This window comes from Brugia malayi (genome assembly GCF_000002995.4).
Source record: "Brugia malayi strain FR3 genome assembly, contig: Bm_v4_Chr2_contig_001, whole genome shotgun sequence".
Taxonomy (NCBI): Eukaryota; Metazoa; Nematoda; class Chromadorea; order Rhabditida; family Onchocercidae; genus Brugia; species Brugia malayi.
The window spans coordinates 13179521-13251609 of record NW_025062476.1 but is presented as its reverse complement, the minus strand read 5'-3'; the positions used below and the strand labels follow the sequence as shown (position 1 = coordinate 13251609).

The window sequence follows — 72089 nt, the reverse complement described above, 5'->3', positions numbered from 1 at the left end:
TTGCAAAAGATGATAAGGAACGAGATATAGGAACTACTTTAATAATAGCAGGCGAAGTAGGGGAACAAGAGCAATGTCAAGAAGATGATGACGAGGATGAAAAAGGGGACGAAGAACATCAGAAACGTCAACCATTGCAGCAAGTAGAAACAGATGATAATATTTTGCCGCTTTCGATACAGTAAGTTAATGCTTTTTTAATTTTTAATGGCAGAAATTGGAAATGAGCGCTTTTTTTTTCGCTCTCAAATTGACAATGAATTGACTTGCAAGAAAAATATTTTTTTAAAAAAAAAAAAAAAAAAACTAACTTTGAAGAATTGTTTTACTCAAATAACTAAAGTATGATACTTACAAATTAATCATTTTTTAACAATCGTGTTCCTTTTTAAGGGGTCATTCTGTTGTTGAAATAGTGCATGAAGAAGAAGCCGAAAAAGATGAGAAATTTACTGAAGTAGAAGAAAGTCCTGAAGCTATGCTAACAAGAAAAAAACAAGAGTATACTGCTAAACAAAAGGAAATGTTAAAAGATGAAGTTAGTTGCAAAAATACTAATTATACTGGAAAATAAAGTTACTAAAATTCATATTGTTTTTCTTTTTTTTCAAAACAATGAGATAAAACAAAATTTAATTGATGGAGAGGGGGAGAGGAAAGAAGGAGAAGAAAGAGAAAAAGGCTTGGCTAAAATAGAAAGTTCTGGGTATAATTTTTCCAAGAAAATTTTCAGAATGTTGTTAATCTGAATGAACGTGTGTATGGCCATGATTATTTGTGTCTGATACGGGATATAGTCAAAGATGTCCTCCTGGATTCCGTATTGCCTGTAAAAGTATCAGACTTGAAAGAACTTGGTATTGACATCGCTTCAGCTCCTGCTAATGGCACCGTTGGTGATCGTCAAGTTAGCATTGTTTTATTTATTCATAATTATTATCGTTTAACTCAAAGATTGTTAACCTACATTGAATATACTTAAATTTTGAAACCAATATACCATAATCCTGACAAGAGCGATGCATAGACAATATGTTGTATTGATTAAACGGGCATTGTAAATATTAGTTATCGTTTAAAAAAGTGTTTATTAATTCATTGTTTTTATTTTCTGTCCATCTAAATTTACTTGTTTAGCGTCGTTTTGATAGTGCAGCTGGTGCAGGTGCTCGATTTATTCCCGGTTGGGTGGATAAAAGCCAATCAAAACCAAAAGCGGTTTGTTTTTTGATAGTTTTTTTTTTTTCTTTCTTTAATCGAATATTATAGGGTAAAAAAAAAATGCTAAAGCAATATTAGTACACTTTTTTGTTGTGAATGTCTTTTTGGAAAAAAAAAAAAAGAAACATTTTTTTTTCACACTAGCACAAAGACGAAAAATGGAAATTTGAAAGTTTCCGAAGACGGGAACTGGTAAAATTTGCAACAATTTCCTTTTTCCTATAAAAATACATTACAATTTTAGATCTTAAATTAATTTATTAATTCCAGTATCATGGAAGACTTAGCGATCGGACTCATTCAAATCAACGTGAGCGTGATCGCAAAAGGGTTCGTAATTAATTTTGTTTTCTAATTTTTTATTGATCACTCATAACTTTAAAACGTTGAGCTTCAGCACTGATACACTAATTTTATGCTAAATTTAGCCAGCGGTAAGTCGACCATCAATTGATCGACCTAATCGTGAACCGGTGAAATTGCATAAAGCTGAAAATGCATGGAAACCCGAAAGAAATATTGATGCTAATCAGGTAAAATAGACGTGATTCCCTTGTTAGAAAATTTTTGAAGGAAACAAATATTTCAATAAAATGATATTGGTTATCGTTTATTAAAGAAAATTAAAGTTGTGCATAGTTTTTTATGAAGCTTATGGCAAATTTAGTGTTTAAACAAGATATTTCATTTGATTATAAGCTGTTATGTTACTGTTGCAGAAATTGTATAAGAGTGTGCGCAGTTTGTTGAATAAATTGACGCCATCAACATTCGATGAACTGTCACGAGATTTCTTGCGTTTTGAAGTTTACAAAAACAAAGAACAAATGGGTGAAGTGATCAACATTATTTTTGATAAGGCTGTTGAAGAACCAAATTTCTGTGCTCTCTATAGGTAAGTACTATGATTGTTCATTTGAAATATAGTACAATTTCTTTGGAATATTGGTAAAACAAAACGGTGTATAAAGCAGAATGTGTTAAATGTTCGGTGAGTTTAATTGGAATAATTACTGCTACATTTTTATGAATAATTCCTCTTTTATCAACTGTATTCTTTCACATTGTTTAGAAAATATAAGAGCAGAGTTAGAATTGATGATAGATTGATAAGTTGAAGTGGAAAAACTATGTTCATTTTTGATGTGTGATTTTTGGAATTCACTATAAATGGCACGAAAAGTTCATTCATTTTTGGAAAGTTCATTGGAAAATTAGTAGAAAAATTGAATGTATTTAAGTGACCTTTGCAAAATGCAAGTGGTGAAAGAATCAAAAGAATCAAAAGATAAATCAAAATTTCGAAGTGCATTATTGACTCGGTGTCAGAATACTTTCGAAGAGAAGAGAATGTCTGAAATCAACAATAAGAAAATTGAAATGGAGAAAGAAACTGATGTAAGTATCTTGTATGAAATCTGCAATTGTTTATAAATTTTAATTTCATGACAAGGAGAAGAAAAATTTTTAACGAAAGGAAATTCACAAAATTACTGTCTATACTGTATTTAAGTAGAGGAAAATAAATATTAATCAAATTTTGAAGGTAGTGTTAATATATTAATAGTTTTTGTCGTTTGCAAAATGCAAAACGAACATGTTTTTATATGATTAACTCTCAAATTTCTTAGCTAATGTTAAGGTTTGTTTCAAAGTTTTTTAAACTTGCTTTCAATAACAAACTGAGTACTGATTGCAATTGAATAAAATTCTTTTAAATTTAGGGTTATGTGGTAAGAAAAATAATCTATATTCTTGTTTAGAATTGTTTCACTTCTTGCAGGAGAAAAAGAAGCGCGAATTAAAAATAGAATTGATGGAAATGGAAGCACGAGAACGGCGGCGAATGTTAGGCAATATAGGATTTATTGGACAACTATTTAGGCATGAATTAATAGTACCACGGATTTTGAATTGGTGTATAGTGCATTTGCTCAAAAATCACAGTGAATCACCGGTTAGCCCTTAAAAATATTTCCAAAATTTGATTTCAATTAGGATGAACATAACTAACTACTTTCTGCACTTTTAATATCATATTTACTGCTTGATTGTCAATCTTTTTATACATCCGAAATTGCTCCTAATGGAATTTGAAGAAATATTGATTCTACTTACAGGATGGTGATGAAGAAAGTATAGAATGTGCCGTCAAAATGCTTGAATCGGTAGGCAAATTGGCTGATCGTCAATGTCAACAACAAGCAAGTTATCAGTCGGGATTATCGGATCCACATGCGCAGGATCACCCTCAAGAAGCGCAAAAACACGAAGAATTCAATACGAATCTTTATTTCGAACATCTTAACGAAGTTTCAACAAAAGTGTCAAATCGCGTTCGATTTTTGATTCTGAATCTTATCGAACTAAGAGATGTTCGTTTCTAAGTTTTTCTTTTTTTTTTTTTTCTTTTTTTTTCTCGCACAGAGATAGAGTGAAAATTAATTTGAACTATCTATTAAGTTCTATATTGGTGGTGCTCATTTTGTTAATGATATTTGCTAATTTAGTAAATGGTCCAGTTTTAACTTCTCATCTTATTTTCACTCATATTTTCTAAATGTAGTTTACCTTTTTTGAATATTTCGGACATACTTATTGAAATCACTACGTTGGTTGTTTTCGACATACATATTCAGCAGTTGTGGATAATTAGCTTCATTAATTTGAATCTTTTTTTTTTAAAAAAGAAAATGCTTTTTATTCCTACTTTCAGAATAAATGGGTTCCACGAACATCTGAAAGTGGACCAAAAACTCTAGAGGAAGTACATGATGAAGCTCGAAGGGAAGAAATGGCAAATAGGTTGCAGCGTGAGCAAGTATGTTCTTGAAAGTTTGCTGAGTAAAATATTTCTCATATTTCATCTCTAAAAATATACATGCTGTGTATTATTTGTAGTTTTTCGAAAATTTTGTTTACAGTATGCTAATAAAAAACGATATGAGGGTCGTACCTCGTTGGATAAGCGAAACCAAAGACCAGTATTAATTGGAAGGCAGTCACAGGATGGTCGTCAATACGGATCGAGAGTTGGTGAACCAAGTCGTGATCAGAAAGCACGAGCTGCTGGAGCTGCTAATCTTGTTGCTAATACTGCTAGCAGGAAAAATCAAACTTTAAATAGTGTATGTTGCTAAGTTATTAATCATCTCATTTTATTTCACTTTTGCAATTTTATTTTATAAATTCAGCAACTAATCAAAACGCTCTCTGTAAATTAGGACTGTTTAATACTTATATTAAGTGAATTATGCAATGGATTGATTATTATATATATATATTAAGAAAACTGTTATATGTTTAAAATATTGCTTTCACATTAACATTATCTACAGTGATTTGATAGTTTTTTTTGGTGGAAATTATCGATGTCCATGTAGATGCAAGTATTACAGGTCGATCAACCACAGTCACTTGGTGCACGCCGACCTCCATTTGCAGGTGGTGCAATTGGTGGTGGGCAGCAAATGGATAGGAGTATATTGTCGCGTGGTACGCTTGGTCGTGGAGCGGGACGTGGCTCGTTAGCTTCTCGTGATAACTCTCAACCATCAAGTCGAGAACCATCAGAATCTAGGAAATCTAGAGATGAAGAACGCAGTGCAGTAAGTAGTATCAACATTTTATGATCAGAAAATAAAACCTTTAATCATTTTTAACTGATAATATAATCAATCTATTTGTTTTGCTACTAGTAAAAATGAAAGTGCAATTGCAATTTAGGCTATCGCAGCAGCAAGCGCTGTAACACACAGTGCAAGCTCTAACGCATTAAGGCGTGGATATGCGGGTATAGCAGCCGGTGGTTCATCACCACCATCATCAATTGTGGATGATGAAATCAAAGACGGTAGTCAAGGTGGCAGAGTAAGTGAAGTGGATGAGAAAGAAATATTTGGATCATTGTATCGAGAATTACATGAATATTTCTCCGATGCTTCAAATATTGAATTGGTGATATTTTTGCGTTTCATTTTTCTCTAATGTACTAATAATGAGAGAAGTAATGCATGATTTATACTACAATATAATGATGTTGATAATTTCGTCAGGAAATTTTAGTCTAAATCATCACATGAAATTTTGGTTGATTAGAGATTTTTCCTTAAGCATAGTCAGTAGCAACAGTAGTAGTAGCAGTAGTTCTTGAAATTATGACATCTGACGAGATATTTTCATTGAATTCAATGTTGTGGTATATATTAATTTGGCATCATCATGTTTAACTTACAGCTATTCCAATCAATTATGGAAATAATGATCGATGAGAGGACAATGAACATGGACCTGCGTCGAGTTCGACAAGCATTTCGACTGCTGATGAAGATAGGTGTTGAAAAAACTAATGGTGATATTCGGAATCCACGTAGGCGATATGTTGGTCAAGTGATATGCAGGTGTTTACAACGATCTGATATCAAAGGACATGCTCTTCGAGGGTTCGCTTATCATTGTTCATAGCTTTATATTTGCATATTTCTTTTATAAGCGATATTTGATGTCAAAAAAAAAGAAAAAATGACACTGAACTGAAATGGTAAGTGATGAAGTATAAATATATCATGATTAGTGGCCATTAGAATTATATGCTTTAATGATTTTTTTTTTTTTTTTTTTTTTTTTAGACTTTAATATGAACAAATTCCTTGAATGAAATTAATTAAGGCTTTATTTTCTCTTTTTTTTTTAGGTAAGAATTTTTTAACTGTTTTTAAGTTAACAGTTTTATTGTAGAAGCCTGTGTAATTGTAATCATATATTTTCAGGGTAGCAGATTATTGCACACAAGTGGTGGAAATGGAACTGTGGGAAGATAACATGAGGATATGGGAATGTGTAGCAGAGGTGATAAGTTGGTCAATAATGTGTGAGGTGCAGCATTTCGAAGGTCCTCGACCATCGCTGGGAGATTTCAAGGAATCATTTAAGAATGCTGATGCTGATTCAAGGAAGCCATACGCCCTTCTTGTCAGTGTGCTCAAACGACTCGTATGTTATAATTCTTATTTTGAACTAGCTGTTTTTTTTTTTGATTTGATTTTAAATGAAATCTATTATTTTTACATCATATTACTTATAAAAAAAAAAAGGAGAAAATGACTGTTTCATTTTAATTGAAATTATGTTTTGATGAAAAATAGATCTAACAAAGTTATTTTTCAAATGTAGGTAGAAATAGAGCATGATCGTGATGGACAAGTGTCGTCAACAGGAATGGCATTTGATGAAATTAAGGATTTACATTCAGATTCGTTGGTGGATGAGCTCAAATCATGTCAGTTATCATTTGGCAAAAATCTCTATCAATTATTGCTCAACTAGTTGTCATTATTTCTTTAAACAAGTCAATCTTATCTTCCAATTATTCTGTCTTTTTTCTTTTTTTTTTTTTCTGCAATTTACTCTCCCATAGTTTTACGCCTTAATTTTATGGCTAGAGAAATTCTTGGTTCGTTTTTTTTTTTTTTTTTTTGGAAGGAAAAGATTAGTAATCCAGATAAAATCGGTCTCTATCATGGCATATAACCTAATGAGAGACTTGTTTAGATTACCAGTAATTCATTACATAACAATATAATTCTTCATTTCCTCTTTTGTTTCATTCTATATCAAATTTAACAACTCAAAATTGAAATTCTCAAATGTGGTGCACCAGCAAGTGCTTTTTTCCTCCATATTTGCGCAACGATGAATTTACGTCTATTCTTTGTGTTCTTGTATTTTATGTCATTTTTCAATGTTTTGCTTCTTTCTTTGTCTTATTTATTATTGTTCGATTTAAGCTAGTGCGATATGTGACCTTCAATATCTGTACATTTTATTTCATTTATGGAAGAAATTTTGCTTTTTTTCAATTTCTGCCTGGATAGATTCATTTTTTATCATTTCTCTCATCCTAAGGAGGTCTAAAAAAGGACATGTCGCATGTCAGCGTTTGCTGCTTGCAAAATTAATTGTGTCTATTATATGCTGCTATAATAGTATTAATTAATCGGTTTCGCAATGAGGTATAAAGAAGATTATTTGCTGGTATTTTATTTTAAATACTCTTAAATTGTGAGCGATTCAGTTGAGCAAAAATTATTGGGATTGTTATTATGTAAAACAAAATTTAATGGGTTACTTATCTATTTCATATTAATAGTTTATGGAATTCTTTCAAAGATGCAAATGAATTTTCTCTTCTGTCGAAATTAGCTTTGAAAAAAATACGATGTTGTACGAGACTGGTGTTTCTTGTTATGTGATATAAGACGCTATGGATTGTTCTCTTTTTATTTTTTTTTCCTCCTCTTTTTTTTTTCATCTTTCATTTTTCATTTTTTTTTTTTTTTTTTTTGGCTCACTTTTTATCCAATATCAAAAAATTTGCTCCTCAATCGGTGAAAATTGTCGATTGATTTTCAATGTGAAATTTATCAATCGAAAGTATTCTTTGAGAAATAATGCGAAGCTTTCGTTTGAATCTTTGAACATTTTCAAGAAATTTATTCAAATGCATCCAACACATATGCTGTTTCTTTCTTCCCTTTTTTTTTTCTCTTTCTCTCTCTACTTTGTCTTTTTGCCAATGCATGATTGATTGATTGATTGATTGGTTGATTGATTGAAGATTACATAATTGATGAATACACTGCAAGCTGGCAGCATAAGATGTTTTTTTTTTTTTTTATGATTCTGCGAAGGAAAAATCACAATAAAATGATAGTGATTCTTCAGTGCATTAACAAAATTAATTAATTGTAAATTTTTCTTTTTTTTTTTTGATAATTATATCTTATTGTATGGCCAATAATATTTGGTCTAATAAGAGAATACCATTCATTCGTTACAATAATAATTTATTTTTATCGATTTTATTCAATTTGATGCAATTAGTACATATGCTATTATTTACAAGTACCTACTGGTTTCTATCAAAGTGATGTAACTCCAAAAATTAACTGCATCATAAATTGACAAAATTCACACATATCATTATGAGGATGGTTTTGCTTTTTTTTTCTCTTTTTCTTCATTCATCATTGGTCATTCTAAAAGTAATGTTGTGTGACAGATAAAATTAATTATTGGTAGAAATCTGGTATATGGAGATAACATACATTATACATATAACAGTAAAATTTTATAATTATCAAACGAATATTTTTACGCAATAATTTCAAAATGTTTTAAATAACGATACAAAATTACAATATTTGTTAATTATACTCTTAGATGGCATAATTTTTTGTAAATTAAAATAAGATCACTGATAAAATAACACACATTTATAATCATCAAAAATTTTATCTGAAGTAGAGTAATATTTAATAAGTTGAAATCATTTAATAAAAAAAAGTAAAACTCATCTATTAGGGAAATATTGATATCTGATAGTAGTGTACGACGATAACAGCAGAAGAAGAATTTTTCGATTGCAAGTCAAACAAATTTATCAACTGACCTAAGCAATTTTAGACATTCATTTATATTATTCAGTTATATTCCGGTTTTACCGGATTTAATGTACATTAATGATTTAATATACATAAATCATTTGTATATGGTAAGTTTAATAATTGGTAAAAAAAAAAATAAAAAAGTTTAATAATTGATATATTGTTTTGAAATGATTTCCATCATGATCACTTCCCAATAATTTATAACCATTTTTCATGAAAATAGAAAATATAACCATTTCCTGAAAAAAAATAGAAAATCACAACTATTATCAATTATCATTTGATAAAATAAGCATTTCGCTAACAATTCTTAACATTTAATGAATTCTAAAAATTCTCTGTCTTTTCCGGAAATGCTAAATTAAGCTCAATGTAATCATGGAAAGTTAAATTTAGTATCAAACAGAATTATTAAATTAAATTCTAATATAGGCATGAAAATAGCCTAGATTTAGCTTAAAACTTTGAAATCTTAAACATCGATTTTAGAAAATAGCTTAAATTATTGATTAAATTCTAACAATGTCCAAATTACTATCACAATCTTCAAATCCTAAACTTGAATTTTAAATGCTTACTTAATCAAAATAATGAGCATTTCATTAATGGAATTAATAATTCACATTTAATCTTAATAAAATAGAATTTTGCAGATATTCTTTTAGGTTATTAAAATAACAAATTGTCACACTATTATTAACTTTTTAGGGAAAAAGAAAAATTCAACAAATGTATCCTGCAAATTGCCATATGAACTGTTTAAAATTAGGAGTGATAAGATAAGTAATAAATAAACATCATAGTTTACATTTACTTTTCCGGAATAATTTTTATCATATAATGATAAAAAGATTTTTTCCTTGGGTTAAAATTATGATAATATGCCGCTCATTTTTTGATAATAACCAAATACGATCAATTTATCTCTTAAATCATATTTTCTTCGAGCCTTTTAAATTAAGTTTCAATTAAGGTATTTGAGGTGATTTTTTCCGGAATCAAAATGATTTGAAATGATTTTTTTTTTTCTAAAGTTAAAATGATCTAAGATGATTTGCTCTTTGGAGTCAAAATGATCTGACAGTTTTTTTTTTTTTTTTTCTTCGAAATTAAAATGTATTTATTCAAGTACTTAAATTATTTTAATATATATTATCATATAAAATACACATCAAATATGGTCGCAACAAAGATATCATTAAAAAATTGGAAATAATAAGTATTAAATTATTCCATTAAATTTGATTATTTATTAAAATTTTATATGTACTGCTATTATTTCAAATGTTGCAAAATTATTTGCTAATAAATTGTTATATTAGTAAATAGTTTATGCTTACTAATTTATTTAAATGTTTTTGAAATGATTTTTTCCAGAATCACAATGAGAGGGAAGGCAGGATAAGAGAGAGGGCAGGGTAAGAGGAAGGGAGAGAAGCGGGGTAAAGTGTTTTGATAATTAGTTCTTATTTATTGTTCCAGTATTAAAATATCATTATTATCATTTCATTATTAAAATATCATTATCATCACCTCAATAATTCATCGTATCATTATTATCACCTCATCATATCCTTATCATCATCTCAGTAATAAAATATCATTATCATCACCTCAATAATTCATCGTATCATTATTATCATCTCAGTAATTCATCATTATCACCTCAGTTATCATCATTATTATCAATAACGCATTGTATGCATTAATTTTTTCCTTTTACTTCAATTATTATCAGATCATAAATAATCAAATCAAGAATCAGAGAATTTCTCTCAGTTAATTAAGGAACAGAGAGATCTAATAATGGGATAATCTCTCTCTCTCTGAATTAATCAACCAATCAATCACAAATACCAAAGAATTCCTAACAATTAGTGAAGAATTGAAAAATTCCTCAAATGATGATAATGTGATAAGTTTCATTCTATTTAGTTATTTCAAATTAAAAAAAAAAAAATAATTTTCACTGCCATTCTTTTTTTCAACTAAACATTTATCATATTTATTATTTATTATATTTTAAATAAAACCAACAATTGGAAATATTTATAATTAATGAAAATGTAATAAGCAATTTCAGGTAGAACAAAAAAAAAAAAAAAAAAAAAGAAAAAACGGATTTATTTACTTAAAATGGTCGCTGTTTTTGTATGAAATTTCGTTGCATTTCATATGTCTTATCAATAGTTAAATCATGATTTAATAATTCCTTCTTTACGAATCCGGTTTCACCTCTAATCGGACTCAGTAATGTATTGCAACCACGATAACCAACCTATAATTCAAAATTTAAATTTAAAAAAAATGAAAAAGAAATATTTTATAAAATTGGTCAAATTATTTTATCATTTTCAATATGCTTTTTTTTTTTTCATAAATTGATAAATAAATTAATGCAATAATTCTTACCAAACAATAATCAAATATTTTAACATTTACTAAATTATTTATTTTACATTAAAAAATTGTTAATAATTTTTAAAAATTATTAAAGTTAACATTTTCAATTAACCTTTTCATCAGAATCTGAGAAAATACTAAAGATGAATGTGCCTTCATATGAAATTTGTCCATTAATATCTTGCAAAAATGTTGACCGGCAATGTAAACCGGTTCTACGGTTGCATGCACCTACCGGTATCGGTATAAAACATGATATCATACCGTAATTTGCACCAGCAACACTCAAATATGTATCAATTAATTCCGTAAGTGGTGGACCTAAATAAAAATTATACGAAAAAAAAAATAAAAAATACTTTTTCAATATTTCAATTTTAATTATATAAAAATAAAAAATATTCTATTAGAAAAAAAAAGAGGAAAAAAAGAAAACGAAGAATTAAATTATATAAAAAATAAAAATGTAAAATGTTGTAATTAAAATACAAATTTTAAGCATTACTTAGAATTTCTATTTTTACAATTCTAAGTAAAAAAAGCGCAAAAAGAAGAAAAAAAATGAAAGAAAAAATGATATATTATTATATTATCATTATTCTTTCTCTTAGTATTATATGAAAAAATAAAAAATAAAAAAAATGGAAATCTATTTACATTTAATTATTAAAACTTTTTAAGAATTTATTTATTAAAATTATTCAAATTTATTATTATATTATTTCAATATTAAACTTTATTTAACATTTTCGGAAAAAAGAAAAAAAACAAAACAAAACAAAAATAATTTTATTCGAGAAAATGAGCAACCGAGAATTTCACGTGTATCAACGCAATCACCGCCAAGAATTGCTTTACGCGCTAATGGTGAACCCACTCCGTATGCAATCACGTCAACACGTGTACCAGTATACTGACGAACAGCAATTATCATACTTCTTTAAAAAAAAAAGGCGAAATAAAAAAAAAAAAATTTTTTTTCAATAATTAAAATTTAAATATATTTTAAAAGTAATAAATAGCTTTGAAATAATTAATAATTTCTGTATAAAATTTGGATAAACAATAAATAAACAAATTGTAGCAATGAAAAATACATTTATAAAAAAGTAATAAATGCTAATACCTTTTAAATAATTAACAATTGCTGTATAAAATTTAAATAAACAATAAATAAATTGTAATAATGAAAAATACATTGTTAAAATAAGATAAATAATAAATGCTAATAACATTTTAGTAATTAACAATTATTACACAAAATTTGAAATAAACAATGAATGAATTAATTATCGCAATGAATTGCAATCAAATTATTATTACCTTTTTTTTTTTTTTTTTTTATCTCTTTTCTATTTTTAATTAATTATTTTTTAATGAAAAATTTCTTTTTAAACAAAAAACATTTACTAACTAATTTTTATTCTTATAAATATAAGAAAGAAAAAGAAGAAACAATTTTCATACCTAATTTGTTTAACATATGAACATTTTAAATCAATTAATGCATTAGTTGTTAAACCACCGTCACCCCATGTTGTACCATAAATTTCAGATCGATTATAACCTTTGGAAAGTAAATGATTTACCATTCGCTGTAAAAAATATCTTTTTTCACTTTTTTGCTTTTTTAAATCTTTTCATTTTCTCTTTCAAAATATTTTTAAAAATGAGAAATTTTAAATTAATTTCTTTTTTTTTTTTCTGTCTGAGTTAACCAATATTTATCTGATTTAAATAATCATTATTATTATTATTATTGACTACAAAAAATTTCATTACATTGAATTTTGCATATAAATTGAAAGAAAGAAAAAGCAAAAGAGAGGGAAACGAAGAGCAAGAGAGAGAGAGAGAGAGTAAGTAAGTAAATGAAAAATTTCTGATTAATTTGAAATTAAATAATTTTTGTTAAGTTTTATCATCTTATAGCTAAAAAAAAAAAAGAAAAAGAAAGAGGAAAAGTGGAAAAATTCATTCCTTAATACACATCATTTTATTACTTTTAAATTTTACTTACTTATAAAATTAAAACAAACGTCAAGAGAGAGAGAGAGAGAGAGAGAAAGTATTACCTATAATCATATTATTTCATTATTCTTAACTTTTACTTACTTATAAAATTAAAACAAAAAAAAAAAAAAAAACATGAAGAGAGAAGGAGAGAGAGAGAGAGCAAAGAAAGAGAAAATGAAAGTATTGCGTATAATCTGGTAATAATACGCATCATTTCATTATTCCTAAATTTTACTTACTTATAAAAAAGAAACATGGAGAGAAAGAAAGTATTACTTATAATCGCATCATTCCATTACTCTTAAATTTTACTTATAAAATTAAAGAACTATGAAGAGAGAGAGAGAAAGGGGAAGTTTACCTAAATCTGGTATTACCTATCACCATATCATTCCATTACTCTTGAATTTTACTTACTTATAAAATTAAAGAAGTATGAAGAGAGAGAGGAAGTATGAAGAGAGAGAGAGAGAGAAAAAAAATAGAAAGCATTACCTGTAATCGAGTAATTTTCTCACCACTATCATGAATTAATATAACAGCTTGATTATTAAATTCGTCTTCACCACTTTGTTTACCACCAAAACTTGCATTGGTACCCAAATCAGTGCGTTCCAATGCTTGCACAATAGCAATACCATAATTTGTATGTATAAATGAACGAAAATGTGTCGTAAAATCAGCTTGTATGTGACGAAAAATCACCAATAAATATAACAGCAACATTATTCTCTTTAATTTTTACCAGAAAAAAAAAAAAAGATGAATAATAAATTTAAAAAATTTAGTTAATTGAAAAAAGAAGTTAAATTAAAACAAACTTGTAATTTAATCAAATATTTAATTGAATACAAAGTTTAATAAGTGAAAGTTTATTTAATTTTTAAATCAAACACTGTAATTTCTAAGAAAATTTTTTGATTTAATTATATAAAATTAAAAAAAAATGAATTTTTTTTTTTAAATTATAAATTTAATAAATGTTTAAAAATGCAAAAGAAATTTATCATCTCAGAACAAATCATTTAATTCTTTTTTTTTTTTTTTTAAATAATTTAATACAATAATTAATTAAGCAAAATAAAAAAAAAGTTTAGAAATAGTAAGAAGAAAATTTTTTTAAGCAAACAGTAAGAAAAAATTTGTAATTTAACAAAAGAATTTAAAAATAAAATTTGAAAGATTTATAATTCAATAAATAAATTTAATACTAAAATTTGAAATTTAGTAATAATTAAGCAAAAAAAAATTTAATAATAACAAAAAAAAAAAAAGCAAAATGAGAGAAAATTTTTTTCTTTTTTTACAATTTTCTTTTCCTAATTTTGAAGTTTAATTTTTTTTTTATCTGTGCGTTTAAAAATTTTCAAAAAAAAAAAAGAAATGTTATTATCAAATAATGAAAAGATAAAATGAAATGAATGAAACGTAAATGATGAAAGATTGAATTGAATTGAAAAAGGTTTGAAATGAATGTTAGAAATTTTGGAAGAGAAAAAGTGTGAATGAAAAGATTTGAAAATTAATTGTTAAATAATGAGGACAATTTCTATCTATTATCATGATTACAGGTGTGATTGATTGTTGATTATTACATTCTAACTAATCTCATTCCTTCATTCATTCATTCACCAAAAATCAATTCAGAACATATCGATTTAATTTAATTTAATTTTATTTTATTTAATTTCATGTTTTCTTTATTAAATAGTATTGGAAATAAATTAATGCATGCAAAAATAAACAATTGAAATAATATTTAAAATTCGAAATAATCAAAACAAAATTGAAATAAAGTAATCAAAACATATCGATTTAATTTAATTTATGTTCTATTTGTTAAATAATATCGGAAATAAATTAATCTGCGCAAAATAAGCAATTGAAATAATATTTAAAATATTCTTTCCTTTTTTTTAACAAACATTTTTTTTTATCTAAATTTTTTACTAAATTTTTTAAGTTGGAAAAAAATTTTTTTGGCATTGTTTTTTTTAAATTTTATCTTTTTTTTGTAATGCAAAAAAAAAAAAAAAAACATTACTGAATAATTTGAATTTTATAATTCTATTACTGATTGAATGTTAGATGGAATTAATTATTGCTAATTATTAATGCTAATTATTAATGTTAATATTTTTATTATTAGCGTATTCATTTGTGATTTTTGAAATAAAATGTAATTATTTAGCAAAATTATATGAAATAAATTTTATTAAATAAGCTTATTTAGTCTTAGAATTTTACTTTTAGCATATATTTTAAAAAATTTTTTGACAATTTTAGAATTTAGCTTAATTTTTTAGAAGAATCAAAATGGAAAAGGAAAGGCAATTTCAGAAATAGTAAAAATATTTGTCACATATTTTGTCACATGTAACATTTTCTTGACCTTATTTGAAATTTATCCACCTTTTTTTTTTCATCAATCTTAAATTTTATCTAAGATTTTAAAAGCTATTTTAGATTTAAAAAAAAAAAAAATCTAATTCCATATATTATTGATATCTATCAGTGTCATTAATATCATTCATTAATTTAGCTTTAAAATATTAATTAATTTAACATTTTTCTTTTTAGAATTATCACTTTTGCATTCGTATATTTAAATAACACTTTTTTCGTCTTAAATATTTTATTTATAAAAGAAGTTTTGAAAATTCGGTCAAAAAATTTTGTTTGAAAAATTTTTTCAAAGCATTATTTTTAATTGTTCACTTTTCATTAAGAAAAAGTTAGGCAAAAATATTTTCATGAAAATTTTCTTTTGAAAGATTTTTTTTTGACAGTATTTTTTTGTTGCGTTAATCATTGCAAACGAAATTATGTATCTTAGTATTAAATTTTTAAGTTTAACTGGCATTAAATTTTTGAGTTTAGTTAGTATTAAATTTAAAATCCCTTTCTAACAGTACAACGGAAGCAAATTTGCATATACATATCAGTGCTATAATTTAAATATCATTTAAAATAGCTATCAAATATACTAATTTGCATTTGTTTATCATTTATTTATCATTGAAATTTGCATAAACAGCACGGAATTTAAATGTATTTTGTTGAAATTTTAATTAACATTAAAAAATAATATAAAATACAAAATAATTTGTATTTAAAATCATTCGTTCTCTCTTATTTTTCTCATTAATCAAACGAATTACACGTTGGAAAACACGTAAAAAAATTCGAATTACAAGCATAATGCATTAGAATTACTCTAATATATTGTTAGTCAATAAATTCAAACATCTAAAAAATTAGAAAATTAAACAAAGAATCGAATAATACAATATAATAATGTCTTGATAGGATAATCACTAATTAATAACTTATTAATTAATCAATAATCTTGATAGGATAATCATTAATTAATAACTTATTAATTAATCAATAAAAATAATATTCTCTATTATAATTTATAAATAGTGTTAATTGATAAACAATTATATTTATTATAATAAATGTTAAAAAATGAAAATGAAAAAAAAAAAAGAAAAGCAAAATTCCAAATTAAGAAAGAATGCAAATTAAAAAAACCAATTTTATTTAATCAAATTCTTTTCGCTATTTGTTGTAAACTTATTAAAATAATTTCAAAAATCATTTTTACATAAGCAAATAGATTAATAAAATACATATTTTTGTCTTTCGTTTAAATCAAATATTTAATTTCTGATATTCATAATAAATGCGAATATTTATGCAAATCGAAACTTCAAGTCTACCAATTTTCAATCAATCAATTAATCAGTGGGTGAAACAAATGATCAATCAACCAATCAATCAGGAAATCAATTGATCAATCAATCAGTAGGCGAATCAATTGATCAATCAATCAGTCAGTAAATCAGTTGATCAATCAATGAACTGCGCATTTACATAAAAAGTATATGTCATTAAATAGAATTAGCAACATTTTAAATCAATTCAATTCTCGAACATCTTCAAATATTCATCCCGAGGAAGAAATTCGTTAATCTTTTCGAATCTAAATCAAGAAAATTTAATAATAATACTTAATAATAATAACAATAGTAATAATGATGATAATAACATTAGTAGTAAATAATAATAAATAATAACAATCATAGTAGAAGTAATAATAATACTAATTAATAATAAATAATAATAATAACAACAATAATAACAATCAGTAGTGATAGCAAATAATAATAATAATGATAATGATAAATAATAAATAACAATAATATTAAAAAGAATATCAATTATATATTTATTAAGCAATTTGAACAAAAAAAAAAAATCTCTTAAGCAGTAATTACATTTTTTTTTTTTTTTGAATACCAAATTACAACAAGTAAATTAACAAATTATGCATTACATCAATGAATGAAATAAAATTTAAATAATTTAAATTCAACAAAAAAAGAAAGAAAGAAAAGAAAAACCTTTTAATTATTGATAATTGCATGACGTAATGATGCTGGAATACATAAACCACGAAAATGACCTTCAAGTATTGGTATACAACGTTCATTCCATAAACATTCATTCTATAAAAATTATTAATTCATTTTATAAACATTTCTCATACATTGAATTAATTTCATATTTAAGCAATATTTTAATTTAATTTAAAAAATTTTAAAATTTTAACTAATGTTTCGATTCTTTTTTTTTTTCGAGTTGAAATTTTAACCTTAATAGAATCTGGATTACATGCATTCAATATTAATTTTTCATTTTCCAATTTTGTCATCATATTTTCGTTTTGGTGTTTTTCATGTTGTTGTAATATTGATGATTGAATGTCATTAGGATTAGAGAATTGCATATGATCTAAATTTATTATATTAGATATAATTTTGCATTAAATTTAAATGATAAATTAATATTAAAAAAGAATTGATAATTAAAATTTTATTATAAACATAGATCAGTTTAGGAAAATAATGTTTTTTCTTTTTTTTCCGCAGAAAAATTTGATTATTTATGAAGAAAAAAAAAAGAAATTGAAAAAGAAAAAATAAAATTTAAAAATAATACTTTCAATTCCAGTTCTAATTTCAAATGTATCAATAATATTGCTATCATGAAAAGTGCTGTTAATTTGTGGTAAAATACGAATAAAATAGCGTGAATTTGGCTTCAATTGTTCAAGCACAATAGAATTCTGTAAGTTCAATAGAAATTTTTCAAAATTATCATTATTATATAATATCTTTCTTAATTATCATTATTCTAGAATCTCTTTCAAAATTATCATTATTATATAATATCTTTCTTAATTATCATTATTATATAATCTCTTTCAAAATTATCATTATTATATAATATCTTTCTTAATTATCATTATTCTAGAATCTCTTTCAAAATTATCATTATTATATAATATCTTTCTTAATTATCATTATTCTAGAATCTCTTTCAAAATTATCATTATTATATAATATCTCTCTTAATTATCATTATTCTGGAATCTCTTTCTTAATTATCATTATTCTGGAATCTCTTTCTTAATTATCATTATTATATAATCTCTTTCTACAATTATCACATATCTAATCTACCACTAATCATCTAAAAAATCATCTTTCTTTCTTTTTGTAAAAGTATTACTTCCTGTGAATATAATAAAATAATTTTTTGATTAGAAAAAAAACAATTTGAACTGATTTTAATTTAAAAAAAAAAAAAAAAAAATAATTTGAATTAATAATTTGTTATACCTGTCGTGGATCAGCTAAGATAATACGTTTCCATTGATTTATTGGTAAATCATTACTTTCTGCATACATAATTGAAGAACCTAAATGAAAATATAAATTTAATCTAAAATTAAAATTTCATTTGAAATGTTAAAAAAAAAAAAAAAAAAAAACCATCAGCCAATAATTTATTTATTAATTAGTATATTGGCTTAAAAAATGAACAAGAGAAAAGAAATGAAATAATACACAAGAAAATAGTTAATAATATAAATCATAAATTTTATGATTTTTTTTCTTTGTATTTTTAACATTTCAAAATAATATTCAAATATTACTTCTAATTTTACTTTTTTTTTTCTCAATTTCTAATATATATAATAGTTATATATGATTTTGTTAACTTTATTTACTTATCCTTTATTATATTATAGTTATATATGATTTTGTTAACTTTTATTTACTTATCCTTTATTATATAATAGTTATATATGATTTTGTTAACTTTTATTTACTTATCCTTATTATATAATAGTTATATATGATTTTGTTAACTTTTATTTACTTATCCTTATTATATTATAGTTATATATGATTTTGTTAACTTTTATTTACTTATCCTTTATTATATAATAGTTATATATGATTTTGTTAACTTTTATTTACTTATCCTTTATTATATAATAGTTATATATGATTTGTTAACTTTTATTTACTTATCCTTTATTATATTATAGTTATATATGATTTTGTTAACTTTTATTTACTTATCCTTTATTATATAATAGTTATATATGATTTTGTTAACTTTTATTTACTTATCCTTTATTATATAATAGTTATATATGATTTTGTTAACTTTTATTTACTTATCCTTTATTATATAATAGTTATATATGATTTTGTTAACTTTTATTTACTTATCCTTTATTATATTATAGTTATATATGATTTTGTTAACTTTTATTTACTTATCCTTTATTATATAATAGTTATATATGATTTTGTTAACTTTTATTTACTTATCCTTTATTATATAATAGTTATATATGATTTTGTTAACTTTTATTTACTTATCCTTTATTATATAATAGTTATATATGATTTTGTTAACTTTTATTTACTTATCCTTTATTATATAATAGTTATATATGATTTTGTTAACTTTTATTTACTTATCCTTTATTATATAATAGTTATATATGATTTTGTTAACTTTTATTTACTTATCCTTTATTATATAATAGTTATATATGATTTTGTTAACTTTTATTTACTTATCCTTTATTATATAATAGTTATATATGATTTTGTTAACTTTTATTTACTTATCCTTTATTATATAATAGTTATATATGATTTTGTTAACTTTTATTTACTTATCCTTTATTACTTAATAATTGGAGCAAGATGACAAAAATAAAAAATAAAATAAATAAATAAAAAAAAATTAACCTGTCACATAAGGTAAAATAAAACTAGGATATGTCCATGCAATTTGAACTCGTCCAGGTGATAACAAACGATATGATAATGCATTTCCTTGTCGATGTTCACGAAATTCAGTACGCTCTATAAAAAATGATAAATTAAAGAAAATAATTTAAAAATAAAAACTATTTTCCTACTTTTATTTCACATTTACAATGACATTTATTACTTTAATAAAATTAAAAGTAATTAAAAAAAAAAAAACATAAAAAATTTTATAAAAATCATAAGTACAACAGAAAAAATGGCAAGTATGAAATGTTTTGTAGAAAGTAATTTATATGATTAATAATTTAATTTTTATTAATTCTTCATTTTCCCTATCAAAATTTTCAAATTTAAAATTTTCATCCTTTAAAAAAAAAAAAAATCTTCTGAATTATCGCATAAATTTGTTCAATTTTATACTTAAAATTGTCTTTCAGTATGTGCAAGAAGAAATGACATTTTATTTTGAATTATATTTTATAATTAATTCTAATTTCAAAATTTACCCATTGTTTTAAAACGATAAATACTTGATGCTCGTATTATTTCACCATCCTTCTTACGAACATTTATTCGCACATAATATGCGTGACCAGGTTGTAAATCACGTAACGTAAGTGAATTAGCACCACTTGCAACGATATCATTTGATTGCTGTTGAGATGTTGCACTTACCGGATAGTATAACCATTCAGCATCCGGAAGATCCGGATTATCGGACAGATAAACATCATAACCATCAATAACATTTGCAGGCAAAAAACTGAAACAGAAGAAAGAAAGAAAGAAAAAAAAAAACATAAAAAATTTTAAAAGAAATTTTTTTGAAAAAGAAATATTTAAAAAGAAAAACAAAAAAGCACGGATTTACAAAAATTTAGAAAATGTTATTAACTTCATATATAAAATGAATTAAATTTGTTAAAGTATTAATTAGTAAAAAGTATTAATGTTAAAGTATTAATTAGTACTAATTTTTGAACTTACATTACAAAGAAATCTAGCATTAGTTTAAAAAAAGAAAAAAAAAAACTTTAACACTAATTTTAATTTATAATTTAATTTATAAAAAATTTTTAAACATTAATTTCTAATTTAGTTATACTATAAATAAATCGTAAAATAAACAATGATAAAATTATTCTTTTCTTACATATGAAAAATTAAATTTAATCTCTTATCTATGAAAAAATAAAAATTTATCAAAACAAACTAAACTGCTTACTTTTCTAATGTCCATTGTAATCGTACACCATCAATTTCATGCGTATAAATTACATCAACTTTTTTAATTGGATTTCTTACAACTGTAATATGCATTTAAAAAAAAAAAAAAATTCGTTAAACAAAAAAAAAAGAATTGAATTATTCATTAATTGATAAGAAATTAATCATTCTTCTTTTCTTATTCTCTACAATTTAACAAAAATAAATAAACAAATAAAGTAAGGAAATTTGCAAAAAGAAAAAAAAAACTTTTTTTTTAAAAATTATTTATCATATACAAAAGAGAAAAAAAAAAAAAAACATAATTAAATAAAGATAAATTACCAATTGGTGTTCGAAATCTAAACTGTCCACTTTCAGTTGTTAGATTATTAACAAGATGTGTTTGAATTTTTAACAAATATTCCGTATCACTATAATTATAATTATTAGAAAGTCTTTTCTCTTTTTTTTTTTATTAATAAAACGAATGAAAGAGAAATTATGAGGTAAATATTTTCTCTTAGTAAAAAGTAAAAGTATAAAAAATCAAAATAAAAGTAAAAAGTAAAAATATTTTTGAAATATTTTATATTATTTCATATTTCAAAAATATTTAAAGCAAATTACATTAACAAAATTACATTCTTTAGTAATATATTATATCTAATATACATATAAAACATGAGAAATTATTATTTTATTCATTTTTTTTTTTTTTTTTGGCATTTAATTTTATTTTCAATTAGTTTTATTTTCAATTTCAATAATTTAATCCACAAATTCTGCTTAGCATATATAATTCTAAACATTTATAAAATTTATCTCCTTTTTTTTTTTTTCATCTAAATTTAAGAAAATTGCTGAGAAAATTTTTTAAAATATATTTCAATTTTTATGCTATCTAATTTTTATTTAACTTTTATGCTATATTTTGCATAAAATAATTTTTAAGAAACCTTTTTAAGTTTGTTAAACTTGCTGATGGATTTGAATTATTGAATTGTAATTGATGCCATTCTTCTGTACCAACTTCCGAATATTGCACATTGTATGCTATAAAACTGAATAAATCCTTTTTTTTTTTTTTTAAAAAAAAAAAGTTAAAATCCTTTCACAAAAATTACTTAAAAAATTATTTCAATCAATCAAAAAAATAAATAAATAAAATAAAAATAAAAAATAAATATAAATTTTTACCTTTAATTTGATTTTGTTTGTGTGTTGGTACATCCCAGGTCAAATTAACAATACCTTGATCAGTTGATTTGAAATATGAACTAATGATAAGATTACCCACCTCGAAATATTCATCTTCTAAATATTTTTTTTTTCTTTTTTAACATTAGTTATCATTGAATAAATAAAGATATATAAAAAGTAATTACTGATAAAATGATAAATACAGGTAAACCATTAGGTAAATTTAAAATTACCTCTTGGCATTGTAATTTCAACAATTGCTGCAACACTGGAAACACGTTCTGAACTTGAAGCGGTTCGTATTGTTAATTCATATCGTTGACCAGGTTTTAAATTATCCAATGTAAAACTATTCGCATGAACTTTGACCTAAAATTCAATTTCTAAGCAGTAAATTATTTATAATCTCACTATTAGCATACTTTTTAAAAGACAAAAAAAAAAGAGAAAAAGAAAAAATGAAAAGATTTTATATTTAATAAGTTAAATTACTTAAATGTTTTGTTTTTGTATTTTTTTTTTTTTTTTTTTTGTTTTTTATTCTCAAATATTCCGAAATATTTTATTTGCATTTCATTAAAATTATTATTTTATGAACTTTCTTCACTTATTAACTGTATAATGGTAAAATTGTATAAAACTATTTAATATCATAAAAATATTGTAAAAAGATTTAACATCAAAAGAAAAAGATTAACATTTTAACTACTTTACCAATTTTAATTAATACTAATTAAAAGATTATTAATCAAATATTTGTTTAATTATCATTCAAAAAAAAAAAAAAGCAAATAAACCTGTTGTCGAAGTAATGGTGCATTATCTGATGATGTTAACTGTTTTACATTTACAATATAATAATGATTCAGTGGAGCTGAAAAGAATAAATTTTTCTAATTTTAATTCAAACAAATTTATTCCTAAATAATATTCCTTATCTTTATTAAAATTTAATTAATTAAATTGAATAATAAATAATCATTCTAAATTTTATTATTTTAGCAAAATTTACACATTCTATGAAAATATTTACAATTAATTCATATCAAAGAAAAAATCTTATTATTACTATTACTATTAGCAAAAGAAAAATAAATAAAATTTAACAAGCACTAACCATTTGATAAAATTTTAAAAGGTGAAATCCATTCTAAGCGTACCATTGATGTACTTAATATATGAGCTTGAAAATCAAGCGGTGGTAATAAATCATCATCTGCTGCCGGTATACCATCAATGAGAACACGTTTAGAAATTGAAATTAGCAATGATTGTGACCAATCTTCTAAAATTGTCCCATCAGAACGCTCAGCACGAACCTATAATTTCTAAATTAATTATTAATCTAATTAATTGATTTATTTAAAAAACAATTCATTAATTATCTAACCTTATTTATCTAATAATTTATGCTTTTTGTTTTGTTTTGTTTTTTTTTTTTTTTCAGTATAACTAATCATTAATATATAAATTTATATTTTAGTTAAAATAACACTTCTTTTTTCTTTTTTTTTTGTTTATTTTATAATAAAATAAAACAAAATTATCATATTGATTTTCTTTTTCGTTTTTTTTTTTTTATTACTATTCTAATAACCTATCTCGTTTTTTTTTTTTTTTTTCCTTGTTTACTTAAAAATTCTCTTATCTTGTTTAAAATCATTTCTTTCAAAATATATGTTATAACTTATCATCTTTAATATAAGTAAATTTTTTTAATTACCTACCTGTGTGCTTGAAGCTTTTTAAAAATTCTCTTATCTTGTTTAAAATTATTTCTTCTAAAGTGTATATGATAACTTATTATAAATTCATTGTTAATATAAGCAAATTTTTATTTACCTACCTGTGCTTGAAGTTCATCACCATTTCGTACTTCATCTAAATCCAATCTTGCTTCTAATTCTTTACCAACTAATGAATATTTCCAATCAAATTCAGCTGAACCATCAGGACGATTGGTAATTCGATAACGAACCAAAAAATGTGGTTGAACTGAAAATATTATCAAAATTATCTTTGCAGTTATCTATCATGAGTGATATTGATAAAGATAAAAATAAATTAACAATAACTAACTATAAAACATAAAAATTATTTGCTTACTAATTTAATAATTTTTAATTAGAAAATGTTAAACAATTATAAACGTATATAAATATACAAATAATAATTAAAAACAATGAAATAAGCCAAAAATTAATTATTAACTTCTTTTTTTTTCTCTGTTACAAATTATTATTTGGATTTTTTTTTTTTTTTGTTTAAAATACTATACAGTTAGTTTAATTTTAAATAAACATATAAATATGTCATACCAATAATTTTAAAATATTTAATTATAATTCAATTAAAAAAAAAGAAGAGAAAAGAAAGAAATACATATATATTTCAATCAAATAATACTAACATTATTCATTTTAAAATTCACTCAAAAAATAAATCTAAATATGCTATTTTAGAAATTAGAATTAAACAATAATTTTCACACATTTTTCATTCTTACTTTTTTTTTCTTTATAATATTAATTGATTACTTTTTTTTTTGTGATATTTTTTTGCCTTTTTTTTTTGTTTATTACGATTATAAATGATCTTAATTAAAAATTAAATTAATATAGTAAATAATAATAATTAAACCAATATAGTAAATAATAATTAATAATTAAATTAATATAGTAAATAATAATTAATAAATAAACTAATATAGTAAATAATAATTGTTAAGTTAATATAGTAAATAATAATTAATAATTAAATTAATATAGTAAATAATAATTGTTAAGTTAATATAGTAAATAATAATTAATAATTAAATTAATATATTAAATAATAATTAATAAATAAATTAATTAAATTAGTAAATAATAATTAATATTATCAAATAACTAACTATCATTTTGTCTTTCATCTGGATATGACCATTGAATGTAAATTGCATCCGTTGGATGATCATAACGAGCTCGAAAATTTTGCACACGTGATGCAGGTAAGTTATTATCAATAGGTACTGCATATGATTGTTTATGATAAATAAATGATTGTAGTAGTAGTAGTAGTGATAATGATAGTGATAATGGCAGTGATAGTGATAAATGATAAAAAAATAATTGAAAATTATAAAGCAATAGCATAATTTCAACTATTATTTTGTATAGATTAGTTGAAATTGAAAAATGAATAAATAATTAATTTTTCTCCTCTTTTATGTCCTTCTCTCTCTTTTTTTTTTTCTTTTTCTTCTTTTTTTTGCAAAAATTATTGAATGATTTGAAAGAGAGAGAGAGAGAGAGAGAGAGAGGGAAGTATAGAAGTTTTGAAAGTAAGACAAATTGATAATGTTAGGAAGTGCAAATGATTATTTTTACTGATAAGAAGAAACACTTTATATATTGATATCTTTAAAAGAAAAGAAAGAAAAAAAGAAAAAAAAAAGATAAGAAAGTTTAAAAGCTATATTTCACGCTTCTGATACTTTTTTTTCTTTTTTTTCTTTTTTGTTATTGATAGTGTAATGAATGTTATTAAATTTTTGCTCATATATTTTTGTATTTTAAATATTATTTCTTATAAGAGGAAAAAGAAAAAAAAAAAATTCTTTTTTATTTATTCATATATTAACCCATTTTAAGAAAAACACTGTAAGCAATAATATTCATAAACACAAATTAAAAAAAAAAGCAAAAAAGCAGATAAAACAATTGGCAATGTTATTTGCTAAACGTACAAATTGTATAGGAAACGTTAATTTTTTTTAATTTTTTTTTAAAAAAATTAAAAAAGGTTTTCATAAATAAAAAATTGGTAATTATAATAAAAAAATAAACAGATAACATATATTAATTAGAGTGCATATTAGAAAATATATCATTAGCTATAAGAAATTACAATTTCTGAAATAATCATAAATTTTATTGATTTTGGAAAGATTAGTGAGATAAATTATAAAAAAAAAAAAAAAAAAAGAAAAAATATTCAAAAAAAAAAAACTTAGAAAATTATCCAATTTGTGTTAGCAGCACATGATAAAACAGAATATTATTTAATCAATTTTTGATATTGTATACTCGTCTAGTGTTAAGACAATCGTACAAAATTGCATTAATATATATCAAATCAAAAAATTAAAATTTAATATTTAATGGTTATATAATTATGTTTGAAATAGGCAAATAATTTAACACAAAATGATAACAAATATAGTAGTTTTTTTTCTAAATAGCAACAATTTTAGCTAACAAAGAACAAAAAAAAGAAGAACTTTACATGAGCATTCCTAAACACGAGCATTCAACTAAAAAATGCTACAAGTAATACATCAAGATTAAACATAATATCATAATTTTCTTATGCTGAAAATTAATTCCATATTACTATTATATTTGGTATAAATTTTATGGCAAAATTTTTGAAACTTTTGAGAATTGATTTGTAAATCTGAATAAATGATAAGTAAATAAAAGCATCTATTCAAATTTTTATGAAATAATGAATTCATCATATGAATGAAACTAGTGTACAAATCTTTAAAATATCTTCATCTTAGTAAATCTTACTTCTTTGATACATTTCCTCTATTTACTGGAAGCTCAATTTTGAATTAATTAACAAGGCACAATCAAAAAATATTTCGTATATAAAACTTCATGAAAAAAAAGAAAAGAATAGTGTATGCAATTTAACAAAGTGTACGCAGCATGCAAAATGTATCACATCCCTCATATATCATTATTATAATACGACTAATCATTCATTTTAAAAAAAAGAAAACAATTTATAATTTCCACCAGACATCAGATACCGACATTACTAAACAATTTGACGCAAGTAATCAAAATCCCTTTCATAAACACCTAAAAAAGAAAAAAAAGAAAAAAGAAAAATGAAATGTTATCAAGAATATGCATCAATAGAATCGTTTTCTCGACATTTGCTGCCGATGATTGACAAAAATAACACCAAACCATAAAACTAATACACATAAAGCACCACCTAATATTACTAATACTGTGGTACCAATCCATCCTAATTTTGATGCTGGTGGTTGATCGATGTGATCACGTGGCGCTGCAACATTTTGTGCATATGGTTCACGTTGTCGAGGATCTACGGTGACACCAGTACCATGTTGCACATGTGCAAATTCTTGTTCAAACATGCGTACCGATATAATATCATGATAATCTATAAAATTAAATCAATTAGGTAATGACACTTTGATAAAGTGAAACAAATGTAAAGTTTTGAATGATTAAAGAATATGGAAATTAATAAGATTCATTCCCAACATAAAAATCTAAATGAAGAGACAAAAAAAAAAAAAAAAAAAAAAACAAAGCTTAAAATGCAAATACCCGATAAATCGCCCGTAGCAGCTGTAATACCGAAATGATATCCCGTAGGTAACTGAACACCATCAACACTCATGCACTCTTTCCATTGCCCAGTGCCCAAAACATCAGTGTAAATCTACAACATAAAATGCAAAATAATCAAAAAGAAAACACTATTATACTTCATTTTAATTTTCTAAATAACTCATTTCTCACTATTTTCTTTATTATTTTTAATTTTTTTTTAACATTTTATTTCATATTTTCTTTTATTACCGCTAGTTTTTTTTTTCTTTCGTCAAATTAAAATATATTTTGTAGTAACAATTTCATAAATCAGAAATATATTTAATTCAATTATTTCATCAAATAATTCATTATAAAATATTATCAATATAATACATTAAAGTTATTTTTAGAAATAAAAATAAACGAACCGATAGTACATCACCAACATATCGAATCATTATTTGCGTCTGATGTTGTTTGTTCCGAAATTTTGCCTCACAACCTGTATGTTCACCACCCAATTGTGTATGTGTACCATCCATATCATGATCATAATGAAGAGAACCGTTATTGATCATTGCTGAGATATATGGATGACCATGCTAGAAAATTTTTCTTTAATATCGTAAATTTATAAATATAACTAACTGATAAATTGTAAATTTCAATAAATGCATATAAGCAAAAAAAAAAATTTACCTCATGTGGTCCATTATGATTACTATAGGTGTCCAGAAAAATTCCTAAACCACGGAAATAATCTTTTGATCCAAATACAGGTCCTGTTTGAGCAGGATCTTGCACATACCATATAGCTGCTCCATCACCGAATAAATCACCAGTGGAACCATGAATTGCAAAATTTACATGTAGTTCCCAATCTCGAACATTCACGGGCTATGAAGAAATGATAATCTTGTTGAAAATTTATTTCATGCTCACTTTTTAGATAAGAATTAAGCGTAAATTATTTGAAAACATTAAGAAATTTGTGGCTCACTTTTAAAAAGCTTTAGAAACTGCCAGAACTATCAACTTATTAAGTGTAACATTTAACAAGTTTAACAAGTAACGCGATCAAAAAGTGTTATATTAATGTGCAAACTTAATGAGCAGCTGAGATACTGAGCATTAGATTAAAATTCTGTGCAGAAAAAAGGCAAAATTCTGCCTTTCAAAGATTGATTGATTGATCATTCGATAATCAGCTGATTAATGTAACTCACATTCAAAAGTGGAAAATCATTCGATAATCAGCTGATTAATGTAACTCACATTCAAAAGTGGAAAATCATTCGATAATCAGCTGATTAATGTAACTCACATTCAAAAGTGGAAAATCATTCGATAATCAGCTGATTAATGTAACTCACATTCAAAAGTGGAAAATCATTCGATAATCAGCTGATTAATGTAACTCACATTCAAAAGTGGAAAATCATTCGATAATCAGCTGATTAATGTAACTCACATTCAAAAGTGGAAACAGCAGGAATACATTTTACGAAAAGATAAACAAATTGACCTACCACATTATTCCAAATACCACCTTGAACACTTTGTGTATCTGCTGTTAAACGAACATATTGTCCAGTAACAATAGTTGTACCTTGTATGTCCCAATATGGAATACCCATTCCATTACCTTTAAATAAAATAGCAAACCCATGATTACTTTTATTATACTATAAAAATCTTTTCCCTTGAATTACTATGGAAAAAAATGGAAATTTATTCAAAAAATTCATCATCATTGAATGAATAACAATTAGACCACATAATAGTTTTTTTTTTCTTAAGTCATTTCCTTTTTTTTTTGTTGAAATTATTTCATCAACAATATGTCTTCAAGTAAACACGAGATCAAGTTAATAGTCTTGAAGGATGACTTACGACATGTATTTATCACTTAACAAATTTATATATAAAACTAAAACAAACACATACATATATACATTATAAACAGTACAAAACAAATCTGACCTCGAATGTACTATTTCTTCTCTCTTACACAAGAAAAAAAAAACACATGAAAAAAAGGCATTAAATTCGACTGAATTTCCTGAACTACAAAATATTTGATTTTAATATAATAAATAAGTAAGTATAATGTAGTAACCTTGATATGGTTTAGCCAATGAATGTTCTTTCCTGAAATATCCACGCCATTCATCAACTGATGTATCACTTAATTGTAGTCGTTGTTGTTGTTGTTGACCATAACTGCTCCTTATTTGCAGTGACAAATAATAAGTAAAGAATGGAATGAATAAATGATGAGTTAACAACATATTACAACTCCTATAATACATTCATATTTTTTACTTATGATTTTTCAAATAATTACATCCAAATTTAACAAAAAAAAAAAAAAAAGAAAAGAAAAAAAGATACTTGCAGGAGATATATCAATGATGTTTCAGTAACTTACGTTACGTTCCTAAACGAATCAGTCACGTACAATGACAAAATAACAATAATACTTTAGATTTAATAACTGCTAACACAATAATCATCGCTCATCAACAATCTTTACTCATTTATATTAATTGAAATACAAACGCATACGTACATAAACACACATATATCTATAAATATAAATAAATTCACGTATTCCAATACGTTCAAATATCGATGTAAAATAAAGCTACTGCTGTACAATTTTGCTTTTCTAATTCACGTTCACGTACATCACGCCTACGTACGTGTATACACATATCCAACAAATCATAACGCATCAGCATTACTACTAAAACAGCACAAATAACAATGCAATCTAGCATCGAGAAGTAGAACAGCTTCGAAAAGCAGATTTACAAAAAAGTTTGATCAATTTATTTTCGATATTTTACGGATTATCCGAGAAGGTATGGTAATGGAGAGAATGTCGTGGATATAAGTAAATATAGGAGTCGAAATAAAGTAATAGTAACAGTTACATTGTTGATGAATGTACAAGTAAGTATAAGGAATCGAGATAAAGTAATAATAACTCTTCCATTATTGATAAATGTATAAGTAAGTGTAAGGAATCGAGATAAAGTAATAATAACTCTTCTATTATTGATAAATGTATAAGTATAAGGAATCGAGATAAAGTAATAATAACTGTTTCAGTATTGATAAATGTATAAGTAAGTATAAGAGTGGAGAAGAAGTAATAATAACTATTGCGTTATTGATGAATATATAAGTAAGTATAAGGAATTGCGATAAAGTAGTAATAACTCTTCTACTATTCATAAATGTATAAGTAAGTGTAAGGAATCGAGATAAAGTAATAATAACTGTTTCAGTATTGATAAATGTATAAGTATAAGGGAATATCAAATTAAGCAATGTACGATAGATTCGTATCAGTTAATTTAAGACTTTAAATTTATGCAACGTTCAGTTTTTTTTTTTTTTTAATTAACAAATAGTTAGTTAAGAAGAAAAGCAAAAAGTTTGAATAATATTCCTTTGTATTTTTTTTATTTTTAAATAATATTCTTTTTCAGTAACAATATAATATTTTTTTTAGTAATATTCCTTTTCAATAATATAATATTTTTTAAAACAATACCCTTTTTATAATTTTTTTTTCCTCTATAATATTTATTTATTTTTTTTCCTTCTATAATAATATTCTTTTATAACTGTCTTTTAAAATAATATTCCCCTTTACTAATAATATAATATTTTAAATAATATTCAAGGGTTTCAAATAATCCTTTCTAATAATAATATAATTTTTTTTGGGAATATTCAGTGTTTTTTACTCATCTGAAATATTTTGGGCTATTTTTATTTGTGAATGGAAGAAAGAAAAAGAAAGTAAGTAATACAAATAATAAAATATTCCTTAACAATCAAAACTTATATCATTACTAGCAATATTTTTTTTTTCTTTTCTTAAAAGTAAATGATGTTTTTAATTGTATTCAAATTATATTTATCAAGCAGTTAATTAGAAAATTACTCACATTTTGACAAATGAAAATTTTATTCTGATATAATTTCTGGAAGTGTATTGTATCATTTAATCCATTTAGCATAATTAATATATGAAAACATTGCTATTTGAGATTGCTGTAAATTTTCAAGAATTTGTTTTGTAGTGCTTTGTAATAACCTAATTTATTATGCAACAGAAGACAATACATTTAAAACAATTTAACAATAAGCCTGCTAAAGTTGAATGTTTAATTTTATGATTAGTTCTATTTAAATTGGAATAAGAAAACTTAATTAAACATATCGAGATAGTCTCAGTGAAAGAATTATTAATTAATTTGATTGATTAACATACATTCATTTCGCTTAAGAAAATGCAAGTAAAATCTTAGATATGCTAATAATATGCATGATGTATTTTTTTTTATTATTATTTTGATAATTCTAATTCAATATTATTTGCTGATTCATTCAAAAAAAAAAAAAAAATTTTAAAAGCATATGGAATTGAAATTTTTGGAATGTTTAGTTGTTTTGAACATAAGTATTGCTATCATTTTATTAATACAAAATATAAAAATCAAACATATTTATAATTAACAAATTCATGACAAATATAACACTGCAGTGATAATAATTATCAGAAATCTTCCCTGATATGAAAGCACTAATTAAATTAAGTGGATAAAGGCAAATTTATTAAATTTGTTTTTTTTTTTTTATTCTATTATTTACCCCACCATAATTGTTCTTTTATTGGTTGATTATTGATATCATTTGGTGTCCATTTTACGCCACTGATATTTCGTGACATTTTAGCAGATGTTAAACGTGTATGCAATCGTGCTGAATGTGATCCACGTGTCATACGTAAATGTGAAATATCATGTAAATTGCAATCACTTTGTCGACGTTCACTAATATTTCTTCTACTGGACTGTAAAGCTGTAGCATATTTATCGTCGTTAAGATGTAATGCTGAAAGCCATTTGCGCGGCTGATTACTATGTGAAAAAACAGGTTGAAGTGGCGCAATACGATCCAAATTACCTCAAACAATATTATTAGTATTTGTGAAAGAATAATAAATGCTTAAATTTTTTAATCATAATCAAATATTTGTCATTTGTCACATATACATATATGAAAGATGACGAATAAAAGTTGAAAATATACAAATTGCTTATTAGTTAAAATAATTTTCAAATAATTTAAATGATTAATAATAAAATTAGATTTTAATTTTTTTATCAATTATATATATATATATATATATACATATATATGCATCATTTGATGAGATAAAATGTTCATTGTAGATCAAATATGATATATTTATTTTCAAAATTTTCTAATTATCTATTTATTATAAGTACTAACCATCTTTTAATGGTGAAAAATTCCACGGTGGACGTTGTTTATCAGTAATAGCAATTGAATGTTGACTTATATTACTACCAATTTTATGTTTCAGTTTAGCATTAATTCGATTCTGCTCTAATTTACTCCAATCTATAAATAAATTGAATTATTAATTATTTTTTCATTAATTTATGATTAATGAGAATGCTTACTGTTAGCATTTCGTATTGTTGTACCATTATTATTTGGTATTGTTTTTGCACAATCATTGATATTAGTTGTTGGCTCTTCGGTTAATGATGCCATTAAATCTGCGAAAAAATAATTCCATACCCCGTAAGCATTATCACGATGTCTTTGTAATGTACGTGGTAGTTGTCTATAATCTACAAAAGTAATATTACCTATTCCTATAAATAAATTGGCCTATAAGTAATCGAAAATCAATATTGTCTATAAGTAATTGCAACCAAACCAATATTATCTATAAGTAATTACAAAGCGATATTGTCTGTAAGTAATTGCAAATCAATATTGTCTATAAGTAATTACAAAGCGATATTGTCTGTAAGTAATTGCAAATCAATATTGTCTATAAGTAATTGCAAGCGATATTGTCTATAAGTAATTGCAAACCATCTATTCCTATAAGTAAATTGCAAATCAATATTGTTTATTCCTATAAGTAATAAGTAATTTCTAATTGATTAAAAAATCTAGAGATATCTAATTGAAAGTGATAAAAAAGCCTAAAATGATAAAAAACTAAATTTATTAGCTACAACGAAATATATATTACAATATAAACATTATTAAATTTTCATTATAGAAATTATCATTTATTATAATCATTTAATATCAAAACCTTTGCTTCTGCGTGTAGTTGTTGGACAACTGATACTACTTGGCGCTGATATCAATTGATTTCCGCCATTCATCATTTCAGTGCTTTTTTCTGATATACTTGAAAGCTTTCGTCGTGATTCATTTCTTGCAGTTGCTAAAAATTGTCGAATAGAACCACCATCACCTATAATAGTAGTAATAATAATAATAATATTAGCAATTGATTCTATTAATTTCATTTCATTCTTACATTAATTATAATAATAATAATAATAATAATAATAATAATAATGATAGTAACAATAATAGTAGTAATAATAACAATAATAACAAAAACAATAACAATAATAATAATAGTAATTGGTTTGTTTACTTAACTTTATTAAATTGATAAGTAAATAAATAGGATACAGAATGAATTTTTTCTCAATTATATTATCTACCTTTTCTATTCATTTCATCATCACTTTGAATATGCAAATGTCCACATGATGCACTTAATTTCTCTTTTTGCTTCTCAGTGAGTCGTTTAATTGGTGGTTTTGTTGATGTTACCTATAATAATAATTTATTTTTTTTTTCCAAAAATTTCATGAGACAAAAATAAAAATAAAACGAACACCATTTCTGTGTCTAATTTTTATTTTAATAAATTTTTCTTCAAAATAATAAAAAAAAACTTTAATAGTAAAAAACTTTTTTCCATTAAAAAAAAATACAATAACAAAAAAAAAAAAGTGAAAAAAATTTATCATTTATCATCTTCATAACCTCTTTTAATGCATTTCTTAATTCATCATTTGTTGATAGCATCTTTTCATTTAAATTATCATCGCCATCATCATCATCATCATTATCATTATCATTCTTTATCACTGTTATCATATCACAGCTATCATTCTCAGATTGTGTTTTACTAGAAATGGATTGCTCTGTACTGCTGGTACATTGTTTCAATTGTTTATCTGAACTGGTAACAATAGTAGTTGTTGATAATTTAGTATCCATTTCATCTAAAAAAAAAAAGCGAAAAAAAGCAAAACAAAGCAAAGAAAAAGAAAAGAATTAAATTAAAATTTGAAATAAGCATAATTTATGCAAATTTTAAAATATATATTTTGTATTTATTCCAATATACCTTTTATTTTATTTTCATTTTGTTCAATCACTGATAATTTCTGATTTTTATCAATCATATATTGTTGCGTCATTTCATTGATAGTTGTAGTAGCATTATCAATTGAATCTTTTTTAGCATCATTTAATATTGATTGCTGGTCAATTTTAGTAAATTCTAATCGATCTGATATGATAGTGGTAGTAGTAGGAGTAGGAGTAGGATTCACTGATTGTACTGATGATGTATTCTTTAGTGATAACAGTGATAATTCTTGTGGCAACAATGATATGGTACTTTTGGTTGTTAATGTTTTTGTTTCAGTTATAATTTTTTGCTCCAATAATTGATTTTGCATTGGTACTTTTTCAGTTGCAGTAAATAATTGCTCTTCCATATTATTAGTCGAGTAATAGCAGCTAATTGAATCATTTGTTGTTGTTGTTGCAGTTGTTATTGTTGTTGTTGTTGCAGTATTAATACTACAACATGTGATAACTGTCGTAGATGCCGAATTTGATAGATGAGAAAGTGGTGAAATTGATGGAATAGTATCAGCAATTGTAGAATTTGATATTTTAATAGTATTTAACGGATATTCCGGATCATTTGATATTGTGATAGTATCCGGATGAATTTTCTTGTTTCGTTTTCGGCATAAGAATACATCGATAAGATGATCCAATGATGATGTTGAAGATTTGATAGCTCCAAAGAAATTTTTTTTTTTTTTGTAAAAATTTGTTTTCTATTTAAATAAAAAAAGTTTTTTTTTTTTTTTTTTTTTGTTCCATTTTTCTATTTTTAGTAGAAAAAATGAAATTTAAAATAAATTATTGAAGTAGAAAAAAGTTTCAAATACTTCTCTAATTTGTTTGTTTTTTTTCTTTTTCTTTTTTTTTGTCACATTACAAACAATAACATTTAGATTGAAATGACAAAAATTTTATTTAAAATAATTAAATTTAAACGAAAGCAATAAATCAATATATGTGCATTTTTACTAGAGAGAGAGAGAGAGAGAGAGAGAGAGAGAGAAAGAGAGAGAGAAAGAGAGAAGGTATAAATCTTAAGCAATTAATAATACTTAAAAAAAAAAATTTAACTAAATATAAATATAACATAAGTTACAATCTGCAAAAAAAAAAATAAGAGGAAATTTTAATAATAGTAGAAATTATACATAAATTTAAACCTATTAAAAAAAAAAAAAAAATTAATTTCTCTGTTCAATTTAAACTTATTTGTTTTTGTTTTTGTTTTTGTTTTTTTGCACCAATTAAACGAACTAACAACTAGGTCTGGATGATTGTTTCCATGTGCCCTGCTTAAATAATTCCCACATTGTACGTAGTGATGTTTCCGATACTGACTGACTGATATTCTGCAAAATTTTATTAATTTCATTGTAAAAAAAAAATTTTAAAAAATTAAAATAATTTTTTTTTTCTTAAAAATTTTATCTTTTGCAATAATTTAATCTTACCTAAAATAACAATGAGTGTAGTAATAATTAATTTTTTTTTTTTTTTTTTACAAAACTTTAACAAATTAACATTTTTAGACAAAAATTAATAAAACAAAAAGAAGGGAAAATATGTTCACATCAATTTACTATTCTATTTTACCATCACTTTTGAATTTGTAGCTTCCATAGTTTCAACATTTTTCAACATTTTTTCATCATCATCATCATTTTGTGTTAATTCGGTAAATTTTTGTGATTGATTAATTGTTTCATTCTTTGATGTTTCCAATGATTCATTGATTAATTCATTTTGATCATCTGATAACGTTTTCCTCATTAATTTATTTTTTGATAAAATTGATGAATTAATCTTAGCATGTTGATTCATTGATAATTTTTGCTCATTTTGTTCAATTTTCACTCTTTCAGCTGCAAACAAACAAAATAAGTAAATAATGTATTAGGTTAAAAAAAAAAAGAAATTTTTTTCTCTACATGAAAATAAAATTAGCAATGAAAATGTAAATAAATAAGTAAATAAACAAATAAATAATGTATTAGGTTAAAAAAAAGGGAAATTTTTTTCTCTGTATGAAATTAAAATTAGTAAATAAATAAATAAATGATGTATTAGGTAAAAAAGAAAAGAAAAATTTTTCCCTATATGAAATTAAAATTAGCAAAAAAAGCGTGGGAGTAGAAAAAAAGTTTTTTTTTTTTTTTTTTTTTTTTTTTAAACCTACGAATTTAAAAATATAAATGAAAAAGAAAAGAGGAATAATTATTTAAAAATTAATTAATTAAAAATGAAAAAGGAACTAAATAATTATTTGTTAAAATAATTATTTTAGATTTTTTCCTTAAAAAAAAAAAAAAAAAAAAAAAAAAAAAAATTACTACAAAATACAAAGCAATAAAAAAAATATCCATTTGTTGCTTTTTTATTTTTTAAATTATTTTTTTTTTTTCAATTACTCATAATTTATGCAAATAATTTTTAATTGTTTTTTGTAAATAAATAAATGAATGAATGATTAACTGTAAAATTTTAAAAAATATTATGTATTCTATCTCATTTAATCAACTCATTTTTTTATCAGTTTTTTATCAACAACTAATCAGCTTAATTTTTTTCTAATCAATTTTAGCTATCAAAGAAAAAAAGAAAAACCAAGAAGAGAGGAAATTTAAATTAATATTTATATTTGTGTTAAACTATAATAATATATCAATAATTAACTAACATTTTAATTGATCAGAAGTTTGCTCCAATTTTTCCGATTGCATTTTTGTTTGTTGTTTTTCATCATTTTTTTCCATTAAATTCAATGATTTTACACTTTCTTGTTTGATTAAAATTTTTTCTGCATTTTTTGTTGCATTTTGTTTATCATTTTGCATAAAATTAGTAATACATTTATTATCAATTATTGTTGTTGCTGTTGTTGTTGTTGTTGTTGTTGTTGTTGTTTTTGTTGTTGTTGTTGCTAATTTTTCATCACAATCTTCTGCTACACTAATTGTATCAATAGAATTTGGATTATTATTCATATTGATTGATTCGATTATTGCTAATTTATTATTATTAGCATTGCTATTTTTGATTGAACTAACTTCCGATGTAACCAAATGACCCTATAAATAAAATGAAAAATTATAGAAAAAAAAAAATAAAAATTAATTTAAATAAAAAAAAAAAAAAAACGAAAGAAAAAAAATGTAAAATAAATTTTATACCTGTTCCTCTATAACATTTCGTCTTCGTCGTTTTTTGCATAATTTATATAATTTAGAACCTAACCAATACAATAATAATAATAATAAAATGAAACTAATACCAAATAAAAGAAGCCACCATAATAAACAATAACCATAAAATAAAATACATCTAGAAATTAATTGAAAAAATTAAAAATAAAATAAATAAAATCAAAATTAATTTGATAAATGCTTAAATTAATTGATTAAATTATTAAATAAAAAAGTAATTTTTTAGAAATTTGAAAATAAAATATGATTTAAAATTTTTTACCCATCAGCAAGTAAAATTAATTGTTCACATCGTCTTCCTTCTGCTTTACCAAAATTTTTTGATGTATCATTCCAACCATCATGACAGCGACATTCATATCGAGGACCATTTATTAAGCAATCAGCATGTTCTGGATCACAATCATTAAGCGCTGATGTCAAACAAGCGCCAACAGAAAGTTCTAAAATTTTTATAATATCATATATTATTATTATTATTGTAAGCATGATCTCGAATATATTATTAATTCGTTTTTTACAATCAAAAATTATAATATCAAATATTTTAGCAATTGTCATTTGAAAAAAAAAAATTTTTTTTTTTTTTTTTTATTTTAATATCAAATATTCGAAGAAACTGTTAATTTGTTGAATTTGTAAATAAATAAATTATTTAGGAAAAGAACTATCATTGATAATTGTACAATTTATATGATAAAATTACAAATGAAACTTAGAAGTGATTAAGAAAAAATTTGATTTGTAATATGAGAAAAGTGATTAAAATTTAAACATTATAGTCTTTTTTTTTTTTTTTTTTTAAAAAAAAAGGAAATTTAAATACTTTAAAAAGCTAATGAATGATAATAATATATTATTAAATTTTAATCATATTTTTAATCATAGCTAATGAATATGTTATTAAATTTTAATTAAATAACTAATTTAATTAGTTATTTAGTCATTTCATATTTTTAATTAATTAGCAACAATTAATTAATACCCATTATACGTAAAGGTACATATTGATCATTGGAATTTTGTTTAAAAGCATCATCAAATTCTTTAACAGTACACTGTGAGCAATCAAGTTGCACCATAACCGGATGACCATCACGCCGGACACAGGCCTGATATGGTAATCCGGTACGATTCAACTGAAATACATTTCAATAAATGTTCACTTTCTCTCTCTCTCTCTCTCTCTATTGTTTATGCTTATATTTGAAAAAAAAAAAAAAAAAAGAACATCTCGAATTATAAATTACTAAATAATCAGTGATAATGGCCATCATGCCGGACATAAGTCTGATAAGATAATCAGGTATGATTCAATTGAAATGCATTTTGATAAATATTCATTCTCTCACTCTCTCACTTCCTTTTTTTTCTGTTTCAAATTTAAAAAATTTTAAAAGTCAGACTAATTAATTAGCTACAATAAATTTGACTAATTAATTAGCTAATTAAAAAAAAAAAAAAAAACCAACCACTAAAATAGCAAGCCGTGATCGCTCTTCCGGAATAGTTTCCATACCACCGCACATATTACTTACATCTATACCAAATGTTGATATAATAGTTGCTAAGAAATTAACATAATTATTGATTAGAAGTTTTTGTTATCAATTACTGATAACAAAATAAAATTATCAACATTTTCTGATAACTTTTACTTTTCATATGTTACATTACTTTATTTTGCATCACAGTTAAATGTTTTCTTTCTACACTATCAAAAATAATAAACGTTTAAATTTTTTTAAATTACTAAAATTAAAATTAAAAAATTGAAAGAGAATGATTTGATTATTAAATAATATATACCTTTACATGTTGAATGATTACCACCGGGCATTTCTCCTGGTGGACAGGTGCATAATGGTTCTGGTACCAAACGGTGTGCTTCAGCATATTCGTAATGAGCACAAGCAATTTGATCCGGTGATAAGTGATAAGTTGTGGTACTGGTGATAAGATTAGCCAAATCATCTAATAATTTATAAAATTGCTTGTTTAATTATGACATAAAAATTATTGATAATATTACATAATGAATTGCCTTCTTGAAGGAGAGAGAGAGAGAGAGAGAGAGAGAGAGATTACCATTTTGCGAGGTACTGATAATCTGTTCCTCTCGTTGTTGTTTTGATAAATTTGATGATTGCATTTGTTCTAATTCCTTTGATATTATTGCTCTGTTTTCAACACTATTTGATATCGTTTTTATAGAAGAATTGAACATATTATTTTGATTCGTTATCTTGTTTGATGACAATGATGATGATGATAACGATGGTGCTAATGGCGATGATAACGATGGCAATAACGATGGTGATAATGATGGCGATGATGATGGTGATAATGATGACGATGAAATATTATTTGATACAATGATATTATCCTGTTTTAAGATACCATTATATCCTAATTTATTATCTCCATTATCGTTACTGATTCGAATAGTACTGGAAGATTTAACTGATAATAATATTCCATTAATATTATCAGCTATCAACTAACTTTTTTTTTTTATCATTTTTTAAACTTATTGGATTTGCTAATGCTCTGCTTATTGAGTTTTTTAATTTTTCTAAAATTTGTTTCATTAAATTTTTCATCAAAAGAATGATGATAAAATTATTATTATTATTATTATAGCATTTTAACAATAACGATTAGTAGTAAAAAAAAGTAGATTAAAAATCATTTATATTTGATTCTTGTAGTGATTAAATAAAATTTTAGAAATTAGAAATAGAATTTGAAAAATTATACCTTGTTTGATTTTTATCAATTCCAGTGATAAAATTTTGCAAATTTTTTTGCATCAAATGATTTATTTGTGTAAAATTAAAATTATTATTGTTACTTTCTGATTTATTGATAAATCCAACTACTGTAGGATCAAAATTTGATAATTTAAAATGTTGATCATTTAAACTTTTATTACTATTATCATTATTATCATTGTTATTATTTGGTATTTGAAATATAAATTGCGTAGTTGTTGATTGAGTGATTGCATTATCATTCTTCCAATCATTTGTGATCATCGATATAGATCCTTGATCTGTATGATCAATCAAACCATGATATGATGGTGATGGAGAAACAAATTGAAGCCAAGATGGTATAAATTGTTGAGTGCTAATCATCATATCATTCAAATTATTCGATGTATTACTTATAAATTGTAAATTTTGATATCGATTAGTACCACGTTTAATACCAAATACAGCAATGTAATCAAGATCTAAAAAAAAAAAAATTGAAATAATTTGAAAAAATTAAATAAACATTTAAAAAATTAAATAAACATAATAATTCAAGAGTAATAAATAAAAAAAAAATTGTTTTGAAATGAGTTCTATTTTCACGTGAATCACGTACACGTACATACTTTTATTCATTTATTAAATTTGATATTAATTAGAGAATAAAACATTTTCATGATAAAGAAGAACCTTGATCAGATTTATCAATACAATTAGTTTGACCATTTTCGATCCATTTTTTCATCACACATTCACCATAACCTTTGCAAGGCACTGTTCCCTCAATTGAACATAATTTTTTCTCTAAAAAAAAAAAAAAAAAAAGAAAATTGAAAAAAATTTTTTTGAAAATTTGCTTATCAATTGAAATTATCATAAACGTATATATCATTTTATATAAATTATTATTTAATTTACATATCATATTTTAAACTTTAAATATAATAGTGTTAGCATTGATATATGTTATTATAACGAAAATTACTTATAACAGAAAGATTTTGTAAATTCATTTAAAATAATATTTAATTTTATTATATCATTCGATTTGATACTTCAAAAAAAAAAAACTGATAAAATTTTTTGAACAATTAAATTTTTGAAATAACTTCAATCCTTTTTTTTTTTTTTTTTTCTAAATTAAAATTAAAAAAACTTACTGATAACATCACAAAATTGCGGTGATGTTGGCGTATTATCACATCCTAAAAAAATAAATATAAAATTATTGATTTAAATTTTATGCAAATTTTATAATTAATAAAAAAAAAAAATTTTTAATGAGTAAAACATTACTGGGATTAATAAAGCACTGTGCTGCATATTTTAATGATACGCAATATGTTCCACATTTGACGTAACCAGGAAAACAAACTAAAAAAAACAAAAAAAGAAAAAATTATGAAAGAAATTTTTTAAATTAATTTAAATTAAATTTGAATTAAATTATACATAATTGTTGATATAAGTTCAATTAATTTAATATGAATTATTTCAAATATTAGTAACATTTTTTGTTTTTTTTTTTGTTCGATTATTTTTTATAATTCATAACTTTTTTCCTTTTTAAAGAAAGCACAAATTTTGCTGTACGTAAAATTTCGTATAATCAATAATTTATTATTAGATTAGATTTATTATTGATAATGTTTATTTTTTTTTTTTTCTTGAAATAACTACTGATTATTGATGAAAATTGTTAATTCAACTTATTTAAAAAGATTATAATATTAATCGATTTTTTGATATTAATATTAAAGTTTAAAATATTAATTGATTTATTTAATAAGGTTTGGTTAAGGGAGGTTAATCGGTTTTGATTTAATTATTAATTGATTTTGATTTATTTAATTTATTTAATAATTCATAACATTGATTTTTAACTTATTTAAAATTGATTTTGATTTACACAATAAGATTTTTGATTTATTTAATTTGTTGAATAATTGATAATTTAACTTATTTAAAAAGATTACAATAATAATTAGTAAGTATTATAATATTAATTGACAATTTAGCTTATTTAAAAAGCTCAAAATATTAATTGACAAAATTTAATAATTTTGGCTTGTTTAAAAAGATTGCAATATTAAGTTGATCATTTAGCTTATTTGAAATGTTTACAAATTAATTGATAAAATTGATAATTTTAGTTTGTTTAAAACGATTGCAATACTAAACTGATAATTTAGCATATTTGAAATGTTTATAACTTAACTGATAAAATTGATAATTCTAGCTTATTTAAAAAGATTGCCATTATTAATTGTTAATAATTACAGTATTAATTTATAAATTTTATAATTTAATCAATTTAAATTTAAAAAGATTAAAATATTAAACTAATTAATTAACTTACACTCATCACTTCCATCAGGACAATCAACAATGCCATCATGAAAATGTTGAAGTGGAATACAACGACGTTGTTGTTGTGGTAGTAATTTGCTACCACCACAATCAAATTGTTGTCGTTGTAAAATTTTTGAGTTACTATTGGTACCAGAAACAACCGTACAACGACCTGGGACACGCATCGAAAATTCTATAATAAATTGAAATTAATGCGAAATATTTTTAATAAATTTATTTAAATATAAATGTAACAATTTAATTTATTACTAAATTATATAAATTTGATTTTTTTTTAGCAGATAATAGGAAGAAAATTGTATAATAAATTGAAATTAATGCAAAACATTCTTAAAAATTACTTTTATAAGTAATTATTAAAATTTTTATAAATAGTAAATTTATTTAAATATAACTATAAAGGGTAAAAGAAATGGGGAAGGAAAAAAAAAAAGAGAAATAATTAAAGGTATTTTATTTTCAGAAAATTTGAATTTTTGATTTGCAATTAAAAAGATTTATTTTATGCTTTTTCTTTTGATTTAGGTATGCTTTTAAGAATTTTTAAGTGGAAGAAAGAAGGCAAAAAAAAGCAAATAAAAATTATTTTACTTTTAAAAGTTTAATTTTTTGCTACTTCAAAATTTAATTTTATTGAAGTTATTTCAAAGTATAATTCTACTAAACTTACTTCAAAATATACTTATCTCCTAATTCATTTGAAAAGTTTGAATATAATTTCAAATTTTAATCTTATTCATATTTAATTATGTATTTAAAATTTTTTAAGAACAAAAAAAAAAAAAAAAAAAAAAATGTTAAAAATATGTTAAAATTATAATTGTACTAAAGTTTATTACAAAGTATAATTCTATTAGACTTACTTCAAACTATAATTATCTTTTAATTTATTTGCATTTGTTTGGATATAATTTTTTAATTTTAAATATTTTTAAAGAATTAAAAAATAAAAAAAAAAAAAAAAAAATATTAAATTACCAGCAACTGTAATTAATTGTGCCGCTACGTCAAAGTTACGTTGCATAAGTAATAATTGTAATAAAAATACTATCAATAGTAATTGTTGTCGTTGTAGTTGTCGTTGCAAATGGTAAACAAATAAGATCATTAGCCGTTGTTGTCACCTCGTAACAACACGACGATAAGCATTTAGATGTAATATTACGATGAAAAATGCACCTTAAAAGAATAAACGATTATAGTAATATTAAATAAATATATGACTTTTCTTTCTTGACAAAAAAAAAAATGAATTAATTTTAAAAAGTTAAAAAAATAAGTAACAAAATATATTTAAATTTTCAGGCAGAAAAAAAAATGATTAACAATAAGTTTTGTTTGATAAATCGAGAAAAACAGAACTTCTTTATTACAATGATTTTATAGATAATAAATATTTTAAACAATTATGCAATTAGTTATGCGATTAAATTCTTAATAATAACAAAAAAAAAAGTTTCATTTCGCATCCTATAATTTAAAATGCTCAAATTAAATTATTTATAATCACAAATTATTAATTAATAATAATTTAAAAAAAAAATTATTTATAATTAAGAATTAATACTTTATGCAATTAATTAAGCGATTAAATTCATAATAACAGCAAAAAAACTTTCACATAGCAAAATTATATATTCTAAAATTTAAAATGCTCAAATTAAAATCAAATTAAAATAACGAATCAATTAGCGCTTTACTATTTTCTAATAATTAATAATTCAATAAAATCAGACTGATAAAAAAACAAATAAATAAACAAATCTCATTAATTTTTTAAATAAATAAATGAATTAAAAAGAAAACAAATAAAATAATTATAAATTAAAATGATAGACAATAAAAATTAACTCTCTTATAAATAAATAATAAAATTGTATTATTTGCTTAAAGTAAATCAAACATCGTTTTTACAAAAAGTTTTATGCTAATGATCAGTCATCCATAAATAATATACATATATATATCCAAGCACAGAATATTACTGGGCCAATTCTATAATTTATTTCAACTACCCTTCCCCTTGCCCTACCCCTTCCCCTACCCTTTCCCTTCCCCTACCCCTTACCCCTTCCTCTTCCTCTCACTTTCATTATTTTCATCATCTTTTATTTCACTCTTTGTCACTCTGTCACATAAAAATTTTTTTTTTCAGCTTTTATCATTTATTTGCTTGAATAAAAATAAAAAGCTTTTAAAATATGTGATAAAAAACTCTCTCTCTCTCTCTCTTTCTCTTTCCCTCATATAACTTTACTTCCTGTCTTTCAACTTTTTTCCTTTCTCTCTCTCTCTCTCTCTCTTATATTTTAGCTCAGTAAAAAAGCACTTTTTAAAAAAAAAGGACAAGCTTTTAAAATATAGCTAAAGAGCCAAGAGTATGTACATATATATGTACATACAAAAGAGCCAGAGCCAAAAATATAAATGTACATACAAAAGAGCCAAGGGTATTTATGTATGTATAAAAGAGCCAAAAATGCATATATATATATATATATATATAAAAGAGCCAGAACCATTTACGTATATATAAAAGGGCCAAGAGTATGTATGCAAAAATATATATGTACATACAAAAGAGCCAGGACCATTTATGCATATATGAAAGAGCCAAAAGTATATTATAAGACGGCCAAGAGTATTTATGCATATAAAAGAGCAAAAAGTACATATCTATATACAAAAGAGCCAAGAGTACATATTTATATGTAAAAGAGCCAAGAGTATATATATAATGTTATTTTGCTTATATGCCTTTTCTTAAAGTAAAGCTTTACTACACAGGAAATAATATTGGAATTGCTATCATTATTTATGGTATATTTAGCAAATATATTAAAGCTATTTATATTTTCTTTTCTTTTCTTTTTTTTTTTTTTAGCCAAAAATTGAATCACTGTTTAGTAAATAATTGTTAGCAAATTTTATTATATAATAATAATATTATTATTTTCATTTTGTCTCATTCATGTCAATTATTAATTATAAATTAAATATCAATTATAATTATAAATTGAACTCGAATTAGTACTATTATTTATCAATTATAAATTAAAATATATTTGAAGTGAAAATTAGAATTTGAAATAATAAAGTATAACTATTGCTTTAGTTTAAAAAACAAAAAGAAAAAACAATAACTTTTCGCTATTATTTATTAATGTTTCTCATTTAAATATTATAATTATTAACTAATTAATATAAATAATTTATGCATCATAATAAAATGTAATATTGTAGTTTAATTTATTTTGCTATACAATTAAAAATTATGCATAATTTTCAGATTAGATTCAATGTTTAAGTTAGATTTATCTTAATTAAAAAAAAAAAAAAAAAAAGGAAAGTGGTGGCAACATTCACAATACAATGTTAATATTAATTACAATTTTTAGTGCATAACTAGATGTTGACAATTGTGACAAGATTTGTGTCGCATGTCACCAAAGTTATCAAATATTTCATTTAGATTCTCATGCATTAGCACATAATTTATCTTTGATGATAGTGTTATCACAATACTTCGTTTGCTACAAATATTGATTACAGTCTAACAACTGATAACACTTACTGATATCAACATTGATATATCACATTTATCCATTACTAAAATTTATGTTATCACTAGTAAATTTTCATTTATAAATAAAATAAAATGCAATTGTTATTCATTGATATTAATATTTATATTTGAAAACTTTTCAAAATTTTAGCCATTTTAATTAAATTGAAATTTCATATTTCAATGATAAATTTTATAAAATAAAAAATATATTAGCTTTTTTTTTTTGTTTTTGTTGTTATTATTATTATTTATTTTTAATGGCTTTTCAAGTACTAATATTTATAGTAATATTTCTCATAAAGATACTGTTAAATCTTTATTTTTTTATAAAATGAAATTTTAAATTTTTATTTGTTTAAATTGTCAATGATAATGCCAGAATGTAAATAGATCATGTGCAATGTAAATAAATTTGTCAATTAAATTCAAAAAATACATCTTTTTTTTTTTTTTGATGAGTTACAATTTTAAAAAAACTTATCAAATAAAAATTATAGCGAATATTTTTGCATACTTTGATTTATTTACATTTTTTGTTTTATCAAAAAATTTGACACTAAATATTTTCATAAATTTTAAATTATTCATTCAAATAATTTCTTTCATTTTGTTCTTAACACTTATCAATAATAACAAATTAGGCTGCAATTGAAACAATCGAAATAAGTTCAATTTTTATATCAATTTTTCGGGTTTATTTGTTAATGAATCTTTCAGGAGAAAATTATTTAATTTGATCAATAGTGCAATTCATTTCTGTTTGTATTGCATGCATGCTATCTGCATGCTGCAAACAAAAAAGGGAAAAAGTATGGTTGATCATAAGGTGTTAATTTTCTTTCTTTTTTTAAGTGCATTATTAGAGTATTTCGCATAAAGTTATATCATAACTTTTTCTGTAACTTTCATTGACATATAGTAAAGTCATAAGCAAAGTAAAAAAAAAAAAATTTTTTTTTTTGACGTATATGACGTACAACAAAGTTTCCTCACTACATGAGGACTATAAGAAAAGTAAGATTTTTTTGACGTATATGACGTACAACAAAGTTTCCTCACTACATGAGGACTATAAGAAAAGTAAGATTTTTTTGACGTATATGACGTACAACAAAGTTTCCTCACTACATGAGGACTATAAGAAAAGTAAGATTTTTTTGACGTATATGACGTACAACAAAGTTTCCTCACTACATGAGAACTATAAGCAAAGTAAGATTTTTTTGACGTATATGACGTACAACAAAGTTTCCTCACTACATGAGGACTATAAGAAAAGTAAGATTTTTTTGACGTATATGGCGTACAACAACGTACAACAAAGTTTGTCTATATGATATACGAACAAAGTCATAAGCAAAAAGTAAGACTTTCCTTTTGACGTATATGACGTACAATAACGTTTTAAGCAAAGTAAAAATTTTTTTTCTTGTAATAAGATAATTTCCTTCTTCTATAATATAATGTTGCTTTAAGTAATCACTGAATTAAATAATAAACATTAAAAATTTCATACTGTTAAATCAAAAACACCAAAAATAATAATAACGAAGCTAAAGTGTTAAGCTAAAAAAAAAAAAAAACTCACAAATGATAATATTCGCATTATCATAAACAGATTTTAATTCTTTCAGTACGAATTAAATGTTACTTTTGTTGTTAGTAATTAATAAGAAATATAATGAAATGTAGTAATATTTTTTTGTTTGTTTATTCAAGTATTAAAGAGTCCCCAAATTAATAATATTTCAGATATATATATATATAAGCCATTCATGCCTAAATTTAAATCTTTCATTTGAAACGATTTTATTTTATCAAAACTATAATAGATAATACTTCACCCTCCCCCCCCTCTCCGAAAAAAAAAAAAAGGAAATGTTTTTTTTTTTTCTAATCCAAAAATGTTTCGTTTTTCTCTTTTTTTTTTCCCCCAGAAAAAATAACAATTAATCAATCAATCGAAAATCGAAAAATGGAATAATGTTTCTCTTTTTGTTTTCTTTTTGCTATTTGTTATTTGTTACAAAATAGATAATGCTGTAATTTTCAAATCAATAACAAAGTTTATGCTATAAAATTAATGAAACTTGTAAATTAAATATAAATTTGAACAAAATTTCAATATATGATACAATTTATCATTTAAAAATTCATCTCTCAATAGTAATTACTTTAAAAAATTTTCATTAGATAAGAATACAAATAACTATCCTTAAGTAATTACTTAAAATAACTTATAATAATTTAACAAATAATTTGGCAGAGGGAGAAAAAAAAAAAAAAAAGAAATGGATATGTCATTTTTTTGCATTAATTGTCAAAATCTTAGCAACAATTTTTTTTCATTAAAATAATATTTCTTAAAATGTTTCTTTCTTTTTAATGTTTGAGGAAAAAAAAAAGAAATATTAGATTAAAATAAGAGAGTGAAAAATTTTGACAATAAAATTAATTGCATATTTTTAATATCGCAAATAATTTAAAACATACATTCAATAATATTTTTCCACATCTATATAAATTCATTTTTTTTTTTTTTTTAAAAAAAGAAAAAAAAAGGTACACTATTAGATGTTATCCTGGTAAATTAGCAAGTTTCTCGATTAACTTTTCATAAATTGTCACACCATTTAAAAAGCATTCCTCAGTGATATATTCATTATAAGCATGAAGTAATAAAGGTATTTTATTGATTGGACTAAAACCAATTGATCGTATTCCTTTCTGAAAAGACAATAAAATTATAATTTTATAAAAAAAATTTTTTTAGATAAAATTATGTATGACCAAAATTTGAATAAATTAAATTAAACAAGCAAAAGAGCAAAAAGAAATTGTTAAACCTGTCTCAGAAAACGTGAATCGGTTGATCCCGGGAAAATATCCAATAATATCGGATAATTCCTTAATGAAGAAAAAAAAAAAAATGTTATAATCAGTATGAAAAAAAAAAGAAGAAGCAAAATTTACAAGTATTTTTTAGTAAAAATTATCTCAATGAATAGCAATTTTACATTAATTAAATGATCATATCATTACATCTTTCAACTTGAAATCAGATTAAGCCTAGTGAATGCGTTCTAGGCATAGTATTTACTTGTTAGATTAAGCCTAGTCAATGTGTCCTAGGCTTAATAATTACTTCAGTGAGATTTTTTTTTGCACAGCTTTTCCTGGATTAAATTTATTACAGAATTATAAAAAAAAAAAAAAAAACATACAATTGTTTAAAAACTGATGAAAATGCATGCCACCATGGATCATCATCTGTTACTGGTGTCATCGCTTTAATTCTTGTATTCTAAAATTGTAGTATAATTGAAAATACTTCAAAATTTAAACTAAATTAAAAAACATTAAAGTAAAAAAAAAAGACATTTAAAAATACTCTAATAATATGGAAAGAAAAAAATAACAAAATATTTGCAAAAAATGTTAGCATGAAATAAATAAAAAAAAATAAAAATACATAAGTGTATACCTTTATAAAGCTATATGTCACATCACTACCTGCATCTGTACACCATTTGCTAATTTGATTTTCCAATTCCTATAAATTAAAATTAATAATAACCATTGAATGGTTTGATTGAAATTATTCGAATCGATAATAAAATTGTTAATAATAGGCTAAATCTTTTGTGCTTCAATTAAATTATTTTAATTCATGTAAAATTGCTAAAATTATTGCTATTTTATCAAATTTAACCTCAAAATTGTGCATTGGTGGTATCCGAAGATCGAACCCTTAAAAAAATAAGATGAATGATAACTTTAACAATTTAAATAAACAGGAAAAAAAAACAGCTATCGCCAATGAAATTTAAAAAAAAAAAAAAAAAATTATGAAACAGCTAATTATTCATTGTTTAATTAAAGTAAAATTACATTTGATGTGTAAATCAGATAACCTGACCTCTAATTAACATACTCTGTTAATTAATTAATTAACATCAAGTGCTTATATAAAAAAAAAAATTAGAAATGAAACTTACATACTTTAATCTCCGTTGGTAGTACATTCAATTGAACTCCACCCTAAAAAAGAGAAAAAAAAATTTTGAACAAATTTTTCCATTAAATAGTTTTTCCTTCCAAACCATTTTACTCATTTCATTGCTAATTTTTTTTTCCTTTTTTTTTTGTAAAAATGATTAATAAATGATTTTTTACGAATTGAAATCAATGAGCTAATTTATCCTATACAGAATTATTTCGCATTAAAGAAAAAAAAAATAGAAATAGAAATAATCAAAAAAATGTCATAAAATAATTAATCATAGTAGTTAAATGACAAAAAGAAAAACTAAATTAAAATAACCTCAATTTTTGTTAAATTTACAGAGATAACATTGGACAGCGTTAAATCTTTGTTTAATTCAAGTAGTTTTTTTTGTTCCTCTCTGAATTTCATAAAACTGTTGATTATTTTTTGCTAAAAAAAAAAAAAAAATATTTAATATATAGATATGGTATTACAAATATTATTTTAAAGAAATTAAAAGCATAATTAAAACAAATTTTTTTTTTTCCTCCTAAAATTACAATCAAGTAAACTCTTACAATAACAAAACAATGAGTTAAATTTTTAATTCTTTACTGGAAAAAAAAAAATAAATCTAATATACATCTGTTTCAAATTTACTTACATACTTTCAACTCATCATTTTTATGTTTGAATTTAAATGCATCCATTAATGCTTATTAAAATTATTTCAATATAAATATGCTTTAGAATCATTAAAACAATACATTTATGGGCACAATAACATTTATAAATTTTAATAGAAAATTAAAATGCAAATTAAATATTTTTACCAATTTTTCACTGGCAGTATTTTCGATTAATTGCAATCCATGTCCTGCTACACCTTTACAACTTATAACAATCCCTGACAAAAAAAAAAAAAAAAAAGATGATGAAAATTTGTAATTGTTTTCTAAAAATTTCCCTACATACTTTTAATTTTATTATCTTTTCATTTCTAAAATTAATTAAATTTAACAAAAAAAAAAAAAAAAAAAAAAAAAAAAGAAAAGGATGAAAAAGAGAAAAGAAAAACTTAAAAAAGTAAAAAAAAAAAAACATACACCATGGACATCTTTCAGCATAATATACTTTAAATGCTTCCTCATCTGTTGGTAATCCTTCATCCAAAGCAAATGCAACATTTAATTTTTTAAATACTTCACTTTCAACAAATTTTTCCATTCCATCTTCACCACCTATTTCTTCATCTAAAAATATTTCACATATCACATATACTGTTCTGCTTATTTCCTAAGAAAATTATCCCAAAAACGTTTGTTCAAACATTGAAAAAAAATAAAAAAAAAAAAAAAAAAAAAAAAAAAAAAAAAAAGAAAATTTAAATTTAAAAAAAAAAAAAACAAAACCTGGACCCCATACAAGATGTAATGTTCGGAGAAAATTGTTTTGATTTTGGTTAATTTTAAATAATCGTCGTATTGCTTCAACATATTGAATACCAATCGATTTCATATCTTGTGCACCACGACCATAAATTTTTCCATCAAAATCTTTTATTCCAGCAAATGGATCAAATTTCCAATATTCCTATAATATTTAATATTTTGAAAATATTTTACAATTAAAAATAAGAAGAAAAGAGACAAATGACTAATTTTTAAACTTTTCTTTCTTTTCTTCGTTCCGTTTTTCTTTTTTTTTTTGAAATTAAAAAAATAAAAAAAAAAGGTAACATTTTTTAGATTTCTGAAATAAGTATAAATTTATCAATTTTTTTTTTTTTTTATACAGAAGAAAAAAAAAATTCTAACTTTATTAGGTGTAGGAACAACATCAGTATGCGAATAAAGCATTAATGACGGAAGTGATTGATCACGTCCAGGTAAAGTCATAATAATAAATGGTTTACCTGGTACACACTGAAATTATTTATTTTCACCAGGTAAATTCATCAATTTAATAAATTATAAAACTAATATGCATATGTAAGTAAATATATAAATGTTTGTATGTTTACAATTTCTCATAAATGTTATATATTTCGATTTGAGAAAAAAAAAAAAAAAAAACCGGATAACAAGCCAATAAAAACAGTCATTTCTTTTTTTTTTTTTTTTCTGAGCATTTTGGAATGAAAAGAAAAGTAAGTTAAATAATATTAAGTAAATATTAAGTATTAACTGTTTTGAGCAAAATATGCACCAAATTTATGAATGAATTACCATAAAATATCTTCAACCGGATATTTTGTTTAAATTATAATAATCCATTTCATATACTATTATTAATTTGTATCATATATACAATAATATGAATAAAAATTGACATACCTCATGAACGGATCGTTCAAAATTCAATCCATCTACTAAATCAAATAAAAATCGAATACATTTCTCTGAAAAAATTTTGCCTTTTTTTCATGAAATATTTATACTATTCTGTTTTTTTTTTTTTTTTAAATTATATATTGTACAACAATTCCAGTTTTTGGATATAAAAATTAGTACAACGATGAAATGGATAGCAAAGTAATAACATAAATGTTTCTGGATGTTTTTATCGGAAAATCGGATTGTTCAAAACAATCACAAATTAAATAGAAAAGGCTAAGTTTGATAAGAGAGATGAAATTGATGATTTAATATGATTTCATCTTGTGACTTTCTACCAGGAAATTACGTATAACTATGTCCGGTATGTAATTTCAGCATAACCGGAATGACATATAATCCATAGTAATTGAATATTTTAATATATACTCCATTATATATTAAATTTTATAATATTATTATTATTATTAACACTATTATACTAAATGATTACTATTAAAAAGTAACTTTATTTATATATTTGAATTATTTATGTATGTTATTGAAATTATATAATTTCTAATAAACAAAAACACAAATAAAACAAAATAAAGTATTTTTTAATCATTGAAATTTTACCGTTACTAGAAGAAAAAATATTCCGGAAAAGATCTTTATGAGTAAATTTTGTAAAATGGAATGAATTAAAATAAATAATAAATTGAATCTAAAGCTATATAATTAAATATATGAAAAAAAAAAATTTATATCTTTTATTTTTTTAACAAATTATTTCCTACCATAATCCGGATTTGGATGAGCTGTATTGATGCGTAAATATTCACGGAAATTTCGTAACGCAATATCTTCGTCTTTTTCCGGAATTACTGATGTAACATTCATTCTAAAAATGATAAACGTTAAATAAATATTAACCAGTAAATATTTGAAATAAATATTAATAATTAATAAATAAATATTTAGCAAAAACTAGAATTGATTAGAAAATAACAAAAGCAATTACAAAGAGTAAATTTTACGGAAAACCGGATATATATTACACGGATAGAATATTTGTAATGAATTCAAAAATCTCTCAGATAATTATTACTAAAAAAAATTATCCAACATTTATGGAATTAATTTTATAAAAAAAAAAAGCATAAATTTTATTTAAATTGCAAATAAGAGTGAATCAAAATAGCGTAGCGTAATAAGTAAACGTGCACGCTACCAAAATTAACTTTAATAAAAAGTTCACGTAAGCCGGCATTAAGTTACACGTAAGCTACACATTAACAAAATTACATTTTGGTATAATCGTAAATGTATGCAACGAAATAAGCAATCGTTGTCTCACACATTTATTTGTTCATTTTTATTTTTTTTTTTTTTTTTTTTTTTAATAAATAAAATATAATTTAATTTGAAAAAGAAATTTAGCTAAAATTATATTTGTGTAAGAGAATGGAAAAGAAAATTTAGTATAAATTTTTGATTTATGTAATAAATTAAATTCTATAATAAACGTGTACGTTACCATAATTTAAAAAATTTACGTATGTTGAATAATTAACCAAAATTAAATTTCTCATTTTATACTATATTGTAAGTTCATAGAGAGGAACTAAATAATTAACATAATTGATTTTTAAATATATTTAAATATAATTTGAATTAAATTACTTAAATAATTTGGATGATAATTTTAAATATACATATTATTATTGATTGTTTTTTATTTCTTTTTTACAATCAAATTGTATTTATGTAAAAAGAAAAAAAAATAAAATAAAATAAACTTAAAGCCTGGAATAGACTAAATTGAATTGACGAATGATTTTTACGAATTTTATTAGAATCATTCGTTAATCAAATTATTAGGTATTATTATAATTTCCATTTCACTTGTAACATCTTATTTAGAATAGAATTTCATGATGTTACTTAAAACTTGAAACAATTAAATTAATTAAATTTAAATTTATTAATTAATATCATTTCAATTATCGGTTCACTATAATATATTTTATCATTTTTGTATTTATGGAAAAAATTTTTGCTTCATTTATTTTCTTCCTGTAATTCAATTTTACATCTCTTTCCGGATTCATTCTTGGTTAATGAGTTTATCTGCTATTATCTTACTATTTCAATTCTATATCTTTCCGGATTTATTCTTGGTTAGTGATTTTACTGCTTCAGTTCTACATCTTTCCGGATTTATTCTTGGTTAATGTTTTTACTATTTCAATTCTACATCTTTCCGGATTCATCTCTGATACTTATACTATGTACTTTTTTAAAGTTATTTTCAATTTGCTCATCATCCTTTCAGTTTCATCACCGTAAATCATGGCAATATATCGTTTGAAAATATATTACAAAATATTTAATCATAACAACGCTTTAAGAAAAAAAAAAAAAAAAAAAAAACTTTAAACGTTTTTTCACGTCTTTTAAACGTAAATGATTCATATATTACGGTAATATTAATAGCCAATACAAAATCAACAACGTTTTTGTGCATTGTCGAAAAATTTTTTGAAGTTAAAAATAATTAAACTTAAAATCAATCTGTTTTGTTGCTATCGAATTTTTTAACAAAAATTATTGATTTCTCAGAAAATGAAATGCGAAAGAAAGAAAGAAACAAATAAATAAACAAACAACAAATCATTCACTACATACAGCGATCAAAGATCACAAGCAAAGAGAATTGATTAAACAATTAAAAAAGTTTCTGATAGATATTATAATTTCAATGAATAAATGATGGAGCTAATAAATGAAATAATATTATCGTAATGATTATGTAATTGAATTAGTTCAATAAATTTATTAAAATAAAACTATCTAGCAAATATTGATATAATTATTAGAATTAAGCTTCCAAAAATATTTTAAATCTTTAAAATATTTGATAAATTTTACAGATAAGTTAACAGAATTTCAGACTTCTTCTAATTCTATTTCTCCTAAAATATTAAAACAAAAAAATAAAAATAAAATATGAAAAAAAAAATGTAAAAAAATGGAAATTTTAATGACTCATATCTGTTGTTTCATTTTCTGAAATGCGAAACATTTCTGAGATGCAAAAATAATTTGATAAAGAAAAATGAACCAATTTTTAATTCAAAATTTATATAATTACTAATCAATTGATTGTTGTTAAAGAGAGAGAGAGAGAGAGAGAAAAAAAAAAGCGAAAACAAAGATCGAAATTGATTCGATAATTAATTAGTATCATTAATAAATCATTAATAAATGAATAAAAAAAAAAAAAAAAAATCACATAGCAGCATTTTTTTCCTTAACTTATCATTATCAATTAGAAATAATTTTATCAAACAAAATGAAACTTATTCCGAAATGAACTGATATATGATTAGATAAGATATTTAATGATATGATAGTTAATAGTAGTATGAAGTAGAGTCAAAATTATTCATTGAAAATAAAAACTTTATTAAATTTCAATTTTAAACATAAAATATCAAAAAGTTAAATTTTATTTTATCAATGATAATAAATGAATTGATCTATCTATTTTCAATCAATGCTAGACTATCATTCATTACAACACGAAGAACGAAAACTATTATCTTCGGTATCATCAAATCATACACAAAAATACACAAACATACACAAACATACACAGACATGCATAGACATACACAAACATTCATAAAACGATGATTAGAAGACGAACTTTGGTGGTAATTTTTCAATTGCATTGTCAATTTCATTCGTTTCTCTTTTCTTTCTTTCCTTCTTACCTACCCTACTTAGTTTCTTTTTTTTTTTAGAAATAAAAACAATTTTTTAGAAATAAAAACATTTTTAGAAATTTTTAGAAATAAAAACAACAAAAAAAAAAAACAATTTTATTAACATTTTCCATTCAATTATTTTATTTCAAATTTGAATAATTTTAATAATCATTAATTGTTTATTGAATGTTTTAAATAATTCTCAAAAATGATCATTTCATTGATTTCATTTGTAATTTGGCATTTTTTTTTTTTTTTGAATAGCAATACGAGAAGTTACCAAAATTTATTTAAAAATATAAAAATTTAAAAAAAAAAAAAAAAAACGAAAATTTATTTATATATTTTTCATATTTAAAAATATAAAAAAAGTATACAAAAGAGAATTTACTTGAAAAACGTTGTATAAAAGATAAAAAATTATTAATGAAAAAAAAAAAAAAAAAAAAAAAAAAAACAATAAAAACTTATTGATAGAAATATAAAATGAATTACTAATTAATGAAAAGTTAATTTTAATAACTCTATTGAAAAAAGCAAAATTGCTATTATTCAAAAATTATTTTCGCTTAAATTAAAATTACATACTTGGAATTCTGTTTTAAAAAAAATATTTAAATTCAGCATTAATCGTCTAAAATTAAAGATTAAAAATTACATGCAATTAATTATAATCTTTCATTAGCATTTGCTACAGTTATGAATATTTTTTCATTGATGAATATCTGATAATTTTAATTTTAATTACCACCATACTGTCTAATCTTTAGAAAAGATTTTATTTTTGATTTCACCAAATTTTAATTATTTCTTCTTTTAATACAAAATTTTTAACTTTAATTTTTATCTATAATATTATATTATCGTTAGCAAGTTAAATAATTTTTTTTTTTTTTTTTTTGTTTTCTTGAATATTTTTTATTTTTTAAGAAAAAAAAAATGAAAAATAGCTAATGATTGAAATGAGAGCACAAAATCGATTCTATCTGTACAATTTGCTTCTCAACGTTAATTAATTAAAACGAAAATTTCGTTTCCGTTTTTTTTTTTTTTTTTTTTTTTGAGGATCAAAATTGCATAAATCATTTTTTAAAAAATTTACACACAATAATTTTGTCCAATCTTTTTTTTTTTTTTTTTTTTCATTTGCTTAGCAATTTAAGACAGACAAAAAATTTTTTACAAATTAATTTTAAAAATTAAAAAGTTTTTTTTTTTTTTATAATTATTATTCAATTCTTTCGTATCTAACTTATTTGTTTAGTATTTTTCTTTCCAACTTTAAAAAAATACCATTAATAATTTCATTAGTAAAACTAAAAATAGTTTTATTAATAAAAATGAAAACTAATTAGTTTGCTTTTTTTCTAATGAAAAAAAATTTTGCTTTTATCAGTTAATATATGTTTAAAAAATTAAGCAATTTTTTTTACAAAAAAAAAAAAGAAAACAATTACTGTTTATCGTATTTATTATTACTCTTAAAATGAGCTAATTTTCATTTTCTTAACTTATTTTTGAATCTTTTTAATTTATATAAAATTTTTTCTTTTCAATAATTTTGTTCAAAATTATTATTAATTTGAGATATTTAATAGTTTTTCTGGTTTATAGCATACAAATGACGATTTCAGTTTATTTTATTATTTTAAAAAAAAAAATTTTAATTATAATTCATTTTGTAATTTGTAATTAATCAAAGCAATTAAATATAATATTTCTTTAGAGAAATGAAAAAGAAAGAAAATAAGGGACAATATGTTACTTACTAATGTATCAGATAAATAATTTTAGCAATTAAATTTATCGAAATTTTTATAACATTTGAAATTTTAAATTTTTGCTAAAAAAAATTTTTACGCAATCAAATGAAAAGAAGTAGAAAATAGACAAGAGGAAAAGCATTAAAATTAATTTATAATTGATCTATTAATTTGCTACCCCAGTTAATGCTTACAAATTTGAAATTAATAAATTAAAATAAAATTTTAATGAAGTGAATTGCTTATTTGATCAAATAATCAAATAAATTTAATAAGGTTTGATAAATTTTCTCGTTCAAATTTACATTTTTTTTTTTTTTTTCAGAAAAAAAAATTACATCTATTTCGGAGATTTGGCTATTTTTGTTGTTAAAATTAAATCATACAATATATTTTATTAAATTAAAACTTTGAATTATTGTAATAAGATAGCAATCATACAAATTTAAAAAATTAAAAAAAAAATTAAAATACAGAAAAAAAAATATTTCGAATTAATAATTTTTACTTTTTACTAAAAAAGTTTGTTTAAAACATGAATTCAAATGATTATTATTATTTTAAAATAATCCAATATTTACAGCTATTTGTCATACATTATTGGAGCTTTTTTTTTTTTTTTTTTTGATTTGCTAAATTTTATTAAATTAAAAAAAAAGTAACAAAATATTGATGTTCATAATGATGAGAAGAAAACAACTGCTAATTTATTCTTTTTTTAACAATACAATTTTTTCGTTTTTCATTTTAGTTTCTGTTTAAATAGCTTTAAGTTCAAATGATAGCAACAACATATGTTTTAAGAATTTCTCTTAGCAAACATTCATTTCTAATTTCATTTTACAATTTTTGCAGTGCATTTCATTATTTGAAATGAAATGAAACTAAAGAAGAAAGTTTTTTTTTTTTTTTTGATATTTGCTAAATTTTAATTTTTTGAATTTTAAGCAACCAAAAAATGAACAATTTGAAATAGGATTGATTTTTGTTTGATTAAAAAAGTATTGCTAATAGTATTAGAAATTTCAAATATTAAAAATTAGAAATTTTAAAATTTATTAGCAATGTTACTGGTAGGGAAAAAAAACAAAAGTCAATTCCACTATTAGAAATTTTATAAAATTATCCTATTGGAGTAAAATTTACAATGAGAAATTTTAAATTATTTTTTTTTTTTAAATTATTATTTTTTTATCTGATTTAAAAATTTTTTGTGTGACAATTGCAACTTTTTTTGCAAATATTTTAATTCACATTTTTCGTATATTAAAAAAAAAAAGAAATTTAATTTTTCAGATTCCTATATTTTCAAAATGACTGAACGAGGACATATGCTACGATCGTTGTCAAGAACAAAAATTGAGATGACATTAGCTGGAGTGAATACTGAGCAAGCAAGATTAGTTCGTATGGATGCAGGTGAAACAGCACGACGTGAAGGACGGTGTGTTTTCGAATGTTCATGGGAAGTTGCTAATAAAGTATGAAATTTTTGAAAATTATCAATTAACCATTAAAAATTTGTGCATAAATTTATGAAATGAAATCTACAAGTTGGTAGCAAGTAGTAAGCAACCGGTTGCAGCAGGTGATATAGCAAGTGGTAGTGAGTGGTAACAGTGGTTGCAATTGTTGGTAGCAATTGGTAGTAAATAGTAGTAGATGGTAGCAAGTAGTAGTATCCGCTAGCAGGTTGTAGCAAGTAATAATAATTATTAGTAGGTGACAAACAGTATTGCTACCGGTTGGTACTTACTAATCATAATCTATCGCTATTTGATACTACTTGCCTCCATTTGCTACCATATATGTGTCATTGTCTGCTACTAGCACTAGTCACCACTTGCTACTACCTCTTGTCACCATTTGTTACCTGCTATCATCTGGAGCTACTTGTCACCATTTACTATCAATTTTTACTACCTGAAAATTGATGACAAGCCACAAAAATTATGAATTTATAAACCAAAAAATTTCTATTTCACCAATTCGTAAATATCCAAAATAAAATCATACCTTTTTTTTAAAATTCTTCTTTAAATTATCTTAAACTATTAAAGTTCAAAATGAAGATAATGTTAAAAATTATAGTTTCCAATGGAAATGACATTAAATATTTAATGTAACAATAAAAAAAAATAAATTTTTTTATTAGCAATTTAAAAAAAAAAAAAAAAAATTTAAATAACAAAGAAAAAGTTCAGTTTATAGCCGAATAATCTTAAAATTCTTACTGATTACTCATTGAATTTCATTAATTTTCGTATTATGTGTTAACATAAACTGCTACAACCATGAATCCTCCAATAGCTAAGAAAAAGAATGAATTGATAAGAATACTTTTAGTTGCTTAATATTAATTTTTGATATTAAATTTAATTTCGTTTTTTTTTTTTTTTTTTCGATTATTTAATATTGAAAAGAATACTTAACATCATTTTGAATATAACACTAAAACCTTTGTGAATCTTTTGGATACTAAAAGAAATACTTAATATTTTAACTTATTCAATATTTTGATCATACTGCCTTGATTCAAAAATCAGTATTAGCGAAATTATTAAAATTAAAAAAAAAAAAAGTGAAAGAAAAACAAGATAAAACTGAATTCAGTGTTATTGTTGCAATAACTTTAAGTGTAATAAATTTAAAAAAAAAAAAAAAAAAAAAAAAAAAAAAACAATTAGTACAGATCAAATTAATGCATTTAGTCTAAATACTTTTAAATTATTAAATTTAATAAACTTCATCCTTTTTTTTCTTTTCTAGAAAATTGCTTAATCGAATAAGTTGTAATAATCTAATTCAATCAATTTATAACATTTTGACAAATGTCAACTTAATTTCATTTATGAAAAATGAAATGATACACATTTGCAATTTACAATTATAATTTAAAAAAAAAGTATTCATTTATAAATAATTTGAATAAAATTTTAACCAAATCATTATGTAAATAGCATTTATTTACTAAAATTACTACTAATAATTACATCAATTAATATTTCAAATAATCTATCAAAATATTGTCTATCAAAATTTTCATATTAATTTTCTAATTATTAATTTTAATTTTTAAAAAAAAAACAAAATTAAGGTTGGTGGTATTTATACAGTATTACGCAGTAAAGCACCAATAAGTACCGAGGAATACGGTGATCAGTACTGTATGTTAGGTCCATTACGTGATGGCAAATGGCAATTAGAAGTGGAACAAATTGCGCCTGAAAGTCGTCATATTGCAACAGCTATTCACAAATTGAAAGAAGGTGGTTTCAAGGTAAACATGTGATATCATTCAGGTATGACTTTAGATAGGTAACATAATTAGGAGTTTAGTTAATTTATTTTTAGCTAAAAAAAGAATTAATTTTTTTTTTTTTTTTTTTTAAGACAGTTTATGGTCGATGGCTAATTGATGGTTATCCAAAAGTAATTTTATTTGATTTGGGTTCTGGATCCAGGAAAATGAACGACTGGAAGCATGAACTCTACGAAAGGTTAAATTTGCAATAATTTTTTTTATTTAAAATTTTTTTTTTTCAGTAATACACATTTATGATATTGTTATGTTTGAGTTAATAGATTAAAATAGATTAACAAATAATTTTAATTTCATTTTATTAATAGTTTATTTTGTTCTTCATGTTTAATTTTTTCATAATTTAAGCATATGTCGAATCTAAATTTAAATTTATTAGCCAAACAAAATTTGGTGTTTTATAATTTTTTTTTTTTTGAAACAATTCTTAAAATTATATCAAAATTATGGCCATTATTATTGATACATATATATGATTCAATAAGCAGAATTTATAAATTTAAAAATGTTTAATTTTTTTTTTTTTCAAGTTTATAAAAGTAGTCAATTTTTGCAAACATCATTTCTTTCCAAATAAACATTATTTTAGGCGTAAATGAGTTAGACTATAGATTATATTAAATTTCAATTAATAATTTAACGATTAACACTTAAAAACTTTTTTAGATGAATATGGAAAATTTTGAATTATATTCAAACAATTCATCAAAATGAACGAAAAAAACTTTTTTTTGCATAATTTATTTATACAAACTTTTCGTACTTCAATTGCACATTAAATAACTTTTCGTTTCTTCATTCTTTCTTAATTAATTAAAAATATTTATTATAATTAACTCTATATGTGTTAACTACTTTTCAAGTGTCAATTTGCTTAAAATTTTATTGTAACTTTAGATGTCAAATTGGAATACCATACGAGGATATCGAATCAAATGATGCAGTAATTCTTGGTTTTATGATTGCTATGTTCCTGAAACATTTTCTGGATTCATACAAAAATTCCGGCTATCATAGTTTGGTTGTTGCACATTTTCATGAATGGCAGGCTAGTATGTATTTTCTTTTTTTGCTATGTTATATTTTTTATTAAGATATGCTAATTCCTATTCTATTTTCTGGATTATGTTCTATTTAAATGAATAAATTTTAATGTGAATTATTCAGCTTCTGAAAATACTCCAATATAGTGCGAATATTTTTTATTAAATTTGTTCCTGATAAAAATCAAATCAATCAAATCATAACAGATGAGAATGCTTTTTGAATTTGTTAAATTTTTATTAGGGCTTAATTCTTTACTATTTTTAGCAGTAAAATAAAATCTACAAATCCATTACTTTTTTTAAATTATTTTTTTTAAACTTGTTTTTTTTATTCGAGACTTTTTCACTTGTCAACTATTTGAGCGCACTTGTCCTACAAGTACAAGTTGCAAACTGTAATTAGCAATATAAAGCATACTACAATGATGATTACCCGGACAAACTTAATTTGTGTTAAGGTGTTGGATTAATTAATGCAAAATTTTGGAATTTGGATGTTGCCTTAATCTATACTACGCATGCGACATTATTAGGGCGACATTTAGCAGCTGGCGGTAGTGATCTTTACAATAATATTAATCGATTTAATTTAGATGAAGAAGCTGGAAAACGAAAGGTAATCATTAAATGATCATAATAAATTCAAATACCATTTCATAGCTCACTGGAAAATTCATTTTTTTTTTTCTTAAAATATATAAACGTATTTATTTGATTTGTGTTCTTACTTTATTATCAAATTGATCATTTTTTTTTTTTTTAATAAAATATCAATTATTTAATAGTTAATTTAATTCAGTTCATTTTATCAGATCAATTCAATTACGCTTTTCTTGTTCATTATATCATATTTTCATTGTTAAACAGAAATTAATTACATTATTGAATTTTAAAATTTGTTTAATGGATGTCATAAATCTGACTGACAATAAATTCATTATATTAATCTAAAAATTTAATGAATTATAATGTTTTCCTTCTTTTTTTTTTTTTTTTTTTTTTGATATTTTTATTATTTAAAAAAAGAAAATTGAAAAGGGGAAGGAATTTTTTTTATTGATTTAATATTTTTTTTTTTTTTTAGATTTATCATCAATATTGCATGGAACGAGCAGCATGTCATATGGCGCATGTTTTTACAACTGTTAGTGAAATAACGGGTATTGAAGCCGAACATTTAATTCATCAGAAACCGGATATTGTAACACCAAACGGTTTGAATGTTGTCAAATTTGCTGCTTTACATGAATTTCAGGTTATTCAATGGATAAGTCCTCTCTATACTTTTTTATTTTATTTTCTGTGTAAAATTTTTTTTTATTACTTCATCATCATTTTCTTTTTATTTTTTTATTTTCAAAATTATTATTTAAATCGAAATGAGAATAAAAACGAAACATTTTGTTTCTAATAATTAAGCCATAAATATTAATGACATTTATTTATAAAACGAAGAATTTGAAATGCTTTAAAATGATTTGAAAATGAATAGATGATAATTAACGATTAGTTTCAACTTAAAATATTTTGTTATCATATCAATTGTGTATTTTTTTTTTTTTTTTTTGCTATTTTTATAATTTGACTGTTTGAAAAAAAAAAAAAAAAAGTGAAAAATATGAGAGAGATAATATACTATTTCATGAAAATATTAAACAAAAGACAAAAAGAATTTGCCCTCTTTTTTTTTTTCCATTAGAAAAATAAAAATCTTTTTTTTTTTATTTAGTCATCTAATCTTTAATATAATATTATTTTCTCTAACAAATTATTTCGAATTGTTGGAGGAGAAAAGAACAAATTTACGAATAATTGAATTCAAAGTAAAAGATAATTTTGAATAATGCAATGATAGCATTTAGATTCTTAAAATTATTTCTTATAAATTTCTTCCTATGAAAAATAAAATTCATTCATCACATTTGATAATGTCCGTATTGATATTTTAAAATGTTAAGTAATAACTATGAGAATAAGGTGATCAAATCGATATCTGTAAATATTTCTTTCTTAATTTACTTCTTTCTTTTGTTATGCCAACAAGGGAATTATCTTGTTGTTTAGGTTAAATTAAATTAGAGAAGCAAAAAGTAATCATTTCTAATTCTTATTGCGATAATTTTATCCATATTAAAATTTAACAAAGAATTGACTTTTTTTTTTTTTTCAGTATCACATAGTTGAGATCATATAGTTTTGAGAAAAATTAAATCGATCATAAAGAAGTAATCTTTTTAAATGATCTTTTTGCTTTCTTCTCATCCTTGATCGAATCGATCATTTTTTCAATGCTTAATAATAAATTTTGTGACCTTTGTTTTTGCTATCTTTTAATAATTTTTCATATCATTATGTCAAAGGTCATTTATCTATGTTAAACTCTCTTTTTTTTTTCTTTTTTCGGTTTAAATTAAGCAAAATAATTGCAACCATAAATTAAATAAACTGAAATCAAGAAAAAAAAAATTAGAAATTACATTTACAGAATTTACATGCTATAGCAAAAGAAAAAATCAACAATTTCATTCGTGGACATTTCCATGGTCATTATGATTTTGATTTGGACAAAACAATATATATGTTTACTGCTGGACGTTATGAATTTATTAATAAAGGTGGTGATATATTCATTGAATCATTGGCTAGATTAAATCATTATCTGAAGACAACCGTTGATCCACGTTATCGAGATGTTACCGTGGTAGCATTCATCATTTATCCTGGTTGGTTAGTTAAATTTAACATCTATAAAAATTTTTTCAAATTTTATTAATACTTGAAAAGATGTTAGTTAGATATGCAAAATGATTAAGATATAAAAAAAGATAAATTTTAAACAATAATGTTCTTATCATTTCACGTAAGGTATAAATTGAACAGAAGCAAAGTATATGATAATATCAAATCAAATCTGTTGTCATGTAAGCATTGAAAAATAGTATGCTCGTAACTGTCAAGTAAAATACGTCCGTGATCGTAGTAAAATAAAGCTAATTTATTTAGAGAAAATAAGACTTAAAACTTTTATTGTGATAATAATGATAAGTTTAATTCTGAAATATTTTTATCATACTGTAACACATTGAGAAACATGCTCGAGTAATGCTCAAATTAAAAAATCTTATTTTCTAACCAAAAAACTCATAACACTTAATTATTCTTATCTTATCAGTTTCATCGTCGACTTTATCATATCAAATATTCATTTATAGCTGCGGCAAATTCATTCAATGTTGAATCACTGAAAGGACAAGCGGTAGCGAAACAATTACACGAAACAATTGATAAAATTAAAGAAAGTATTGCTGTAAGAATGTTTGAATCATGTCTTAAAGGACATATTCTGGATGCAGATGAATTATTGCTACCAATGGAACGAATTCAGGTTGGTTTTTTTATGATATTCCTTACATAGATAGATAAGTTGTTAATTCAGGCTTTATGACATTCCTAATTAATTTGTTAATTCAAAAATTTATATTTTGGTTACTTTTTGGATTGCGAAATAAAAACAGCAAAACCATAAAATATTTCTTAGATTTGATCAAATTTTTATTGAATTCAATTTGCTACTTGTTTAGCTTGTTATCTTCATACTGTGACAACACTAATTTAAGATTGAAAATTAATATTTGCTTAAAATAACATGACAAAAAAAGTGGATCATACATCTATGATTTAAATAGAATGATTTGATGGATTGTGTATTTCTCACACATCGTACTGCTTTATCATCTCATTAATCATTCTATGAGTAAAATTAATCAGTCTTTCTTTTTTTACTTGTTTATATCACAAAAGCTTCTTACTTTGGATATTTTACTAAAGTTGCGATAAAGAAAGCCAAGATTAGCACAAAAATTCGTCGAGTATCATTGAAAGATCAGTGATGAAAATGAAATTTGCAGTTAAAACGATGTATTATGGCAACAGCAAAACATGAACTACCACCGGTTTGTACGCATAATATGTTAGATTCATCCGATCATGTACTAAATGCTTTACGGCGAACACAACTTCTCAATAATCCAAGTGATCGAGTTAAGGTTATTTTCCATCCAGGTGAGAAATAATCTCTTTCTACTTTAATCTATGCAAACAAATCATGTAATACAAATCACCTGAATCGGACCGCAATATTTCTATTTATATTTATATACACTTAAAATTCTAAATTCTTTTTTTTTTTTTCTTTAATAGTAATATGATTTGCAGAATTTTTATCATCAGTTTCGCCGCTAATAGGCCTTGATTATGAAGAATTCGTTCGCGGTTGTCATCTTGGTGTCTTCCCAAGTTACTATGAACCTTGGGGCTATACTCCGGCAGAATGTACAGTAATGGGTGTACCATCTGTATCGACAAATCTTTCCGGTTTCGGTTGTTTCATACAGGTATGATATATTCTGTTAAATTTATGAAGATATTATTTGCCAATTTCTTACTTATAATGTTAATTTAAATATTATGGATATTTTTCATCATTAATTCTCTAAATTCAGCAATTTTTCTTTAATAACTGATTGCTATCACTTACTGATTTCACTGATTGACAGATTGCAGTAATTTTTTGGGATTTAAATTTAAACTGTAATAAAAATATATAAATTAATTAATAGGATATTATTCACATAGTGTTGATTAAATTGCCCACTATAATGTATGTAGATATTGTTATTAGTGAAAATTTTTAGCAGAATGTAATGGATGCATCATCGTACGGCATTTACGTGATTGATCGTCGATTTAAAGATTGTGAAGGTTCAATACGTGATTTAGCACAAGTGCTGTACGACTTTTGTGGACTTTCACGGCGTCAGCGTATCATAATGCGCAATCGTACGGAACGGCTTAGTGAACTCTTAGATTGGAAAAATTTGGGAGTATTTTACAGGTTTTTTGTTTTATTCAACTATGAATAAATAGCAAAAATATTGGGAATTTTTCAAAATTAAGACCTGGCATGATAAACAACTTTTTTTTTTTTTTGTTTAGGCTTTTATTAACTTTTTAAATGCACCGTCCAGTGAAGTATAAAAGTATCTCAGTTGTTAGAATGTTATCGGAGAAAAATTTTTTTTTAGCAGTATTATATGCTCTATAAGCGTCGACAATAGCTATATAATTTTATTTCTTTTTTTTTTTATTTCTTTTTTTTTTTTTCTTTTTGAACATAAAACATCGCGTTTATACAGTAGTAAAAAGGAAATGAACAAAGCGAATATGAAATTATAATCCGATCCATTATTGTTCTTGCTGCTTCTGTACCATCAAAGAATTGAGTGAATGTGATTGAGTGAGGAGTGCTGAGAGGGAGCGGAATGGAGCGGAGCGGAGCGGAATCGAAGCTTGCATTAGCTGACACAATGGCTTTTATTCCCTTATGTAGTGGACATTAACAACAAAGGCATTTTACAATAAAGCGCTAGTTAATTTTGTTTATCCTTTCTATAATGGAAATTAATTTATAACATTATGTTAATCGCTTGTAAGAATAACTGTAAAATTGGAAAAGTTAAAAGTAATAAATCAGACTATCAAATTTTAAATAAATTTCCTGAGTTAAATTATCTAAATTAATTATAAGATTTGTAATTTAGATTGGTGTAATATTTTAAATAATTTTATATTGCAGAGATGCACGAAGGATGGCATTGGAAAGATTACATCCAAATTTGGATGAAATAATTGATAATAATATTGGCAAAGTACCATCGGCATCACAAAGTCGTCGACCAAGCTTTTCGGACACCGATGAAAATGATGAATAATTAGCGCTTTATTAACATCTGCGCATTCTTCTATCTTCTAAGAATTACTGCAATACAATGTTCATTTCGAACTAATGTCACCAAATAACAATTAGGAAATAACAAAAAAACATTCTCATTCAAGAAAGGGAGGAAAATATGATATGAATTGTGTGCATATTTGTATGTTCCAAAAGCAGCCTCCAACCTGTGACAATAGCAAATTGTTAAAATATTCCTCAAACTGTAACAATAGCTAATTAATAAAGAAAATTACATAGCAATAAGTTATTATCCTTTAATTTCAATTCAATTAATGAGCAAAAATCAGTAAGCTAAATGAATAAATTATTAATTTATGTGTTTTTTTTTTGCCATCTTTCTTGCTTGCTTCAGATTTTTCATTTAAATTAATTAGCTAATTTTCTCTGTTTCATTATCAATCTAAACGTAGGTAATAATATTCGTTATTTAGGTTTTTTTCTAACCTCTAATTTTCTACCTATTTTTTACCTGTACTAGGTACATAATTAGGTATTATTTCTCATACACATGAAAATCTCAACAACCTTCTTCATCCATACAGCAAAACATGAAATCTTTGTTCATTTAGAAGTCATTTTTCAAATTGATTACTAATATGCATCAGTTGTAAGATTATCAGAAATGTTTGATTAATTCAAATTATTGTTTTTGTAAACCATTGAAGAAATTAACAAATTATCGGCGACCCATTTGCATGAATATTAATTAGTTTCATTAGTTCAAAAATGAATGAATAAAATATACTGAAGATTATGAAATATGAATAAGAAATTCATATTTCTAAGAAATATGAATAAACATAATCATTTCATATTGTAATTTTGATCATTTTCAAATATTTCAATTGATAGAAATAAGATGAATTAATGTAGAATAGTAATTAAAACATTCATAAGAATAAGCTTTTAAAAATAATTTATTTCTGGTAAATAATTTAAATGAAAGAATAATTTTTTATCATTTATGAAAAAAGTATAACGATGCATTTTTGTTTTAATCAAAAAAAAAAAAAAAAAGAATTCAGTTAGATGTTGGAATATTCAAATGCTTTTTGTTGTTGACGCAAAAGTCGGAATGTCAGTTCCCGGTGAATTAATTAACCTTTTTCAATCTTAGAAAGAGGAAATTGAATTCAAATCATAAAAAAATTCTCCTCCATTCTTTATTTGTTAAATTTTTGTTGCATTTAAATGGCTTAATTATATCGTATCTTGCAAAAGTATAAAATTTAAATTGTTTGAAAATTCAGTCAAAAAATTATTTCAAAAATTGAGGTCTTTTTTTATTGATTTATATATATTTTAGTGAATTTCTCTGTTTATCTTTCTCATAGATTTCAACGCGAAAAAAAAAAAAAAACAAATAAACCACTAATATTAGGAAAATAATTTGATAACATTTGCACAATTAATGTTATACAAATCAGTTCAAAAAAAAAAAAAAAAGAGAAAGAATATTTAAATAAATTTTGCATGAAAAATGATGAAATTCATACAAAAACATTGTTTACTTTCCAGACATTTCATCAAATTGTCCATTTCTGTGTATAAACTTTTTTTCTATCACAATTACTACAAATTTAAAAAAATACGAAAAAAAAAAAAAACTTAGCTTAAAACCTATAAATAATTTAATTACTTACTTAACTTAAAACCTATAAACAATTTAATTACTTTTTTCTTCACATTTTGAACAAATTATTGTTATCACTAATCACTCGATAGACAATGAACAATTAATTAATTAATGTTCTTCTAACGTTAATGATTTTTTTTTTTTTGTTAAAGTTTGCATTAAAATTTAGTGTTAAAATAAGCGTAATTAGTTGTTCGGTATAATAAAAAAAAAATTCCACTAAGCATTCTAATCATTTAGCTTTTTTTATATGAAAAATAAAATGAAAAGCATTTAAATTTAAATTTTCAACTCCTTGTTGTGTTATTTATTATTAACATCGAAAAATAAAAGAAAAAAAAAAGATTAATAAATGATAAGAAATACATATAACAAATGAATCATTGGAAAGAAGTTATAAGAAAAAACAAAATGAAAAGAAAAACAAACAAACAAATTAGACATAAGAAGGAATATATTTGCAAATAAGTTAAGATGTAATAGAGAACTAAAATAAGAAATGATTTGATTGATATAATGATATGATGTATTAGATAGAATGTGATATGTGAAATAAAATGATATGATTGATAGATGATGATTTTAAAAATGATATGATAGAGGATGATTTTAAAAATTAATAATAAAATGATATGATAGAGGATGATTTTAAAAATTAATAATAAAATGATATGATAGAGGATGATTTTAAAAATTAATAATAAAATGATATGATAGAGGATGATTTTAAAAATTAATAATAAAATGATATGATAGAGGATGATTTTAAAAATTAATAATAAAATGACATTTTAGAATTTTAGGATAAAATAGAGCAAATAGAAAAAAAAATAAAAGAAATATTGTTATTTCTTTCTTTTTTTAACTTTTCGTACGTAAACAAATAATCACATACGAAACACTGATATGTAGAATTCTCGGGGATAAATCATACACACACATACACATATATATATATACACACACACACACACACAAAAATACACACATACACATACACACACACACAAACATACACATACACACACACACACAAAAGTACACACATACACATACACACACACACACATACACATACACACACACACAAAAGTACACACATACACATACACACACACACACACACACACACACACACACACACACACACACACACAAACACGCACACACACACATACAACATTTCCAAGATAATATTGGAAAAAAAAAATTAATTACAAAATAATTTTTATGCAAATGCCTAAATGCAATCAGTATTTCAAT

The 72089-nt window shown here is 23.0% G+C and overlaps 7 protein-coding genes and 1 non-coding gene across 10 annotated transcripts in view; 2 read left to right on the top strand and 6 right to left on the bottom strand.

Moving 5' to 3' along the window:
• Positions 1–6546, top strand: part of Bma-ifg-1 (MIF4G domain containing protein) — a gene marked incomplete at both ends in the record, with an annotated part of 14208 nt that extends 7662 nt beyond the window's left edge. For all 3 annotated transcript variants that reach the window (XM_043079423.1, XM_043079424.1, XM_001895490.2), the window contains 17 exons: positions 1–181; positions 394–538; positions 734–907; positions 1138–1218; positions 1492–1551; positions 1650–1754; positions 1941–2116; positions 2463–2619; positions 3005–3178; positions 3342–3596; positions 3938–4042; positions 4146–4349; positions 4620–4829; positions 4948–5178; positions 5458–5663; positions 5991–6213; positions 6394–6546. The exon at positions 1–181 is cut by the window's left edge and continues 78 nt beyond it. In XM_043079423.1, the coding sequence (XP_042935357.1) occupies positions 1–181; positions 394–538; positions 734–907; positions 1138–1218; positions 1492–1551; positions 1650–1754; positions 1941–2116; positions 2463–2619; positions 3005–3178; positions 3342–3596; positions 3938–4042; positions 4146–4349; positions 4620–4829; positions 4948–5178; positions 5458–5663; positions 5991–6213; positions 6394–6546 (2840 nt within the window). The remainder of the gene's footprint in view (positions 182–393; positions 539–733; positions 908–1137; positions 1219–1491; positions 1552–1649; positions 1755–1940; positions 2117–2462; positions 2620–3004; positions 3179–3341; positions 3597–3937; positions 4043–4145; positions 4350–4619; positions 4830–4947; positions 5179–5457; positions 5664–5990; positions 6214–6393) is intronic.
• Positions 6547–10800: 4254 nt separating this feature from the next.
• Bma-lips-7 (Lipase family protein) lies at positions 10801–13814 on the bottom strand (the record flags this gene model as incomplete). The annotated part of the gene is made up of 5 exons (XM_043079422.1): positions 10801–10947; positions 11185–11393; positions 11883–12010; positions 12540–12667; positions 13584–13814. 5 exons carry the CDS (start codon positions 13812–13814, stop codon positions 10801–10803), a joined length of 843 nt encoding a protein of 280 aa, XP_042935356.1.
• A 3201-nt stretch (positions 13815–17015) lies between these two features.
• On the bottom strand, positions 17016–25779 carry Bm18207 (Uncharacterized protein; the record flags this gene model as incomplete). Its single annotated transcript, XM_043079421.1, has 16 exons — positions 17016–17076; positions 17498–17559; positions 17749–17888; positions 18096–18222; positions 18779–18858; positions 20213–20329; positions 20743–20999; positions 21462–21543; positions 21788–21876; positions 22402–22498; positions 22643–22759; positions 22879–23014; positions 23443–23519; positions 23763–23964; positions 24492–24640; positions 25539–25779. 16 exons carry the CDS (start codon positions 25777–25779, stop codon positions 17016–17018), a joined length of 2034 nt encoding a protein of 677 aa, XP_042935355.1.
• A 1772-nt stretch (positions 25780–27551) lies between these two features.
• Bma-ile-2 (Legume-like lectin family protein) lies at positions 27552–30278 on the bottom strand (the record flags this gene model as incomplete). Its single annotated transcript, XM_043079420.1, has 6 exons — positions 27552–27829; positions 28000–28114; positions 28416–28589; positions 28687–28884; positions 29517–29632; positions 30107–30278. The coding sequence occupies 6 exons, from the start codon at positions 30276–30278 to the stop codon at positions 27552–27554; spliced, it is 1053 nt and encodes a 350-aa protein (XP_042935354.1).
• A 2372-nt stretch (positions 30279–32650) lies between these two features.
• Positions 32651–43782, bottom strand: Bm8865 (Uncharacterized protein; the record flags this gene model as incomplete). The annotated part of the gene is made up of 21 exons (XM_043079419.1): positions 32651–32973; positions 33304–33435; positions 33498–33671; positions 34151–34315; positions 34575–34686; positions 34903–35144; positions 35270–35956; positions 36542–36632; positions 36877–37145; positions 37961–38351; positions 38454–38604; positions 38749–38929; positions 39472–39625; positions 39959–40053; positions 40296–40460; positions 40575–40949; positions 41560–41724; positions 41936–42049; positions 42406–42450; positions 42542–42619; positions 43605–43782. 21 exons carry the CDS (start codon positions 43780–43782, stop codon positions 32651–32653), a joined length of 4287 nt encoding a protein of 1428 aa, XP_042935353.1.
• Positions 43783–49763: 5981 nt separating this feature from the next.
• Positions 49764–54392, bottom strand: Bm17575 (Uncharacterized protein; the record flags this gene model as incomplete). Its single annotated transcript, XM_043079418.1, has 13 exons — positions 49764–49913; positions 50033–50093; positions 50411–50490; positions 50671–50739; positions 50899–50936; positions 51185–51227; positions 51511–51624; positions 52008–52081; positions 52281–52427; positions 52587–52767; positions 52992–53099; positions 53511–53575; positions 54290–54392. The coding sequence occupies 13 exons, from the start codon at positions 54390–54392 to the stop codon at positions 49764–49766; spliced, it is 1233 nt and encodes a 410-aa protein (XP_042935352.1).
• A 5949-nt stretch (positions 54393–60341) lies between these two features.
• Bma-gsy-1 (Glycogen synthase, putative) lies at positions 60342–69167 on the top strand (the record flags this gene model as incomplete). The annotated part of the gene is made up of 12 exons (XM_043079417.1): positions 60342–60509; positions 62126–62308; positions 62422–62528; positions 63248–63402; positions 63855–64012; positions 64481–64651; positions 65882–66119; positions 66609–66781; positions 67305–67458; positions 67612–67790; positions 68091–68290; positions 69032–69167. The coding sequence occupies 12 exons, from the start codon at positions 60342–60344 to the stop codon at positions 69165–69167; spliced, it is 2022 nt and encodes a 673-aa protein (XP_042935351.1).
• Bm16765 lies at positions 60747–60813 on the bottom strand. Its single transcript, XR_006228087.1, has one exon. It is a non-coding gene; the product is annotated as a small nucleolar RNA Bm16765 (small nucleolar RNA).
• Positions 69168–72089: the final 2922 nt, after the last annotated feature.